This window comes from Micromys minutus (genome assembly GCF_963924665.1).
Source record: "Micromys minutus genome assembly, chromosome: 1".
NCBI classification, from domain to species: domain Eukaryota; kingdom Metazoa; phylum Chordata; class Mammalia; order Rodentia; family Muridae; genus Micromys; species Micromys minutus.
The window spans coordinates 199972059-200043505 of NC_137969.1; the positions used below are offsets into that span (position 1 = coordinate 199972059).

Below are 71447 nucleotides of genomic sequence, written 5' to 3' on the forward strand. Positions count from 1 at the left end.
ATTGCTTCTTATAAAGTGGTCATGCTGATGGAACCAAGTCAGCTGTATTCTTGAAAATGGCATTTCCACTTAACAGTGATGTGTCTGGTGCTTCCTACCTTGTCTTTAAATCCAGGTGACCCATCCAAAAGTAAGGATTCATAACAGAGTTACAAGTCCTCCATGAATCAGTCCGAAGTAGTTTTTCAGAAGGGACAAGGAGTCTCTGAAACTTCCAGGTAGAGGATGCCTGTTTTGCCAAACCAGTAAGCTAGAATCATTAAAGACTTTGTACTGGCTGGTTTTATGTGTCAACCTGACTCAAGTTAGAGTCATCAGAGAGGAAGGAGCCTCAGGTGAGGAATGTCTCCAAGAGATCCAGCTACAAGGCATTTCTCAATTAGTGAATAATGGCGGAAAGCCCAGCCTATTGTGGGTGGTGCCATCCCTGGCCTGGTGGTCCTGGGTTCTATAAGAAAGCAGGCTGAGCAAGTCATGAGGAGCAAACCAGTAAGCAACATTTCTCCATGGCTTCTGTATCAGCTCCTGCTTCTAGGTTCCAGTTCTGCTTGAGTTCCTGTCCTGATTTCTTCCAATGATAGTCTCTGATCAGGAAGTGTAAACCAAATAAACCCTTTCTTCCCCAACTAGCTTTTGGTCATGGTGTTTTGTTGAAGCAGTAAGACAGAACTCAAGAGTCATTAGATTGTTGGGACCCAAAGGTACTAACACTTCTCCCTCTACATCTATCCCTTCCAGTAATTAGAGTCACCTCTACACATACAGTCGAGTAAGTCTAGACACATTAATACCAATCTCACACACACGTGGTGTGGTAATTTGAATAGGTTTGGCACCATGTTTGAACTGCTTGGTGGCACTGTTGGGAGGTGTGACCTTGTAGAAGTGGGTGTGGCCTTGGAGGTGTGTCACTGTGGAGGTGGGCTTTGAAATCTCCTATGCTAGCTCCAGTGTGGAATTCCAGTCTCCTCCTGGCTGCCTTTGGATCAAGATATAGAACCCTTGGCTCCTTCTCCAAAACGACGTCTGCCTGCATGCCACTATACTTCCTGCCTTGACAATGGACTTAGCCTCTGAAACTGTTAGCTAGTCCCAGTTAAATGTTTTGATTAGAGTCGCCTTGGTCATGGTGTCTCTTCACAGCAATAAAACCCTATGACACATGGAAAGTACATGGAAACAGGGCCAAAGATCCCCATGCAACAGTGGCATATTGATTTGCCTTCTTCACAGTGTCACTTGAATGCCATCAGATGAATTCAGGTGCCTACCTCCCAAAGGGAAAGCTAGTGTACTGAGTAACTATAATAATAAGATAACAAATAATAATTACTTTTAAATCCCCTTCTGCAAAACACCGACCTTAGGTCTCATTCTTAATCATCTTTCTCAACAAAGCTCAAGTCAAAGAAGCAAATGGGAAGGAAGGGCAAGTCTCAGAAAGAACAGCTCTTTAAGGGAAATTCAGACTTTGCCTTCTTTCTGCTTCAAATAGCCACCTATTTGTGGTCACCTGAGTAAGCTTCCAGGGTCTGCAGAACTCCCAAAGGTCCGCACTCAACAATGTTCCTTGCTACTAACATTATTGCTACCTTGAGGATTCCTCAGCTGAGCAGCCACACTTCCCTGAGTCCAGGTCTGTGAAGTCTCCTACCACACTGTCCTACAACCTATTTTTTAATGTGCTCTGTTTCATGAGCAACAATGTACCATTTAGGTTCCTTCCTACTTTTCACTAACACAACAGTCCCTAATCATTAATCAACCATCTGTCAACATCCCATCCTTATCACCCAAACCGAGGAGGGCTGAGAAGCAGCTGAGATTTTATCCTATTTGCAAGCTAAAACATTAGCCTGTTGCTGGCAGAAAACATGAGCTCTTGGTGTTGCATACAAAGGGCTTTGTTATAGCAGTTACCAAAGTATTAAGATGTTCTTGTTCTGGTTCCCACAGGGCCATACAGATCACCAGATGATATCCTTACAACGAGCAGCATGCAGCTCAGGGCTCCTGTCTTTCACAAAGCCCTTTGCTCTAAAGGAGATTGATTACCTTTTCTCCTCCTGAGCTCTGAGCAAACCTGCCCTTTGCTCTGATGGGAAACACTGGCTGTTTCTCCATCTTCCCTATTTATCTCTCTAAAAGTGTTACAGTCTGGAGGCAGTCAGTACTTGTCCTTGTGAGATATGCAGAAAGACCACCAGGCATGGAGAACTCTTTAAAGAATCTTTAAGAAAGTAGGAATCACTTCTACTGACAAACACTTGCACCAATGTATCTCCTTGAAGACTTCTCGAGGCCTGCACTCCTTTCTCCTTATATCCCATCTCAGTTTCCTGAGGGTAAACATATCCTTGAGGCCAGCTTCTACACCAATCATCAGCTACACAATGGCAATTTAATAGCAAAGAATGAGGATGATTAGAGATTTTTGACTGGATGGTCAGATAGGCAGATACCTGTCTAAAAAGGAATGATTCTCACCTTCTGTCTTTAACTTACTAGGGGGATGTGAGATACCTGCTTAGCAGCACTTAGTGGGCAAAAATGAGCCTTAAATGAACAAATCCTAAGCTAAATGTTCTTATTCAATTTTCAGTCTGAACACACCCAACTTTTAACTATTTTAAACCAAAGTAGTTATATATTATCTTTACCATCCAAGCTAACTGTGATAAAATTAACCTACTTTTGATAAATACAAAAATTTTACATGTTACTTGAAACTTTTAGATTGAAACACTTAAAAGAATACTGGCAATATTCAGGGCCAAAAAAAAAAAAAAAAAAAAAAATACTTTCAAAAATTAGCAAAACACGGATCTAAAGAGATGGCTCAGAGGTTAAGAGCACCGACTGCTCTTCCAGAGGACCTAGGTCTAATTCCAACCACCCATATGACAACTTTCTGTAACTCTAAGATCTGACACCTTCACACACATACATTTAGGCAAAACATCAATGCACGTTAAATAAATAGATAAATAAAGATATATTTTTTATTACCAAAACTTGCCAAGCATAGTGTGGCACATGCCTTTAATCTTAGCACTTGAGCACAGAGGCAGGTGGATCTCTGTGAGTTCAAGGCCAGCCTGGTCTACAAAGAGCGTTCCAAGACAGCCAGGGCTGTTACACAGAGAACCCGTCTCAAAAACCAGAAAAAAAAAAAATTAGCACAACTTGTGCTAGAAGACACCCTAAAATCTATAGTGCCTTTTCTAATTACTAGAACTTTTATGTTCAGAGACACTAAAATATAATTACTTCATACCCAGTCCCCAGTAACCAGACACAAAATAACTACTTGACCAATATTTAACCATAAAAGAGACCGCTACATTTTTCTTTGAATTTAATGAGTTTACATCAAAAAAAAAAAAAAATTAAGTAGTCATTTTACATCCAAGGAATAAAAACCATTTTAAAAAAATACAAAGAGTGTAAGGATTTTTTAATCGAGTTTACATTTCTTTTTGGCTATGCTCTGAACAATTCATCTCATTGTATCTTATCACAATGTGTAATTGCTTTTCACAGCACCTGTGACAATCATCAAATTAACTCTTAAGCCTATACACTGTCACCTCAGAGGAAACGGATATGCCTTCTCTGAAAAGCTCCACAGTATACCTCAGCATCACACGAGACCACCACCGATCATCCATCCTCACAGGAACCGTCAAAGTTGGTTGGAAATAAGTCCACATAAGAATTTAATATCTAAAAGGTGAAATGTTCCTTGTATTAATGTTAGCAAGATCGTTACTGTTTCATTACTAAGAAACACTTTAATAGTTTTAGAGCAAAAGCTGTTAAGAGTCTAGGGAGCTAAAACAGTCCTCCTGAGGTCAAGCTTGCAGATACTTACAAAAGTAAGTAGTTCTCAAAGTATCCACCCTCCCATCCCCAAATTCTGTATTGTTTCTTACAAAACTTTGGTCAAGAGTAGAAATATATCCAGGCAGATGTATATGCCATACAATAGCAAGAACAGTAAAGCCCAACTAATGACCTTAGGTTTTAAAAATAGAAGGCAATTAAGATGTACTCAAAGTTACATTAGGAAAAGCTTTCACTGGATAATATTGAAACACTCACAAAGGTTAAGAAAATACTGATATCAAAGTACAAATGACTACAATGTTAAAATAGATAAAAGCTACTGTATAAGAGCCTCTCTTAAAATCAAAAAGGAAGAACACAGCACATGAGTCAGGATGATTTTTCCTGTTCTACTCATGAAGTTTAGTCTTTGTATTTATAAGGTTGGTTATGTTGACATCCGTAGAGCATCTCACATCTGGCGAGGTCTCATCCCAACTTCACAAGGTGGATCTTCCCCAGGAACCTCTGGATCCTGGTCACATCTTCGTCACTGTACAATTTCAAAGTAATGCAGTATTGCCATGATGTGCTGGGGCATAAAGACGTAGCCGGTGTACAGCGCCATCCCCACAACAGAGACCAGCATCGAATCTGTGTGATGGTTAAGGAATCATTTTTCCTAGTCTGTTCAAAAACTCAATTTCAGTTTCTTTCAACAACCAGCCATCTCTGGCAAAATACTCATTCACATAGTGCGTTCTTGTACTTATCAGGGATATATAAAGATCTAAGAGTGCAGAAACGGGATACTCACCATTACATTATCCTGCCTGGCCTTTAGCTTTCACCCTCTACCTACTCATTTAGCCCATGGTACCTCTACCATGCAAAGTCAGCACTAATGTCCTCAATTAAAGGTGAAAACAGCAGGTGGCTCAAAATTAAGTAGATATAGTGTTCAACCTAAGAAAGAAGAGCAGGTTGGAGCTGGAAAAAAATGGCTCAGCTGTTAAGAGCACTGACTGCTTTCCAGAGGACCTGGATTCAATTCTCAGCATCTACATGGAAGCTCACCACAGTCTAGAGCTACAGAAATCCAAATTCCCTCTTTGGATTTGGATGATGGCAAAATGCCTACACACATAAAGGGAAAAAAACAAAAACTGAAAGGGAGAAAAGGTACACAGGATATAATTATACATAATAACTTCATAAGATCTACCAAGTTAAGTAACAGGGAGAAAGCTTGTATGATCTAAGTTCTTTTTTTAAGTTTAAACTACTGCATGACAGAAGACGCTCGTCAGCACTGGGTTATATTGTCATTCACCAACATGCCTGATTTTTACAGATATGAGGGATCCACACTCAAGTCTTCATGTTTGTGCAGCAAATACTTCTCCACTATAGTATAGTATCGGTTGTAAATAAACAATGTGCTCGTTACAAACTAATATTTGCATAACAGTTCAGCTGGCAAATCTCCTAATCAAGAGTTTTTCTATGGGATGTCTGTTGTAGTTATTACTCATGAGGCTGAGAAAATAACAACTTACCCAGGGCCAAAGTGAAAGCTGTCATTAGAACCCAGAGGTCAAAGCAAGACTCTAAACCTACTAATTCACATCATGGAGCAAATATAGCAGAAAACTCTGTACTCCTTGATCTTGTTCTTTTTTTTTTTTTTTTTTTAGTGAGGGGAGGAGTGTAGGGGAGAGGTGTCTCTCTGTGTAGCCCTGACTGTCCTGGAACTCACGGAGACCAAGCCGGCCTTGAACTCACAGAGATCTGTCAGCCTTTGCCTCCCAGTGCACAACCACAGTGACATCTGAGCTTAGTCATCTTTAAACATCTACCTTTCTCTTTATCACCTTATTTCTTTAAATGAGCAGACAAGGGGTTGGAGGGATGGCTCAGTGGTTAAGAGCATCGACTGCTCTTCCAGAGGTCCTGAGTTCAATTCCCAGCAACCACATGGTGGCTCACAACCATCTCTATTGAGATCTGATGCCCTCTTCTGGTATGTCTGATGACAACTACAGTGTACTCATATACAATAAATAAATAAATAAATAAATAAATAAATAAATAAATAAATAAATAAATAAATAAATAAAATGAGCCAACAAAATGCCCACTTACTGACTCCCTGTTATTAGCAACTGACTTCCACCATCCACACCAACTACAGACATCCCTAAGATCGTCCCAGGGACTTCCTAGCAAACCCAGTGGCTACCTGGGCTCTGGCCCTGTCCTTGCTACAGTAACCGTCCTGTTTGAGCTGAGGTGTTTCTCTGGGGCTCTCATCTCCATCACCATCTCCTGTTTTCCCCTGTCCATTCTGCTCTTCTTCCAAATATCAATTTGAGGCTTGATTTGTTAGTTTGGTTTTTTGGTTTTACTTGCAGTGCTTAGGATCAAACCAGGGCCTTGGGTATTCTAGTTCACTTGCACTGAGCTTCATCCCCAGACCACTAATTTTTGCAGTATACCTATCTGCCAATGAGAAGCTTCTTTGATTCCTTCTTCCCACATTCAAATTGACCAAGACTTCCCAGTTCTTCTCCAATGCCTACAAATATGTCCCATATCTCATCCCTCTTTTCTCATCAAAGATAAATGATGGAGACAATTTTAGTCCTTACTTGTCTTGTATTTTTGAACCTACTACAGATCATAGCTCTCAGAAACAGAACAACCATCAATTCTGGCAAAGGTAAATACAATTATTGAAAGTCATCTGAACTTACCTTTAAAGGATTTTTTTTTTTAAGACTTCCTTGTCACCGGCTGGGAGCAATGACCTATTACTTTAATTCCAATATTCAAGAGGTAGAGACAGGCACATGTCTGTGAGTGAGAGGCCAGCCTGCTCTACACTACATAGTTCTAGGACTCATAAACCTCAGAGAGAGACCCTGTCTCCAAAAACCAACATCAAGAATGGTAACAAGTACCTATGATCCCAGCACTCCGGAGGCAGAGGAAGAGCTCAAGGTTACTCTGGTCCACAAAGTAAGTTCCAGGACAACATGGGCTACACAGGGAAACCCTGACTTGAACAACAATAATAAAGATTTGTTTTGTAGCTACAGGTAAAAATCTGTGAGTTCAAGACCAGCCTGGTCTATATAGGGAACTCCAGGGCAGCTAAGACTGTACAAGTGAGACGAGACTGTGTCTCAAAAAAGAAGAAAGAAAGATCAGTATTTGTGTGGCCAAAAGAGGGCAATAGATCTCTTGGCACCAGTTGTGAGCTGCCCAATGTGGGTGCTAAGAATTGAAACAGGACCTTTATAAAGGCAGAAAGTTCTCTCTTAACCACTGAGTCTTCTCTTTAGCCCATTTTTAGAGGGAGAGAGGGAGAGAGGGAGAGATGGGGAGGGAGAGATGGGGAGGGTGGGAGAGCTTGTCAGACACATGCATGTGGGGCTCAGAGGACAACTTTAGGGAATCAGTTTTCCTCCTCTACTGTGAGTTCCAGAGCTCAGGCTGTCAGACCAGCACTGGAAAGTGCTCTTTACCACCACCAAACCTACAACCCACCCCCCACCCCCTCCCTGAGCCAGGAGCCCACGTCATCTGAATTTAACTACATGGTCATAAACTGCTTTAAATTTTTAAACAAAATTAAAACCTTCATAAAATTTCATCTTTATATTCCGCAAAAATGTTCTATATCCTGATCTCATTTCTACTAATCTCCAGGAATAATGAATAGCATTACAAAAAGATGTTTCTAAACTAAATTTCAAAATTACTCTAAAAACACCCTGAAGTCTTCAATAATGAGAAAATACTTAAAATAGATTTAATTATATATTGACACACTAAGTAAAAATATAACAGTATAGAACTTCTGCTAGACTGAATAATTGCTTTTTGTTTCTGTGCTAGGATTAAAGGCACGCTTCACCATGCCCAGCTAAAAGGTTGGCACTTTTGATCTGTAGTCTCTTGGGGACCAGCAAGATAGATCAATAGATAAGGCATAGTGCCTGACGACCTAAGGTTTATCCCCAGTGGATAAAAAGAGAGAACTGACTTCCAAAATCCACCTACCCTCTAATCTTAACACACAAACATATATACATATTCATACTAGGTATGTATATAACTTTTTAAAAAGCTAGAGATCTTATTTAGTCCAGACTGGCCTGTGTCTCATTTAGCCCAGGCTAGCCTTGAGTCTTTAGGTAGGATGACCTTGTCTCTACCTCCCAAATGCTGGGATTATAAAGCAAGAACTACCACACCCTACTACTTTTAACAGGTGACTTTACAGATCTATGTAACTTTAGCTGAGTTCCAACAGCTCCAGTGTGCTGAACTGAGTTAAATATTCCCTGGGGAGGAGGAACACACTTGGCACCACTTAAACTGGCAGACCCTTCCTTTTATGCTAGTTTGGACTGTTGGTTTGGCTTTGTTTGGTCTCAGTTTGGCCTGGGTTTTGGTTCGTTTATTTATTTGTTGGTTTTGAGTCAGTGACCTCAAGCTCTCCATCCCTCTGCCTCAGCCTTCCAAGTGGTATATCAGCACACCTGACTCAAAGTGTTAGCTTGTACCAACACTGCCAGGCACTGGTGTTAATAGACAGCTGCAAGGCTTGGAAACACATGACTTCATCTCCTTAATCATCCTTACAAAGAAAGGTAAGTATGTACCATTTAGAGCGAGTTGGTTACAATTTCCTATCTGGTGCTTAAATGGATCTGTGAGTCTGTCCCAATTCTCTCTAAGTATAAAAACTTTATACTGATTGATAGGCTAGGGAAATAGTACAGCAGGTAAATCAATACCCACCAATCATGAAGATCCAACTTGAGATCCCCAAAACTCACATAAGGATGGGGACAGTGGCACGGGTCTGTAATCTCAGAGCTTCTCCATCAAGATGGAAGGCACAGACAGGAGTGTCAAAGTAGAAGGCAAGGGCTACCCTATGAGGTTGTTCTCTGACCTTCACAAGTGTGCCATGACATGTGGGCATCTTGCGCACAAGAACACACATATAGTTTAAAATGACAATAAAGTATCCTCAACACTGTAGAGCACAAATAGTAAGTCCCAGAAACAGCATGTCCAGAAGCATAGTCCTGCCATCCTGACCGGTGTCAAAAACTCTACTATAAAAAGTAGACACCTATCTGAGAGCTGATATGAGAAACAGGAATCCAATCTGCTTTCCAGCATCGCTAAATCTGCTCTTCAAGGGGTGAACCTTTGCCACTCCAACTCAGATCTGTTTGGCATTTCCCACAGCTACCCCCTGCTACCTAAGTGTTATGATTTATACTATAATCCTGGAATGCCACTGATCTTGTCCTGGGGTCCGAGAGAGAGAGAGAGAGAGAGAGAGAGAGAGAGAGAGAGAGAGAGAGAGAGAGAGAGAGAGAGAGAGAGAGAGAGCCTCCTCTTTCTTCATTAACATTTTAGGATCCCATTTATTTGGAGAGGACGCTTCCTTACCACACCTCAATCACCCTTCAAGTCATCCATTGGAGACATACACCAAGGAAAAAAATATGTAAACCTATCTGATTATATCAGACACACAAACAAGACCAGTGACATGCAAATCATCTTTCTACTTACCACACCTTTATAGTTGCTTATTTATGTTCTTGTAGCTATACAGAAGTCAGATTTATAGAGGGGCCTCCTTTGACTAGGATACAACCCCCAAAGCTAAAAACCTAAAAACAAAGAGCTGATCTCTGCCACTGAGTTTTAAGTGTTGTGAGCAGGACCAGGCCTTGCTGAGCCTCTGCTCTAGACTGTAAGAAGCCACGCTTTAGAACCAAGATGTAACATGAACTGTAACATGGTGTTATACCCATGAATGAAAGCAATGCAACCAGGCATGTGGGCAATATACTTTTAATCCCATCACTCGGGAGGCAGCAGCAGGTGAGTCTCTGAGTTAAAGGCCAGCCTGGTCTACATAGCAAGTTCCAGGACAGCCAAGGCTATACAGTGAGACTCTTCTCAAAAAAAAAAAAAAAAAAAAAAATATTCCAGAGGAATGTAAAACTATATATAGGTATTTAGCTGTTTCTTTAAGAGAGATCTCCAACTAACCATGAGCTGATAAGTGTTCAACTAGAGAAGAAATAAATAAATAAACAAGCTAGCCACAGCACTTATTCCAACAACTTTTCAAAAATCCTAAAACAAAGGCAGGAAATGCTTTAAAGACAAGCACCATTCATCAGAAGCTAACACACTGCCCGCCCCCAAACAACAACACCGCCCTCACCATTCACAGGACCTGGAAAGCTGGGAAGCAGTTTCTCTCCAGAGAGTTGGGGAATCTGTATCCCAGAGGAAAGCTCTCTCTGCTTTACTCCAGCACAGCGAACTCAATGCTGAGTGTCTGATCACACTGCCCACATCAGAAAGCTTTCTAAATCATTCCAATCTTTCTTCCTTCCTTCTTTCCTTTCTTCCTTTCTTTTTGTTTTTTTAAGACATGGTCTCTCTGTAGCCTTGGCTGTCCTGGAAGTTCCTCTGTAGACCAAGTTTGTGTGTGCACTAGTGCCTGTGCAGAGGACAAGTACTATTGGGAATCTGATTCAGAGCACTGGGCTTAGCAGAATGTTCCTTTCACACAGAGTGCTTAGCAGCAAGCACTTTCACCCACCTCTCCAGCATCGGATGCATTCTGTTGTTTGCAGTTTGTCATTTCACCTGGGACGGACCTATTTTCCTTCCTTCCTTCCTTCCTTCCTTCCTTTCTCCTTTTTGGGGGAAAACAATTCAGATCCCCCTAGAACTGGATGGAGTTACAGACAGATGTGAGCCACCTTGTGGGTGCTTAGAAACTGAACCTTTTGTCCTTGTGAGAGTAGCAGGTGCCCTGAACTGCCACACCATCTCTCCAGCCCCGCATCTGTTAGGGAAGCAGGATTAGAGGGCAAAGACCGACAACCTTCAGCAGGAAGCTTCTCTCAGCTCAGCTGCTGCAAAGGCAGAAGTCCCCTGACTTCTATTTTAAGAAAATTAGAAATTAGCATCTACAGAACAGCTCCCAGAGACACATCTCCAGGCTGGTCCAGCCCTCAGCTGATGGCACTGTATCCCAGGAAGGATCTGAGGCAGCCTTAGGTCCCTGCCACAACCAATATTTCCACTGATCACCATCCATGTATTTCTAATGAACCCAAGGCAGGCTCCTGCCATAATGAACTGCCTACCTGTGCTAATTACATTGTCCCCCAAGATGACAATGATTGTTTCTGTTAAGGCTTGCTTAATATGGGCTGAAGAAATGGCTCAGTGGCTAAGAGCACTGACTGCTCTTCCGGAGGTCCTGAGTTCAATTCCCAGCAACCACATGGTGGCTCACAATCACCTATGGGATCTGAAGCCCTCTTCTGGTGTGTCTACATAAAATAAATAAATATTTAAAAAAAAAAAAGGCTTGCTTAATATGTTTGAACAGGTTTACAGTGGCCTGTCAAAAATACTGTTTTCCCATGAAACCCTATTATTTGGGGATTGTTCAGAAAACACATAATGCATGCATAAACATAATTTATGAGTGAAACTTCTATTTTTAACTTCTATTTTTCTTTCAAACACATCATTCCAACAAATACTCTGCCTAGTAGCTCTGAAACACAGCTTTTAATCATTAAATATGAACACCTCTATTCTTTAAAAAAGAAAAAGAAAAGACCGGATGTGGTGGTGTACGCCTTTAATCCCAGGAGACAAAGGCTATTAAATCTTCAGAGATCAGGGCTAGCCTAGTCTACAGAGGAAGTACTAGGACAGCCAGAGCTACACAGAGAAACCCTATATTGAACCCCCCCCAAAAAAATTGGCCCAGGTGTGGTGATGTCTTCTTTAATCCCAGCACTCAGGAAGCAGACGTAGGTGGATCTCTGACTCTAAAGCTATGTAATGAGTTCCAGGCACCATGAAACACAGAGCAGAGGTCAGTTCCACCTAGGACTTTCCCAGACCTTAAGCACTGTCTTCATTATCTTACACAGGAGTACAGCTAGTAGGTGTTTAACGTTCCCAATACAAAGGCAGCGTAAAACAAACCAAAGCTTAGAAACTGGGAGGAGAGGAGACAATCTCCCAGGAAGCTAAGTCAGTTAAAACAACCAAACACCTTTCCCTGGGCCACCAGGTCTTGCCATTCTCCAGCCTCACACTCATCTTCCTCAATCTCATAACTATACAGTTCCTGGGGACACAAAGCACCTCTAACACAGAAAACAAAGGATAATAACTAACCTGGGTGATGTCTTCATTCAGATAACAGGTATCTGGCACAGAACCAAGCCCCGTCTCCAAAAAGAGGCACAAGTATTAATATCAACACATTTGTTGTTGTTGTTTTGGTTTGGTTCTGTGTTTTCTGAGGGACAGGGTTTCATAAAGCTAAGGCTGCCCTCAAACTCACATGTAGCTGAAGCTAGCCCTTAACTCCTGATGCTCCTGAAGCTACCTCCCCAAGCACTAACATTACAGGCAAGCATGCACCATCACACCTAACCATGCACACAATTATCTGAATAAAAAAACAAAAGGCACTTTTTTTTTTCTGATAAAAATTAAAAGTGATTTTTTTTCCCCTTTGGAAACAGGGTTTCTCTGAGTACTCCTGGTTGTTCTGGAACTCACTCTGTAGACCAAGCTGTCTTCGAACTCAAGAGATCAGCCTACTTCTGCCTCCAGAGGGTTTAGAGAGGTGGGCCACTACGGTCTGGCCCCAGTCACTATATCTATTACAATATAGCAAGAAAAATCTTAACACTGTTACCACTGTAGCATTTATCCACACGCCAACAAATGTTTCAAAGCTTACAGGTCTACACTAAGCTCGACCATTACTCTAACTTAAAGAGTTTCACTTCACCCCAACACTGTTTCTTTGCCTGCCCGCCTTCTCTCCTTCCTTTTCCTTTGAGTTTTGCTATGTAACCCTAGCTTGCCTGGTACAGGCCATGTATTATGTAGCCCGGGCTGCCTTGAACTCCCAGCAACGCTCTTGAATCAGCTTTCTGAGCATGGTAATCAATCGTGAACCATCACACCTGGCTTTCATTGTTATTTTATGGGGCTTTGTCAACATTAACTGTAGTAAGACAATTTTCAGTAAAGATTAACTGCTACTCAGAGTGAGTTCCAGGACAGCCAGCAGTACACAGAGAAACCCTGTTTCAAAAAAAAAAAAAAAAAAAAAAAAGACCTAGTAATTAATTAATTAATTAGTTGATTATCTGCTACTATTGAGAAGTTCCGATTAGGCATGAATTTAAATATACATTTTACCTGACCTACAAAATCCAAAGATCAAACTGAAGCTACAAATAAATGATTTGGGAAATCAGCAGGCTTTCTATTCAGAAACCCCAGATATGTGTTCTGGTTGTTCAACTCTGGGTTAGGAAAGAAATGCCCATAGTAATAGTCTTGCAAGCCGCTAAAATTTTTCAAGAGTCAGCTCCAAGTCATGCTAGTTCCATATTAGCGCCCTTAATAAAGCCTGCAAAGAAGCTCTACCTCAGTCATAAGAACGCATGTGTGAAGGTGTTCCTAACAAAGCTAAACCTCAACGGGAAGCTGAGCCTGGATGAAATAAACATGTGGTTTGAAATACTCCTTTTATATTAAGAAGAGGAGAAGAGGGAAGGAAAAAGAATGAATTGTTAGTACTCAGTCTACATGAAAATCAGGGTAGCGGCATAGATATTGGGTGAAAACAAGCATCAGACTTCACAACCTTGAGCTATTCGCTGGAGCTGTTAAAATTGGGCGAGGTAAGAAAGTGCTCGGCAAAGTCATCACTCAACAATTCTTAACCGTTTATAAACTATACAGCAAAGCAGTTTGAAACCCCATTCACAGTCTTTTCTAGGCATAGCTTGTCCCTGCGATGCAAAGAAGCCATAAATAAAACACACTTTTTAAACTGCCATTTTGAAGACTAAAAGGCCTTCCAGTAACTTACAAACTGCTTTCCAAAACCGTGTGGGAGTGTCACGACCACGTACTCACAACCTGGTGAACTGGTTAGAGTTCTATCACCGCTCCAAATCAGGAACAGCTAAGGGTTAAAGACGCCCAAGCCCGAAGCGATTTGCTCCACCAGAAGTAAGCCTGCCTCAGACAAGACTAAAGGAAAGACAGGCGCGGCCGAAGCGGGGCAAGGAAGCATCAGGGGAGACGTCGCCCTCCCGACTACTTGCAGAAATCAGGATGTCTCCACTTTGGGCAGGGGAATTGCGTCCAAGACCCCGATCTCTCCGCTGTTCCACCTCCCTTGGTCCCAAGATCCCCCCCCCCCAACCCGGCGCGCGCACCCCTTCCCGCCCCGGCCAGGCTAGGCCACACAGGATACTGAATACGGTTCGCTCCCAGGGCTCCAGCATGTAGAGCGCAGTGACCAGCAAGTACTGGTAGTAGAACCAGGACATCTGCTTCCATGCTCGCGCCAGCGCCATGCCGGCCATGCGCCTCCCGCGATGCAGCAGCGTCAGGCCGGCCCACGGCCCGCTCACCTCCTAAAGCCCCAGGCCTTGGGGCCCGCCCGCCACCACCCTGCGCCCATTGGTCCTGCCGAACCTGCGCGTCACCGTGTACGCCCAGCCCCGCGCGCACCCGAGCGGCCACCGCGGGATCCTCCTGGCTTGCGCTTATTGGCCAAGCGGCCATTTCGCGTGCTCCTGTCCCGCCCCGCGCCTTGCCCAGAGCGCGCTCCCCTGGAAACGGTCTCGATTTAAGTGCTGGCTCTGCATCCCCACGCGCACGCGTGGCGGTTGCAAGGCCGACATCAGTCCCCACTGGTGTCCATGCGAGGACGTGCCATTAAAAGATCGGATTCTTCAGCCCAATCCAGAAGGGTTCCTCTAGAAGCCAGTATGTGTAATATCTCTCCCACCTCATGAATCCCTCTGGGCCAGGAGATTATAGGGCTGGGTGAGAATGCAACCAAAGAGTCGGGCATGCAAATAAACTCTGTCCTCTGCAAGAAAGAACGAGGGATCAAAAAGAATGCGGATGCCAAATGACACCCAGCCAAGGAGATGTTGAAAACTGTACAACTGTTCATCAGCTCCTCCCTTTCCCCAAGCACACACATGAAAACGCACCTATCTCGGATACACACACACCAGTATTCCTTAACCTAAAGACAAAAGAATTGGCCATAGACAGTTGCCAATATTTCGATGGCTACACTTAGGAAACAACCATGTAGGCCAGGATCAAGAGAAGTGTAATTGATCTAGAATGTTCTAAAGACAGCTTGATGTCAGCCATGACCTGTGTCTCCTAAAGATGCACTCCTCTGATTTGTCGACCTGCAGCAGCACCCCCTGTATTGCACTCCTCCAACCCCCATGCACGGTCTGCTTGTGAAGTGACATTAAATGGCCTGCAACTTACATGTCTAAAAGTTTCCAGCCTACGGCTTTAAATTTTTCAAGGGTGACAGATGTTAACTTAAATTCCTTACCAGAAAAGACCTTACAAACAACAATAAACTTGAGATCTGCTTCTATAAAGCGCCTAGTCTACTAGAGAAGGCAGTCAAGCAGACGACAGTGAAGTGTGTTAAAGGTTATCTGTGTGGTGTGTGAGTCCTGGATTGGAAGGGTAAAGGTTTCTGGGAAACAGTACTTGAACTAACTGCTGAAGGAGAAGTGCTCATGAAAACGTGAATGCATTAGAAGAGGGTAGCAGGTGTTCCAAGCACAAAAGAAACAGCTACGGGAAAGTCTGGCCTTTGGTTCCAGGACAAAGGATCCCACTAGTCCAGTGAGTAAGCCAAAGCCATTACGCATTCTCAGACCTTTAGTTGGTTTTTGGTTTGGAGACTATGTTCTAGTTTGTTTTTCTGCTACTGTTGGGGGTGGGGGAACTATGACAAAAGAAAAAAGAAAAAACAGGTTTGGTAGGAGTTTTATTTCATCTTGTAGGTTACAGAACATCATTGAGGAAAGCCAACGCAGGAGCTCAAGGCAGGAGATTGAAGCAAAAACCACAGAGGAATCCTGCTTAGTAGCATGCCCTCTCTGGCTGGCTCAGCTTGCTTTCTTTCTTCTTTTCTTTTTATTTTTTTAAGACTTATTATATATGAGTACACTGTAGCTGTCTTCAGACACACCAGAAGAGGGCATCAGATCTCATTACAGATGGTGTGAGCCACCATGTGGTTGCTGGGAATTGAACTCAGGACCTCTGGAAGAGTAGTCAGTGCTCTTAACCACTGAGCCATCTCTCCAGCGCTCAGCTTGTTTTCTTAAATGCTCCAGGCCCACTTGCTTAGAGATGGCACTGCCCACAGTAGGGAGGACACTTCTGCCACAGACCAATTTGCTATTACAGTTCCTCAGCTAAGGTTCCCTCTTCTCAAGAGATTCTGGTTTTTGTAGAAATGAAAACAAAACAACTTAACCAATATACAGGGCCTCACTATGTAGCCTAGGCTAGCCTTGAACTCACAATAATTCACCTTTCTTAGACTCCTGAGTTCCTACAATTACAGGATGCACCAACCACAATGAGCCTAGACTATCTTTCAGATACATGATGGTAAAAAGTAAGCTCAGAAACCAAACTGGATCTGAGCTGAAAGTTTCTTTTTTGCTAGTTTTCTCTCCCTCTACCCACCCTGCCCCACCTTGGAGATAGGGTTTCTTTGTGTGGCCTTGGCTGTCCTAGAACTTGCTCATTTGACCAGGCCAATATCAACCAGGCTAACCTCAAACTCACTGAGTGCTAGAATTAAAGGTGTGCACCACCCCTGCCTGACTGCTGACTATCTCTCATTGTGATATATCAAAAGATATAAACTGCTGAGGGAGACAATTTTCCAGGGGTCCTACCCAGTTATGAACCCTGTAAGCTGCCAGGCAAGACAAGCTCACTGGTATAATAAGGGCATAACTGTTGGGAACAGAGGGGGGTGATCAACTGCTTTCTAGCAAGATTGAAGGCCTGCACCACAAGAGAGAATTATTCTGATACTGTAAATCTGGTCAAAAGCCCATGGCTGGGGAGGTCATATGCCCAAGGAAGCAATCTATTACTGTTGTTTGCTAAATGGGCTTCTAGTTAAACTGGCTTTCAATAACAACATTCATAACCAGCCTTGGTTATAGAAACCTTGGTTTATAGGGAGTGTGATTAAAGCAAAGATTTATAACTAGTTGAGGTGCTAAGAATATGTTAAGTGTTCAACATTTTTTTAAAAAAGACTTACTTATTTAATGTATGAGTGCTCTATCTGCATGTACACTTGTGTGCCAGAGAGGATGTTAAATCCATTACAGATGGTTGTGAGCCACCATGTGGTTGCTGGGACTTGAACTCGGGACCTCTGGAAGAGCTACCAGTACTTTTAACCACTGAGCCATCTCACCAGCCCTGAGTGTTTAGCCTTAAATAAAGCATCTACATCACCCACTCCAAGACTTTGGAACATTGCAGAAGAAGGGAGAGAAATAATGTAAGAAGAGCCAGAGGATAGTACAGAATTGTGTGGAACTCTGTCCTCTGTACATGAAAGAGGAACTTCTCATTCAAACCACCACAAGTAGGTAGTACCTAGTGAGAGAAGTCATCTGGAGCATGTCTTAGAAGAGGTACTAGACCCTGGCACTTTCCTCCCCCAACTCCCTTTCTCATTCCCATCCTCCCTCAGGGACGTTTGCTACATTGTTACAGGTCCAAAGCAATAAGGCCAATCAGCCATGGACTGAAAACTCCAAAACTGTGAGCCAAAATAAGCATTCCCTCCTTTCATATTGACTGTCTCAGGAATTTTGTCACAGAATCAGAAAACAAATACAATTAATCTTCACATGGGTGTTACAATTTTGAATATTAAAGAATACTACCAAATTTCTGAGCGTTATCAATGTTATTCAATTCCAATAGAAATTAGAAGGGAGTTGTCTATTGTCAAGAGGTACCTCCCATGCCTGCTATACATGAGCCTCACACCTCATCTTCCTTCTTTGTTCCCCAGCCCAGGCCTCCCTCTCTGATGCTGCAGTGAACCTTCTAAGTCCTTCCATGACTTATATTGCCTCCACAGGATACACATACTAAAGGCTCTGGTCTCTCCCCCAGGTACCTAGAATTATGACTGTCTGTAGCATGAACTCTTTTTCCTTCCCTTGTACTTACTTTTAAAAAAACAAAAACTATGTCTATCTTAGGAAGTGATCTCGTCTCCCTACTCCTGTCCTACTTATTGGATTCCAGTTCATTTATCAAGGATCAACCCCAAAGGCAAAGTAAACAGATTCCAAACCATCCTACTCTGGAGTTCCTGCTGCATTCATTGGCACTGTCTACCAAAGAGGCTGTACCTGCCATTCAATAAGCTCATGGAGGACAAGTCCTGGTTCATTTCTTAAAAAGCCTTATTTTATGTGAGAACACTGTAGCTGCCCTCAGACACACCAGAAGAGGGCATCTGATCCCATAACAGATGGTTGTGAGCCACCATGTGGTTGCTGAGAATTGAACTCAGGACTTTTGGAAGGGCAGTCAGTGAACTTAACCACTGAGCCATCTCTCTAGCCCAGACTGGTTCATTTTTATATGTCTAGCAGTGCCTGAGACAAAGTCAGTTCTTGAACTGGAGCACAGCTCAGCAGGTTAAGGTGCTTGTTACCAAGCTTGATGACACCAAGCATTTGACACTGCTGGTAGTAAAGACTTGGCTCCTGAAAGTTATCTGTGCAAGCACACTAGAATGCACACACACACAATTTTAAAAAACTTTCTTAAAGAGCTGGGCATGGGAGGGGCACGCACCACTTTAATCCCAGCACTTGGGCCAGCCTGGCCTACGTATCAAGTTTCAGAACAGCCAGAGCTACATAATAAAGAGACCCTGTCTCGAAAATAAAATAAATATAAAAACATTAAGTGCTCCAAGAACTGGGTATGGGTTATGTTTCTTTGTTTCTGTTTTTATGTAGTATTGATGGTCAAACTCAGTACCTCACACACTAGCCCAGAACTTTACCACTGAGTCACAACACAACACATCTCCAATCTTTTTTTTTAAACTTGGTTGGGTTTTTGTTTTTTTTTTTTTTTTTTTTTGGTTTGTTTTTTTTTTTTTTTTTTTTTTTTTTTTTTTTTTTTTTTTTTTTGGTTTGTTTGATTGTTTGGTTACTTTCAGACATAATCTCACTAAACTTACCAAGATGGCCTTAAATTCACACTGTAGTCCAGACTGACCCAAAGCTTGAGCTATTACTCCTTCTGTCCCCCAGATAGCTGTGACTACCGGCTTCCAGACCCAGGCTCCAAGGAATTGGTTAGCAAGAATAGAATCAGAAAAACAAACATACACCTCCCATCACAGCACTCAAGAGACTGAGACAGGAGGATCACTTGAATCCAGGGTTGGAGATCCTGAATCACATGCAGAGATTCCATCTCAGAAAAGAAGAGGAGTAGTTTCCCAGTCATTGCTATTAAAAATAAAACTTATTATTCTGACCATACCTCTTATGATTTTCCCACTGTAAACAATGAGATGCATATTTTAGGGTATTTTTTATTCATATGGGTTTTTTACCCCTGTGAATGTCTGTGTATCATATGTAGTACTTGCAGTGGCTACAAGGGCCATTGGACTGCCTGGGACTGGAGTTACAGACAGTCATGAGCTGCCATGTAGGTTCTGGGAATAGAACTTGAGTCCTCTGCAAGAACAGCAAGTGCTCTTAACAGCTGAGCCACCTTTCCAGGCCCAGGTGTTCATATTTTAATATGCTATATTATGCTTACACTGAATGTTACAGGAAAATGGGTTACATTTTATAAATAGGGAGACAGTGACTAGAGAGAAGGTTCGGTGGCTAAGAGCACTTGTTGCTCTTGCAGAGAACTCAGATTTGCTTCCCAGTGACCACACTGGGAATCACAACTCCAATTCCAAAGGATCAGCTGCCCTCCTTCTTCTGACCTCCTCAGGCACAAGGCATACATATGGTGCCAGGACATACATGCAGACAAAACACACATACACATACAAATATTCCTTTTAAAAGTAAAAGATAAAACTATAAAAATATCAGCAAACTGATCCCCTAAACTAAAAGAATGAAAAGTTGTACCTAAGCAATAATCATAGCTTATTAAGCCAGAAATTATTCCTCAGCCTCATGTTCTAGTTTAGGACAAGTCAAGAGATCAGAAGATTTGAAATCAGATGAGTAGCAAGGAGTTGTTATTGAAACTTTAATTTTCTGGTATCATTTCAAGTACTTGATAGAATATACATTCCCCTATAGACTCACCTTCCTTCTTTGCCTCGTCAATAGATTTTTCCTTTCTTGCCTCTTGGGTCAGTACTGGACACATTGTGTAAGTAACACCGTCTCTGACCTAAGAGGCCTCAGTCTGGGAACACTTCCCAGATATTACTGTCCTGAAGAGGGGGCCCTTGGAGAGCCTTGAATCACAGATGGAAGGCCCCAGCCAGCCTGAATCTCCACCCATTCACCTACAAAGATCCCTCTGTGACCTTCATTCAACTGCGACTACTCTTGACTTTCAAGCTCATTGCTCCATGAGACTCGCAAGTAATGGAATGGAAGACCCCAAGCCCAACCTGTTTTAAACTAAACAGCTTTATTTAACAGCAGCAAGTCTTATAGTGGTCTCATTCCTGAATTTCTTTCCTTCAGGTTTAAAAGATGAAGCTGCTGGAATCCATCTGAAGGTCAGGAAAGGAACATTACCAACCGCAGTAATGTTTGCTATAGTCACTCTTACTATTTCAGGTACTCAAAAAAAGCACTTGAGTCCAGACATGTTAACACACACCTTTGATCCTGACACTCGGGAGACTGGCAGGTAAATCTCTGAGTTAGAGGCTAGTCTATATAGCGAGGTCCAGGCCAGCCAAAGTTAGATGTAAGACTGTCTTAAAGTTTTAAAAACTGCACTTGAATTCTGATCCTTTGGTTGAGCAGTCATTTAGCCAGCATCAGACACACGAAGATTGAGAGGAGCCCATTCTGCTTTTAATGTAATTAGACGCTGCCATGCCAAGTCAACCAGTTGAACATGACATTCAGATCACAAACAAAATGGTGACAGCTCAGAGGCTCCCTCCCAGCTCTGCGGTAACTGAAGAAGGAAATGGATCAGGAAAGGCTTCAGGCAGAAGTACAGAGGTTAAGGGTGAGCAGGTGTGAGACTTTTGGTTAGTTTATTCAATGAGCATGAAGTAAAACTTGTGATTTATTTGGCTGCAACCTACAAATACTTAGGTGAATGTAGGGAAACGGGCAGGAAAGTCTGTTAACTTTAAAAACATAGAAGGGCTTGAGGATCTTGTTTTGTGTGAAAATAGTGATGTTTTATAAGGACTACGTGAGTTAGAACTAAAAGTAATATAAATCATGGGCTTAGGAAATGAGAGACCGGAGACAGAAAGGCCCACTGGGAAGTCATTTAAATCACTGAAGGGGTGACAGCTATTCTAACTGTGTACAAGTTCACTGAGATGTATAGACTTGGGTCTGGTTAATTTTGGTATGTGATATTTATTTTGTTTGTAGGTCTTTTTGATGATGAAGTTATAAGCACACAAATAAATAAATCTAGTTCGAGAGACCCAGTCTGTTCCTGCACTGGAGTGCCCCAAAAAGGGTCAGGAGACTTCTTGGAGCATGTTAATGCATCTTAGTGCTAGGGTTTAGGAATTGTCACACAAACCATATAAACACTGATCTCAGTTAAGCAGGAATGTTTTATTATTGTTGTATAGTCTCTGCATTTACATTTCAGATGTTATCCCCTCACCCCAATCCCATCCCCCTCACATTGCCTCCATAAAAGTACTTCCTTTCCCAACCACTGTCTCCCACCTCAGCACCTTGGCATTCCCTACACTAGGAAAACAAACCTTTGCTGAACTAGAGGCTTCTCCTCCCGTTGATGCCAGAGAATGCTGTTCTCTGCTGCATGTGCACCTGGGGCCATGGGTCTCTCCATGTGAACTCATTGGTTGGTGTTTTAGTCTCTGGGAGCTGTGGTGGGTTTGGTTAGTTGATCATTTTGTTCTTCCCATGGGGTTGCAACCCTTTCAGTTCCTTCAGTTCTTTCTCTAGCTCCTTCATTGGGGTCCTCTTATTCAGTTCAGTGGTTAGTTGCAAGCATCCCTCTCTGTATCAGTATAGCTCTGGCAGTAAGGAGGAATCCATATCAGGTTCCTGCCAGTAAGGTTAGTATGGCTATAGGCTAGAAGCACTTTCATAGACATACACAGGGATCTGTTTCCGAGGTGATTCGAAGTCCAGTCACGTTTCCAGTGAAGATCAACTGTCACAGTTCTACCCCTTGTCAACTTGACACTCCGGCACTTCATTTTTTTAATTGTACCTCATTTGGGGTGGGGAGATGGCTCAGTGGGTAAGAGTGCTTGCTGGGAAAGCAAGAGGACCTGCTTTCAAAATCCCACCAACCACATCTATTTACACACATATATATACATACATTTATTCATTTTATGTGTGTTTTGCCTATATATGTATGTATGTATGTATACAACATACATGCCTGATTGCCTGCAGAGTTCAGAAAATGGCACTGGGTTCCCTGGAACTGGAGTTACTGATGGTTATTGTATTGATCAGGGTTCTCTGGAGAAACAGAGAAATTCCACATATATTTCCATCTCCTGATGGAGACTCCAAGCATCCAGAAGTTGTTCAGTGTGTGAGGCTGGATGTCTCAGCTGGTCTTCAGTGTGTGCCAGAATCTTGAAGACTAGGCTCTACTGCCAGTGAAGGAATGAACTTGCCAGCAAGAGTGAGAACAAGCAGGCAAAGAACAAAAGCTTCCTCCTTCCACGTCCTTTATATAGGCTGCCACCAGAAGGTGTGACTTGGGTTTAAGGTGGATCTTTCCACCTCAGATCTGGGTTTAGGGTGGGTCTCTGCACTTCAAATAATTCAGTCAAGAAAAATCTCTCTCAGGTGTACCCAGCCACTTGGGTCTTAGTTAATTCTAGATATAGTCAAACTGGCAACCAAGAATAACCATCGCAGTATGAACCACCATATGGGTACTAGGAATCGAACCCAGGTCCTCTGCAAGAGTAACAAGTACTCTTAACTACTGAGCCATCTCTCCATCCTCTCCTTCCTCAAACCAGATTAAAACAAAACAAAAATAAAACCTACACACATATGCCCGTACCCTAGCAGCGGCGAGTAGAGACAGGTGCATCCCAGGAGCTTACTGACCCTGTCTCAAAGCATAATGCAAGCTAGACTGATGGCTCACTCATTTAATCCCAGCATGGGTTTCTGCCAGTCTGGGCCAGCCTGGTTCACACAGTATAAACTAAAATTCCTGAAAAAGAAGCTGTGTCCACAGAAACTGAATGATTCAAATATCAGTACTGTTGCAGTAAATAATAAAAGGGGCTTAACCTTTATCCCGTGCTTTGCCGGCTCCCGTGGGGCCAACTGGCACTACAGGGAATCTCTAACTTAGCACTCCCGGCTGCCTCTAAGAACTCCACCGCCCCTGCTGCTTCTGTCCCAGGTGGATACGGCCTCCACGGCGTGTTCCTTTCCTCCATCCACCCCCAGGTACAAACATGACTCCACAGCCCAGTAACTTATCAAAGGTTTATATATTAAATTCTCAATCCACAAACCCTCTACATGATAAGCTTACAACTAATGGGCAAAGACACAAACTACCCATCTATATGAGATAAATAGACCCCTTAGAAATAATAATAACCTTATCAAGCTAGAGATTCGCCAAGAGAAACATACACATTAGCTTCCATGTTGCCTCCAGAATCTCTTCTCCCCTCCCGCCAATCTCCGCCTCCTGTCTCCTTTCCCACCTTCCTAGACTTTTCCCCACCTACCTCTCTCCTGTCCAATCGTGTGTTGCCTTAACATAAATCTACACATCACCCCGTTTATTTTTCTTGTTGTAACAATGTATCTGATAAAAACCAACTTAAGTAAAGGCTTGTTTTGTCTCAGAGTCTAAGGACACAGTCTACAGGGTAGGGACAGTATGGAGAGGTGTGTGATGGTGGGTCAGGTTGCATCTGCAATCAGACATCAGAGAGAGAGATGAATGCCTGAATGCCAGGGTTTGTTTTCTCCTTTTTATTCTCCCCCAAATCCCAGCCTGAGAGACGGTGCCCCCATTCAGGCTCCTTCCTCCTCATTTCAATCTTTCCAAAAGCACACTCATAAACATGTCCAAAGGTGTTTCCATAGTGATTCTAAATCTAGCCATTTGACAATGAAGAGCAACAATTACAGTAGTTGACCTCAGGGGGATAGTAATAGTGAAACAGCAAGAAAGACATGGAAGGAAGTGCTTACCTGGAAGAGGAGACACCATGATCATGAAGATAAGGTTTTCACAAGGAAGTCTCATCTGCTCCATGATATTGTGCTGAGTGTCTAACCTAGGGCTTCAGGTGTGTTAGGCATGCATTTTACCAACTGAGCTACATCCCAACTGTCCCTGCACCAATTTAACATTTCTTAATATAGGACTGGAAAGATGACTCAGAGGATAAGGAACTTCCTGCTCTTCCAGAGAACCAGAGTTTGGTTTCTAGTCACCCATGGGGCATTGCTTGTTAATGTACTCCAGCTCTAAAGGATATAAAGCCACCTTCTGGACTCTTAAGTCACATACATGGGACATGAATGTATGTGCACATGTATGTCAGAAGAAGTCACAGAATCCCTGGAACTGGAGTTATGAATGGTTGTGGTACAACCCTAACAGTAAATCTTAAAGGAAAGTGAATGAGTGAGGAGCTGGACAGATGGCTAAGCAGTTCAGAGCAGATACTGCTTTTCCAGGGGACCAGAGTTCAAACAGTTCACAACAGCTTGTAACTCCAGCTCCAGAGCCATTCAATCCCTTTGGCCTCCTCAGGTACCTGGGCAACAATGGGACTTCTGAGAGGGGTACCCATGAGGATTCAATATTGATGGTATAAGCAGAAAACAGAGGCCTCAAACCAGACCATTGCAATGAACACTTGCAAGTAAATATGCAAAGTAAAGACAAAAGGGTATACTGTGCGTCCTAGTCAGGGTTTCTATTCTATACAAAACATCACGACCAAGAAGCAAGTTGGGGAAGAAAGGCTTTATTCAGCTTACACTTTCATATCGCTGTTCATCACCAAAGATAGTCAGAACTGGAACTCAAGCAGGTCAGGAAGCAGGAGCTGATGCAGAGGCCATGGAGGGATGTCACTTACTGGCTTGCTTCCCCTGGCTTGCTCAGCTTGCTTTCTTACAGAACCCAGGTCTACCAGCCCAGGGATGGCTCCACCCACAATGGACTGGGCCCTCCCCCCTAGATCACTAGTTGAGAAAATGCCTTATAGCTGGATTTCATGGAGGCATTTCCTCAACTGAGTTTCCTTTCTCTGTGATAACTCCAACTTGTGTCAAGTTGACACAAAACCAGCCAGTACTGTGTGACACACTACAACTTCCATTAACAAGATGTTTTGTTTTGGTTTTTGGGGGGTTGGAGGTTGCAAAGGTGGAAGGCAGGCACAAATAGATGGGGAAATGAGTGGAACTGGGGTGCATGATGTGAAATTCACAAAGAATAAAAAGTTCAGAAAGATTAAAAATAGCAAATCAATGAGTCAGTGATAGTCAAATATCAAGAATAAGAAGAAGCCACTCAAAAATCATTTACAAAAAAAAAGCATTCTAATTGGAATGTAGGTACAGACCACTGTTTTTTAACTGTGTATAGCTTCCCTAATTATGGTGCCTTTTTTACCTAATTCTTTCTACTCCAAATCACTGTTAAGGATTCAGAAAGCAATGACCCCTCCCAGGAGAAAGTGGGAAAGTAAGGGCAAAGTGTCTAGGAGTTCAGATTAGGAACTGAGAAGAAAAAACCATACTCAACATCCGCCATAGAGAAACAGAGCATAGAAGTGTGTGGATGTGGGTGTGTATTCCTTTGAAACATAAATAAAACACTTAAGGAGTGATTTTACTTTTGTGTATTTCTACAACTGGAGGTAACTAGCCTCTGAGAGCCGACAGCACTTCCTGGCTAATCAGTTAGCACAAAAGAAAACATTTAAAAAGGAAACTTCAATCCATCCAGGCCAACAATGGGTAGAGGCAGTGGGAGGCACTTCAGTCCTATGGCTATAAAGACGCACATTTGGCAAATAACCTGATACTTGGGCCAGCTACTTGCCTAGCCATGTGAGAATATTACCTAATGTTTAATGTCTATTACCTAATGTATACTGTAAAGGCTTTAAGGTTCCTTACAGCCTTTGTGAGCTAATCTTGAGTAAATACACTGCTTAGCTGTGGCCAGGCTCCTAATTAAAAGAGAAAAGTTATAAGATGCGTGCTGCTCGTGTCTGTGACACACAGCAATAATGGCATGACGCGATAAGCCAAGCAGATGAAGGAATGATCAGCAAACAGAACTCCAGATTCATGTTTAAACCCTTTAAACAAGTATTTTATGCTCCATTTAAAAAGTTCAAGCTAGACATGCAACAGGGAGGTAAGAGCAGGTTGAGCAGGAGCTCAAGGTCATCCTCAGCTACAGGGTGAGTCTGAGGTCAACTTGGGCTACAAGAGACCCTGTAGGGGATAGAGAACTGAGGCAAAGTAAGGCTGTAAGTTATCCCTCAAAGGTTTGTGGGCAGCTGCTGAACATAAAGAGAAAAAGAGGTGCAATGATAAAAGATGAGGAGACTATGCTGACAAACACCGTAATCTCAGAAACAACACTTACAGGTCAGTTACAGAAATCATCCAATTAAGGAAGAGATACAAAGCTGTGCAGGGAAATTGGATAGAAACACTGTAGCATAACTCTTGGTTTCTAGCCCAAATAGCCTTAGGCAATATCTGATATCTCAAGATCTTTCTCTAAATGAAAGGATATGAACAATAGTTGTTAATAGTGTTTTATTTAATGTTGGTTTTAGTAAGCATACAAATCAGGTCTCATTCATTATGGCATTTCCATATGGCACAACACTGAACTTTGCTCCTAGTCACTGTCCCTCATCTGTCTGCTCACTCCAAAACTGCCAATCCACTTTTCAGGTCCTATGTGTATGTGTGTACATTTCAACAGACTCAAGAAAAACAATGTGCGCATAAGAAAACATGCCAAAGTTTGTCTTTCTCTACCTCCACACATACCTCCCTCTCAAGATCTTTTCCCCTATGTGGTAAATAGTTTTATGCTTAGATATATTGTCTATTCTTAGATTAATTTCTATGTATTTTATTTTATTTTGTGTATCTGTGTGATGATATCAGATCTTAGAGTTACAGACAGCTGTAAGCTGTCATGTGGCTCCTAGAAATTGAACCTAGGTCTTCTGAAAAAGAAGTCTGTGCTCTTGATTGCTGAGCCATCTCTCTAACCCTTCTTTTTTTTTTTCCTGGTAATATTGCCATAAATATCCTGGGGATTTGTAAATATCATCTTAAACAAAGTAGCTCCAATCAGTATCAGTGTATTGTAAACAGTACATGGAATTCTCCTATCTATAGCTCTGTTCTCTCCCTTGTTGCCATCAGATCACATCTTTATACACTGGGATTCCCTGACTGTTAGAGCATTGTCTTCTCAGAGGGACCCAAGGGCAAGCTTTTTAGTATTTTCTCCAGGTGATTTTATAAGACACTGAGAACTTCCCGCTGGACTAAAGGTGTGATGCACTAGGGTGGCTACTGAATCTGAGAAGAAAGTCGGGCTTTAATAATGCCAGAGGAGATCTTACAAACCTACAATAAGCAGACTAGAATGTTGCTCTGTCACACACTACCATGTGCTAACTTGAAACTCTAAATGTTAAGAACATATTGCCTCCATATAGATACCAACATATTATAAAAATTATCAAATATGCTAGCTACCAACACACTGAAAACTAACTTCTTTCCCCCAATTCTTCCCAAGTGGCTGAACGGGCCACTATGCCCTAAGCAATGGAAATTTCTTAGAAACTCACTTGTGTGCTTGTCTTAGGGTTTTACTACTGTGAACAGACACCATGACCAAGGCAAGTCTTATAAATGACATTTAATTGGGGCTGGCTTACAGGTTTAGGGGTTCAGTCCATATCATCAAGGTGGAAGCATGGCAGCATCCAGGCAGGCATGGTGCAGGTGGAGCTGAGAGTTCTACATCTTCATCCAAAGGAAGCCAGAAACAGACTGAGCATGCTCAGGCAGCTAGGAGGAAGATCTCCAAGCCCACCCACACAGTGACACACTTTCTCTAACAAGGCCACACCTTCTAATAATGCCACTCCCTGAGAAGAGCATATGCAAACCATCACAGTGCTTGTATGTGGTGCTGGCTATCCAAGTCAAGCATGTATTCCACCACTGCCACACCCCAGCCACAGAAGACAAAAAGAATCATCACCTGCTGTCTCAGTTCCATTCAAACATTCCCTGGCCCAGCTCTCCTGACTTGTAGCTTGAAGAAAGCCCAGAAGGTAATTAGAGATAGAAAATAGTTCCTCTCTGGGCATACTCAAGGCCCCTTCAGGGGATTGGGGAAGGGAGGAGTGCAGAAACAGCTTGCAGGTGTACATGCATAAGCCTATGTTTAGGAAATAGAAAACTTTCAAGAGTTGATTCTCTCCTTCCACTGCAGATTCCAGAGATTGAACTCAGGTTATCAGGCTTGCATGTCAAGTGCAGAGTCATCTTGCCAACCACTAAAACTCCTTTCTTCGTAAAACACCCAACCTGAAGTATTTTGTTATAGCAATAGAAAATGAACCAAACGCTAAGAAACAAATACTTATTCCAAAACTGTTTGATTCTAGGAAGCTCATTTAATAAATAAGAAGCCCCAAAGTCTCCAAATATGCACCAGAAATGGAATGAATAATCAGTCCTCTCATTACTCATGGGTAAACTAAAAAGAAAAGAGGGAGAAGAGATAGTGGTTGATAACCATTCCTTTTCAGATAAATGAAATACTGCTTTAATAACAATGTCACTGAATGATATGACTAGGAAAAGGGAAATATGAGTCTATATTTGCCTTATACACTGAGCAGGGCATGTCACACTGTTCAAGAATGGCTTGCTAAAACATTGAAAAAATGAAAGACTTCATCCTTGTCATAGACTGCCACTTCAGTTGAACACTCTGTGCACATGACAGGGTGATAGATTTCCTCCACTTCTTTCTCTGTGGAATCTTCAGGATTAGACCTCATCTTCTTAGCATTCCTCCTTTTCTTCCTGTTTTCTGGATTCTTGTATCTTAGAACCTCTTCTCGGTTGATTGAACAATTCATCACAAACATTGCCCTGTACTGAGTCTTGTAGGATTCATGCCTAGAAGGAGAATGAAGAGTTTGGATTTAATAGTGGTCAATTTTAGATCAAATTTGAGAATACCCGAAACCTACGTGAACATCCACCAAGATAAAGATACAGGAATGAAATGTGAATTTAGGGAAATTTGAAAGGGCTGCTAGAATATGGAGCATCTTTTATCTCTTTAGTTATTTTTTGAGACAGAGCTGCCAAAGCTACCCTGAAACTCACAACCCCCCTGTCTCAACCTTTCAAGTAATAAGATTGCAAGCATGGACCACTGCTTGATGGAAAAACATATTCCTTAAACAGAATGCAAGGTGGGCCAAACCTCCAGGACCGAAAACATTATTTTTCTAGCCAGAGTCTCACTATGGAGTCCTGACCAGCCTGGAACTCCATACGTAAACCAGGCTAGCCCCAGGCTAGCCTCATACAGAGATTCACCTGTTTCTGCCCCTGACTACCAGGTTCAAAGACATGTGTGCCACCTACCATGCCTGGCTCCAGCTGTGAAATCTTTTTTTATCTTATGTTGTGTGGCATTAGGCAATTAACACTACTCAAATCACCCAGGCAGCGGTACAAGTTCCTTGGTACCTGCCCAAATGTTCTGAGTTCCTGATTGAAAGGTATGTGTATGTGTGTGAGTGTGTCTGTGTGTGTGTGTGTGTGTGTGTGTGTGTGTGTGTGTCTGTGCTCAATACTCCTGAGTTATTACTTACTAAAATCTATATTCCATCTTTGCTACCCTAGACCCAATGGAGTTGTGGGGGGCTGGAGCTGTTCTTCCCTGACTCTTTCATGATTCCTATGCTCTCTCTTCTGCATCTCTCAAGCCTAGATCTTATTCCTTTTCCGGCATAGCAATTTTCCTCCTCCTCTCTCAGTTCCTTGCCCACAAACCCTAAAGTCCCCCCCTCTGTCTCCCTGGACAGCCATTGGCCCCCAGCAACTTTATTTACCAATCAGAACCAACTGAGAGCAGAAACCCTCAGTGTTTACATATGGATTCTCTCTCATGCAATCTTGGGACCCCTCAAATAACATAATGTGAGTGTTAGACCAAATCCACAACAGTTTTCTTTCTGTTTCTCAAGACAAGGTTTCTCTATATAGCCCTGGCTGTCCTAGACTCACTCTCACAGAGACCACCTGCCTCTGCCTACCAAGTTGTAGGACTAAAGGCGTGTGCCACCATGCCCAGCTGAAAATATGCTTCTTTTTTTTCTTTCTTTCTTTTTTTTTTTTTTTTTTTGAGATAGGGTATGTGTCACTATATGTCCCTGGGTGGCCTGAAACTCTCAGAGACCCACCTGACTCTGCCACCTAAGTATAAGACTGGATTCTTTCTCTATTGCTTTAAAAATAACTTTTAAGACTGAAGAAATAGCTCAGCAGTTAAGAGCACTGACTGCTCTTCCAGAGGTTCTGAGTTCAATTCCCAGTAACCACACAGTGGCTCACAACCACCTATAAGGAGATCTGATGCCCTCTTCTGGTGTGTCTGAAGACAACTACAGTGTACTCACATAAAATAAATAAATAAATCTTTTTTAAAAAGAAAGCAAAAGCAAAAGGGGGGGAAAAGAACCAACTTTTATCCCAGAAAAAATAATCTATAGAACATTTCTTAAATTTGTTTTTAAATTAAAAAAACACTACTGGGAACTTAATGGATAATATTTAAGATTTTTTTTTTAGGCAGGTCCTTACATAACCTGGGCTGGCCTTGAACCTGCTATATAACAAAGGCCTGATCCTCTTGCCTCTGCCTTCCTGGTCTGGGACAGCAGGTGTGCACCACCATGCCAGTTCTGTGTTTGTGGAGGTGGGGTTGGAAAGGTGGGTCACACATCACAGTGTGTTGAGTCCAGCTCAGGACATCTGAGGCTCAGTGACAGTTATCATCTCCACCATCTCACCAGACCCTGAAGTTGGTTTTTTTTTTTTTTGTTTTTTGTTTTTTGTTTTTTGTTTTCAAGACAAGGTCTTGCTACACAATCCAAACTGGCCTTGAACTTGATGTGTAGCTGAAATAAGCTTAGAATTCAGGATCCTCCTCTTTACCTTACAAATGCTGCCATTATAGGCGTGTGCTGGTCTGTTCAGTTGAACCAAATTCTAGAGAACTCTTACAGGAGCCAGTAATCCCCTTACATTGGAAATAAGAAAGGACTGCCCAAAGCTTGAGGCCTGCCTAGTCTATATATCAAGACCCTGTTTCAGAAAACAACCAAGAGCACAAGAACCAAAAACAAAATAACACACACACATACTTTAAAGTTCTGTATATGCAGAAATACTCTAAAATCAGACTGGAGAAAGTAAAATAGAAATTGAGGTAATACCATGATACCCAGGCTCAAGGTGGCTGACACTTCACTTAAAACCAGAAACACTTAATTTTCTGTCTTAAATTATTTGAGGTTTATATTGCTTTGTTTACAAAAAGAAATTTACTTTTTGTGCTTAAGTGTTTTGCCTGTATCTGTGTACTTCACATGCGTGCTTGATGCCTGCAGAAGAGGGTATTGGGTTACCTGGAACTGAATCGCCTTCTGTGCTGGGAACTTGAGTCCTCTGCAAGAGCAACAGTGTTCTTAACCACTGAGCTATCACTCCAGCCCATTTTGGTTTTGTGAGACAGGTTCTCACTTTATAGCCAAGAGTAGTCTTGAACCTACAGCAATCTGCTGGGATTATAGACCTGAACCACCCAATGCCAACAGAGACCAACAGAGTTTAATTACTATGCTAATAATTACACTAATAATTGAAATTTTAAAAACTGTTCCTTGTGCTCAATTCATCAGCACATGGTTTAAAACTGAAGCAATACAAAGAAGATTACCATTCCACCTGTGCAAGGATGACATGAAAAAAAATATTTTGTTTTTTGAGAAACAGTTTTTCTATGTAGCCCTAGCTGTCCTAGAACTCACTATGTAAACCAGACTGACTTTGATCTTAGAGAGATCCTCCTGCCTCTGCCTCAAAAAACGCTAGAATTAAAGGCCTGAACTACTACACCTAGCGATGCTATACAAATTTGTGGCACATTCTAGATTTAAAAATAAGAAACTGTCACTTAGGTGTAGCTCAGTGGCATAGCACTTGCTCTGAATATATGGAGTATTTGGTTTTGGTCCCCAGAACCCATGCGCTGGACGGAAAGAACCAGCTCCCACACACTGTCATCTGACCTCCATGTATGCCACACAATGTGTGCAAACACATTCATATTAAATAAACAAACAGGGCTACAGAGATGGCTCAGCTGTAAGAGCACTCACTCTTCCAGAGAAGCCAGGTTTAGTGTCCAGCACCAACGTGGCCCTCACAATTGTCTGTTAGTTCCAGTTCTAGGTGTTCCGACCCATCTTCTGTCCTCTAAAGAGCACACATGGTGAACATACATTCACGCAGGTAAACACTCACATAAATCTAAAAAGCAAAATTAGTTGTTGCTGAGGACCATATACTCTGGCTCAGTGGGCATGTGCCAGTGTAGCCTGTGATCTAGCTCTCAAAGGTTGAGACCTTGCCTCAAAATAAATAAATAAATATAATCCAAGTCTAATGGTGCGTGTTTAGTCCTGGCACTTAGGAAGCAGGTGGATCTCTGTGTGTTCAAGGCCAGCCTGTGTGCAAAGACAGTTCCAGACCAGTCAGGTCTGCACAGTGAGAGTCCATCAAAATGAACAGACAGACAGCTAATGAGCACCACACCGAGCAAATGAGTCTATTAGCAAAGATTGGGCAACAAAAGGGTCTCTCCAGTAGTGATGACAGGAAGAGATTAGCTTGGCTCATCTCCACTGTTCGGAGAATGGAAAGTGGAACTCTACTCTGCCAGGACTTGAGTTTCTTCTGGAATGACACTAATAAAAGACCAAGGGCTGGAGTGGTTAAGAGCACACAGAGGTCCTGAGTTCAAATCCCAGCAGCCACATGTTGGCTCAGCTCACAACCATCTGTAATGAGATATGATGCCCTCTTCTGGTGTGTCTGAAGACAGCTACAATGTACTCATATATAATGAGTAAATAAATCTTTTAAAAAAGACCAAGAAACCTCCTGCTTGAACTGGCCTGCTTGAACTGGATACTGAGAACTGTGTAAGCAGAAGCTGCACGTTTTTTGGCTTTGTTGTATTTTGCTTTTTTCCCCCCTTTGAGACAAGGTTTCTTTCTCTCTGTGTAGCCATGGCCATCCTGGGACTCACTCTGTAAGCAGGATGGTCTCAAACTCAGAGATCCTGCCTGCTTCTGCCTCCTGAATGCTGTGGTCACAGTCATGTGTCACCACTGCCTGGCCTAGTTCTGCTTTCTACATTCAGACTGAAAACCACCCTGCTCTGACTTAACTGAACCCCCCCTGCCCTCACCACTGCTTTTTAAGCAGTACACTACCAGAGAAAAGGACTTTTAGCAGACTGTGCACTGACATAAAACTCACTCTGTTCTTTAGAGTCTTGTAACCACATCACACATCAGTTATCACTTTTCCTAACAACAGTAAAACGTTTACTTCTGATTTAAGCAAAGAGCCACCAAACTGTTTCTGGTTTCAGGGTTCACTCACTTGTTCCCATGTGGCACATTTACCTCCCTTACCTCTGGCAATCAAGGCACAACGTAGTCATACAGGCTGGACAATTCAAAACAGCATCACTGTTTGGAACAGGCTGTTGTTTTTGATGTGCTCTTTGCAATCCAAAAGCGTGGTAACTAAAACAGAAAAATAAATTTGGGAAGGAAAAATACATTAATCTACCAAATCCTGGTTTCTTCTTTTTTTAGAAAGACTGTACCTCAGCCAATTTTATTAATACTTTACATATTTGAGGAACTCGTTTTAAAAAACTCATTTATCAGATTGTTTTTAAAAGTCATATAAAAGGAAATAATGGAAAAATACTGTCTTCAGGTTTGTTTTTTTTTTTTTTTTAAAAAAAATTTCATCTGGATCAGAGGGTTCAACTGATAAATAAAGGTTAAGTGTCTTTGAAATCTACAGCTTTAAAAATGCCATGTGAAAATACTGCTTTGGGGTTCACAGTAATAAATAAGTAATAAAAATAATAATAAGTAAGTAAATAAGTCATTTTTTTCTTGCTACTCAGATTTAGTAACACTGGTAGGGACACATAACTTCTGGCACAGATTGGACACCAAGGACTAACCTAAACTAAAAATGGAAATGGATACGCTAACATATTACATTATTGAACTGCGGAACAGGCAAGCTGTCCAATCTTCCTAGAGCTAATAAAGGCTGGTCTTCCTCATCATCCTTAAGAATTCATCCTCATTTATCTCTCCATCCCCATCACGGTTGGTTTCATCGAGCACTTCTTATAACTCATCTTCGGTTAAGTTCTCCTAGCTCCTTGGCAACCCTCTTGATGTTATTTAGCAGTAGCATCGAATGATTTAAACACCTTCAGTATTTCTTCCTTCTCATCTTTTTCACTCATTTTTATGCTAATAATGGCAAAAAAGATCTTCAAAGCCAATGGTGCCACCCTTCCCTGTCAGCTGCAGTTACTGTTTGTCTAACTTCCTCTTTCTCTGGCTCTGATCCTCAGGCCCGAGTTCTGATCTTCAGTTCTTTCAGATCTATGTATGGGTCCAGACCCATCAACGTCAAGTAAGCCAAAGGCCTCTTCAATTTCTTACTTTTGAATGTCATTCAATTCAACTTTTGCTGCCTTTTTCCCTTCCATTGGTCTAAAGTTGTGCAATGCTGGATGCCATACCACCACCCCTGCCTGCACTGTGCAACAGCCCCCAAATTCTGGTTGTCAGAAAAGGAATCAGTGCCCAGAGAAGTAGTTATTTGCATAATTACTTATGTCTTTACTTTACTCTAAGCGTATGAATGTTTTATCTGCATGTATCTGAGTGCACCACTTGGTTGTGTGTGGTGTCCTGGGAGGGTCAGAAGACGGTGTGGGACCCCTAAGGACTTGAGTTACAGATGGTGGGTGTTAGAAACCAAATTCAGGCCCTCTACAAAAACAACAAATGCTCTTAACCACTGAATCATTTCTCCAGCACGAGAAATGGCTAATTCTGGGGATATTCTAGGATGGTTTACAAGATCTAATTAAAACACCCCGCAGAAGCAGAAAGTTAAAAGAAAAAAAAAAAAAAAAAAAAAGAAGAAGGAAAGAAAAGAAAGTGCTCAAAAACAAACCCAATCTCAGGGTAGCAGAGCCTAACTCCTTACTCCTTAAGTCTAAGCTGCACACAGTAACTTTCTTTCAGAGTAGATAGTTTAGTGGGATGTGGTGGCCCACGCTGTAATCCCAGCACTTCAGAGACAGTAGCAGGGAGAGCGAGTTCAGGGCCTAAAATGAGACTTATCTCATAAAAGCTAAACTTACCAAATAAAAATAAACCTAAATAAATAAATAAAACAACAACAACAAAAATGTAGTCTCACTGTGATTGTGAGAAAAATCTCTGGTGAGTTCTAACAGGAAACTAACTTTTTCACACACCTGGCCAGGGCTCTTCAAAATAAGATGGCAAAAACAAGGAAAATGTAAGAAACTATTTTTTATTTGTTAGCCAGGCAAGATACCTTACAGCAGTAACCCAGTACTAGGCAGACAGCTCAAGAAGACTACACATTCAAAACCAGCCTGGGCTACCCAGTGAGCTCCAGACCAATCTGAGTGAGTCTCTAAAACATACAAAAAGAGGGGCCCACGAGGCCTGGGGAAGTGGCTCAATCAGGATAGTGCCTGCTGTGCAAGTGTGAGGGCTTAGGTGTGAACCTAAGACAAGATTCCGGCACCCCTGTAAAGAGCAGGCCACAGAGCGTGGAGACAGGCAGATCCCTGGAGCTCACTGGCCAGTCAGCTGAACACAATTCAGTCAGTAGAGAGAGTCCGTCTCACACACTGAAGGTGGAGGAGCTGGTGAGATGACAAAGGTGCTTGCCCCTGACCTGACAACCTGAATTCAATCTGGAGAACTTACATGATTCCTATAGGTTATCCTCTAGTCTCCACAAGCAAGCTTTGGCATATATGCACATAGTGATAAATAATTTAAAAATACATACATACATACATAAAATGTAAAGTAAAGTAAGTTCAGAAAGCTAAGGCAGGAAGAGCAAAAGTTTCCAGTGCAGCACTGGGCAAATTCCAGGCCAAAGTATGTTTCCTAGAGATCCTGCCTCAGAACATAAAATGAAGGAAGCTAGCTGCAGTAACTAAACATGCAGAGGGTATTGGAGGAAGCAGCGCAGGAGCAAATCAGGAAGAAGGAAAGGATGTGGTGGAAGAACTGAAGCTAAAGGGTGTATACAGTGACCCCAGAGCAACATCAACCCTCCAGATGTGAAAAACACATCCATCCCCATCTGAACTGAAGCAAAGCCTCCTAGGCACTGAGGGTGTAGCTCAGCAGCACAGTATTTGCCTAGCATATATAAGAGCATATATTCAATATCTAGCACCACACACACAAATACACAAAAAGTTAAAACAAAGAATTACAAGATGTAGATTTATGTTTAGTCAATACATGGTTGGACAAGGAGAGGAGGTGGGAAAAAGGAGAGGAAACAGAAGAGGAGGGGTCAGAGGAGAAGGAGAGGATGGAACAGGAACAGGATGGTTAACAGCAAGTGATAAGGGATCTCCTAGGAGGGGAATAGAGAGTGCAGTGGTAAATCTGCCCAATATAGATGCGCAGCTTGTTTTCATTAAGTGGGTCTATTTGGGTTGAAGAGGATATTGCAACAAGATCCTTCCACACTCCTAGGTTTGTAACCAAAAACAGAAGTAGGTACTCAAAGCAGCATGTGACAACACTACTCGTGACAGTCAAAAGGCAGATAGAACACAGCTTCTCAGTGGACAAAAAATTGAGATACATACATACAATTGTTCAGCCATAAAAAGAAGTTCTGTGCTACAGTGTAGACAAACTCAACAGCATTTTGTTCTTGGGCCTGCAAGGTGACACAAGCCTATAATCCCCAGCATTTGGGATTACAAAACAAGAGCAAAAAAAAAAAAAAAAAAAAAAAAAAAAAAACAAAACAAAAAACAAAAAACAAAAACACACTTGGGAAGTAGAGGTAGATGGATTTCTCTATTCAAAGCCAGCCTAGTCTGCATAGTTCCAGGATAGCTAGAAAAATAAGATGAACAATTTAGATGCTAAAACCCTAATCTCAAAATAATTTAAAATAAGATAAGCATGATGGGGCTGGAGAGATGGCTCAGTGGTTAAGGATACTGGCTGTTCCTCCAAAGGTCCTGAGTTCAAATCCCAGCAACCACATGGTGGCTCACAGCCATCTGTGATGAGATCTGACGCCCTCTTCTGGTGTGTTTGAAGACAGCTACGATATACTCATGTAAATAAAATAAATAACTCTTTAAAAAAGAAAAAAGAGCCTAAATTCAATCTCTAGTACCATGGGGGTAGGAGGAGGGAAGGCCAGGCATGATGGCAGGTACCTATAATCCCAGCATTTAGGTTGAGGCAGGATTGCTGTAAATTAGCCAGGGCAACACACATAAGGAGAAAGAGGCAGCCAGGGCTACATAGCAAGACACTGTCTCACAAGAACAATAAAAAAGTTATTTCGTTTTTTAAATGAAGAAACTCTGATTCATTAATAAAGTAACAATTAATTGTTTGGTGACACACACCTGTAACTTGAGACAGCATTTGGAAAGTAGAAGCAAGAGTTTAAGGCCTGCCCCAAGTACATAATAAGTTTTGAAGCCAGTCTGGGTTACATAAAAGTCTCTTTAAAAACAAATAAAAATTCAGCCAGGCGGTGACGGCACACACCTTTGATCCCAGCTCTCAAGAGGTAGAGTGAGCAGATCTCTGAGTTCAAGGCCAGCCTGGTCTACAGAGCAAATTCCAGGACAGGGCTATGTAGACATATCTTGTCTCAAAAACAGGGAGACAAACAGATAAAAACTGATTAAAATTTGCTGGTTACTTTCAAATAAAGTATTCAAGTTTTTCTCCTCAAACTTTTGTGATGTGTTTGTGTGAAAACAAGACACACAGTCAAACAGGAACACACTCTGGCTTTCTCTAAAGATTCTAACTATAGACTTAAATTCTTACCCCCTCCTCTTGGCGTCAACCCAGGCCTGGTCTCTGTTATCTTTCTCAGGATCATACAGCAGCTCATCGTTTGTTGGAATCCTGTGTTGCTTCGTCTTCTTTTTCTTGGTAACTTATGTTAGTTTTAGAAAGGTTAAGAATACAGATCAGAATCATGTCTGAAGTCTAGACTTCTTTAATATAAAGTCACTCTCCTGTTTCCCATACTATCTACTTATTCTATTTACACCATCTTTTTAAAAGTTGCCTCAATGGGCGAGAGTAACCAGGAGGGGGGCAGTGAGCCAGTTATAAAGTGAAAAGTAAAAAATTAAATTGAGGGGCTGGAGAGAAGACTCAGTGTTAAGAGCACTTTCTTTCTCATCATCTTCCATAAGTCTACTCCTGTATTTAGACTTACTTGACAATCAACAAGCTAGAAAACCCTGTTGCACAAAGGTACGTTGTAGGAAATGAAAGAAGGCACAACACGGTCTCAGACAGAACAGGGCATGACTGCAAACACCTGATCCAGAATTTTGAAACTGGCATTGGAGAGAAATCAGATCTCACTGCCTTGATATAAGTTCAATAAATGCCTCTTGTGCAGTCTCAGGAACATCTTCAATTTATCATGAATGGGCTTTAGCAAGTGCAAGTGGAGCATCAGGTAGACTTGAAAAATATATTGAAATTTTGTCCGCAAGCACGTACAGGTGTCCTTTCACAGAAATCACCATCCCAATCCTTTTGACTGGTTCAATGTCACATTCCTCAAAGAAAGTAGGGAAGGTACACAACATGTAAATTTTATTTTCATCCAATTTCTTTGCCAAAGCTGAAGTTTCATTTGGAATGACTAGATCTTTTCAGACAAATTGAGGCATGTTACATTTGATCCTTACAATAGTGATAAATTTAACTTATTCAAAAATGGCACAAATGGCAACAGAGACTGAAAAATGCTTCAAACTGCAATCTTGCTTTCTGATTAGAAAACATGTTGAGAGCTGGAGAGATGGCTCCGTGGTTAAGAGCACTGACTGCTCTTCCAGAGGTCCTGAGTTCAAATCCCAGCAACCACATGGTGGCTCACAACCATTTGTAATAGAATCTGATGCCGTCTTCTGCTATGTCTAAAAACAGCTACAGTATACTTATATAAACAAATCTTTAAAAAAAACAAAAAAACATCTTGAGTCCACCAAAAAACTTTTCTTCTTAACAACCATCTTTCTTCAGTGTGAATTAGCAAAGCCTTGTTCAGAGTCTAACTGTGCACAGGTGTACAGCACTGACTCACCTTTACAAAACTGACAGAACTAAAGACGTTCTTCTTTACCTCTTGTAATCCTTGTGGCAGCATCTTTGCTGCTAGCATTTGCCAATGTATCATACAGAGTTGTAACGACTTTTGGTGACTCATTCAGTAGGAAATGTTGAAATCCTGATCGCCATCCTAGCATAGCTGAAGCACCCTTCCCCAAGATATCTTATGCTCTTTCAGAAATGAACCAATGTGTCCAACATATCTCATTTAGTAGTTGTTGTTTCCAGAGGTTTACAAAAAATAAAACTTAGCTTTAAAGTCACCATCATTAATATATCTCATGTAACCCATTAACAGTGAACAGTTTGAAACATTTTTAGATTCATCAAGCCGGATACTAAATATTGGAAGTAGCACAGATCTAATTTCCTGGATTACCTGATCAAGAATATCAGCAAACATGTCATGTATTCTTCTTGGACAGTGTCATTAGATAAGAATATTGCACTCAATTGTGTTACAAATTTGTCTCTGATCATAGCTTGAACAACTGCAACAGTAAAAACTCGGCAATGATGTGAGGTTTCACAACTCTGGTGATTCTGAGTGCCACCAAATATGAATCTTAAATGGCTGTTACACTTTGTGGTACTTGCCACCAGTGTCAAGGCTGGCCTTTTTGAGGAGGTCTACTTTGTTCTATATTTTTGGACAAAGTTTGTATAGCCTTGTTTCTTAGTTAAGGTTTTCATTCTTATGAAGAGACACCATGACCAAGATAATAAGGAAAATGTTTAATTGGGGCTGCCTTACAGTTTCAGAGGTTCAGTCCATTATCACTATGGCAGGAAGCATGGAGACATGCAGATAGACATAGTGCTGGAGAAGGAAATGAGAGTTCTGCATCTTGATCCAAAAGCAGCCAGAAGACTCTTCCTCAAGGGGTGGAGCTTGAGTACTAGGAGCCCTCAATGCCCACCCCCACAGTAACACACTTCCTCCAACAAGGACACACCTCCTAACAGTGCCAGTCCCTAGGTTAAGCATATTCAAACCACCACACCTAGGCTGTCCTAAAACTAGTTCTGTAACCAGGGTGACCTCAAACTCACAAAGATTCACCTGCCTCTGCCTCCCAAGTTCTGGGATTAAAGACATGCACCACCACCTGGCTAGGTCAGGCTTTCTTGAGTCCATCAGTTTTGCTCCTAAAATAGTTGATATGCTTCCAGCAGCAAAGCTCCAATGCTTGCTACAACAGTGCTATCTCAGTTTATTGGTTTGTTTGGTTTCATAAATTCTGCTGATAAAATTTCACAACAAATAACACATTGAGGGCTGGAGAGATGGCTCAGTGGTTAAGAACACTGACTGTTCTTTCAGAGGTACTGAGTTCAAATCCCAGCAACCACATGGTGGTTCACAATCATCTGTAATGGGATTTGATGACCTCTTCTGGTGTGTCTGAAGACAGCTACAGTGTACATATAATAAATAAATAAACCTTAAAAAAAATCTTACAATATCTTTAATAACACAAAAGATTCCATGACATAGTATTGTCAAAACAGTTCTTTTAAGTTTCCCACATACCATTCCCTTTTTTTTTTTTTTTTTTTTAATATACCTGTTACTATCCCAAGGGGATAGTATTCACATCAGCCACAGCTAAAGACCAATCAGTCTAGAAAAATTTCCCATGGTACAATTTTGTTTTTTTGGTTTTTTTTTTTTTTGTTGTTGTTGTTGTTTTTTTTTGCAGTAGTTGATGATTTTATAATACATGATTTACCCAGTAATTTTAATTCATGAAGTGTCATTTTTACCTCCAACACTGTTGCTTTCTATACATGTACACCTAATCCACGTAAGTACATTATGGTGTCAAACCTCTCACATACACCTGTATCTGTATATAATGGGGTTGGCTGGATATCTTCACACCAGGTAATTGTATATGGGCTGACCTAACCCTAACCTATATGGATAGAAGACTGGTATCTCAATTCCTAAGACCACAGGAAATATGTGTTTTCTGATGGTCTTAGGTGACCCCTGTGAAAGGGTAGTTCCACCCCAAATGGGTTGCAACCCACATACTGAGAATTGCTGCTGTAAATGAATGCACTCAGCATACCCCTTGCCTTTCTTATTAACCAATCCTGTTGTGCCCCTGACTCGCCTCCCAAGATACATCAATAGCATATCATTTCCTTCTTTTTGAGACAGAGTCTTACCATATGGCTCTGCCTGGCCTTAAGCTTGCTATATAAAGCAGGCCAGCCTCAAACTCAGAGATCTGTCTGCCTCTGCCTCTCTGAGTAGTGAGACTATAGGTGTATGCCACCAAACTTGGCTTAGGCTATAGTTACTCAAAAATAAAATTGAGAAAGGACCTGGAGAGGCGGCTCGGCAGTTAAGAGCACTGACTGCTCTTTCAGAGGACCCAGGTTTGATTTCCAGTCTCTACATGATGGCTAGCAAACATATGACTCCACTTCCAGAGAACACAATGTCCTCTCCTTGCCTCTGAGGGCACCAGACATGCACATGGTGCACAGAAAGACATACATGCAGGCAAAAACATCCATTAACATAAAATAATTTTTTAAGTATCAAACTGAGGAAAAACCTAATATCAAATAACTGTTAAGGCAGATATTACTCATAAATATACCTGCTAAGCAAAATGTCGCTCACCTGCTTTGTCTTCATCCTCAGAATCAGAATCAAAATAAATCTCATCATAGTACTTGGTTGTAACTCCTCCTGCTTTGGCAAGTCCTGAGGAAGACCCTACCGAACCAGAAGTAAAGTTTACAAACTAAACCACATATGATCCATAAGAAAAAAAAGCCTCCACATATATTTCCATCACTTCAAATAACTTGCATCTCATTTGTGTAGTACAATATTTTTATGGCAGTGACCTACTTGATTTCTGTGCCCTATGCAACTATAGGAAATTACTTCTTGATGTATTTTCTTTTTAAGATTTATTTACTTATTATATATAAGTACACTATAGCTATCTTCAGACACACCAGAAGAGGGCATCAGATATCACTACAGATGGTTGTGCGTCACCATGTGGTTGCTGGGATTTGAACTCAGGACCTCTGGAAGAGCAGTCAGTGCTCTTAACCACTGAGCCATCTCTCCAGCCCTTGATGTGTTTTCCAAATTCGAGAAAAATCATTCTTTCTCCTTTCCCACAAATCTAGTTAAACTGCCATACTTCCAGGTTTCCAGCATACGTAGTAAGGTTTTAAAATATACACCAGCATGCCTTTTAATGACACAGTTCACCAGAGAATAAGAGAGGGCTGTCTTGATTCAAGGGGCATTAGGCAGGGCGATGAGCCAAGTACATCCTTCTCTCTCCAGCCTATGGTATCTTACATGCTTGTGTCCCTATTCTCTCTCTGCCTCAATTAATCTTTCTGTTTTTCAAGTTATAAAACATATTAATATGAAAACCAGTTCTGATCAGTCTTATTTTCACAAACCAATCTTTGAGTCAAGTAAGTTATATATAAAGACCTAAAAATGAATTGTGTTTCTTACTTACTACAAAGGGACAGGAATTTGTAGTGACACACCATTAAATTTGCCATTAAACTCTAAAAATATTTTTGTACGCCTTGTGCTTTTTATTCTAACTACAAAAGGAAGTAATGAAAGCACTTGCTACTAACAGCACCTTTCCAATAATGTATGACACATCAGTCATCAAAGAAAACTGTAGCACAGATCTCCAAGCACATCCCTTCCTTCATTTAGTAAGTATTGTGTTAGTCAGACCCGGTGGTGCAGCTCTGTCACCAGCTACTCAGGAGGCTGAGGCAGAAGGATCACAGGTTAGAGTGAGTTCAAGGCCAGACTGAATAACTTATCCAGACCCTGACTCAAAATTTTAAAAGAGGTGGGGCAGTAACTAAGTAGTAGAACAACTTGCCTAGCAAACATGAGACCCAGGTTTAACTCCCAGCACCACCCAATATTCACACACACACACACATGCACACACAAGCACACTCACACAGAGTAATTCTTCAGCACCTACATAAAATTTTAGACACACAAATGAACACAATCCTTTACAGGATATCTATGAAAACAAAGCCCAAAGTTGACCTGTTCCCATCGAGGATAACTTGTCCTCCATTGTCTTCATGGTGGAGTTTAGTTCAGCTTCCATTTCTTTTTCAAACTCATCTTCACTTGATGATTCACTTTCTCCAGTAAGACATTCCCGGATGAGTTTTCGTTTTTGGTCTGGGGTTCCATGTAAAAGCACATCCACTTCATCTTCAGAACTAGCATACATTTAAAGTACAGAGAATATAAATATTAAAGATATTAAAATCAGGGCCTAGATGGTGGCTCAGGGGAATAGCACTTACAGAGCATGTGCAAGACCCTCTGTTTGTGGTATAGCACCACAAAATAAACTTCAATTACTTAAAACTTCTATCATCTTACTGCTTGTGATGGTTTGTATATGTTTGGCCCAGGGAGTGGCACTATCAGGAGGTGTGGCCTTGTTGGAGTAAGTGTGTCACTGTGGGCATGGGCTTAAGACCCTCATCCAGGCTGCCTAGAAGTCAGTATTCTGCTAGCAGCCTAGAGATGAAGATGTAGAACTCTCAGCTCCTCTTGCACCATGCTTGCCTGGATGCTGCCATGCTCCTGCCTTGAATGAGCTGAACTTCTCAACCTGTAAGCCAGCCCCAACTAATTGTTGTTCTTTATGGGCTGGAGAGATGGCTCAGCGGTTAAGAGGCACTGACTGCTCTGCTCTTCCAGAGGTTCTGAGTTCAAATCCCAGCAACCACATGGTGGCTCACAGCCATCTGTAATGAGATCTGATGCCCTCTTCTGGTGTATCTGAAGACAGCTACTGTGTACTCATAAATAATAAATAAAATTATTATTGGTCGTGGTATCTGTTCACAGCAGTAAAACCCTAAGACACTGATTGACAGCAATTTTAAGTTTTACAAATTTACATGCAATATACCTACTATATTATATATAGGCAATGCTCATTAAAAGGCAAGAGATTAGCTAATTCTTCCTATTTCCGCTTTGGCTTTTTGGATATCCTTTTTTGTTTGGGGACAGGGTTTCACTACAGCTCTGGCTAACCTGAAACTTGCTATCTAGAGCAAGCTGACCTCAAACCTGCGACAATCCTGCCTCAGCTTCCTGAATGCTGACCTGCAGAGACGAGCCACAAATATAACCTGATCTCTTTTTTTCTTGTGTTATATATGTGTTCATGTTGCTTGGTGCTCATGGAGGCCAGAAAGGGCACTGGATTCCCCAGAGTTACAGTCAGATAGCGTGAGCTGCCTTGTGAGTTCTGGGAATCCAATCCAGGTACTCTGCCAGAACAGCCAATGCTCTTAACCACTGAGCCATCTTTCCAGCTTTCTTTTTGGCTTCACAGAAATGTATTTATTTTATTTAAATAAAAACAATATAATTAATATATAGTTAATACACCACCTTAAAATATTTAGTAGCAATTATAAAGACATGGAAAACTATGCTACAAAAACTGTGAATAGAAAGAACTATGTACACTGACTGGAAAATCCTGGTGCTGGAAACTGAATCCAAGGTTCTGTGCACACTAAGCACCTGTCCTACCACTGAGCTACTACGTCACTAGCCCTACGAACATTACATTACATTCCAAACTCTAACTAACCTCTGTGGACTTATATTGACTTCTGTGATTAGTTTCCTATCAACAGAATTATAATAGAACTAAGTCAGTCATTAGAAGAAATAACATAACAATGAATTAAGTTAGGGCCAACACAATAACTCAGCAGCAGATAAAGTACTTGTCACCAGGCCTGCTGACCTGAATTCAATTTCTGGGATCCACATGGAAGGAGACAAGTTGTCCTCTGACCTCCACATGCAACCACATACTTGCATAAATTTTTTAAAGTATAATTTAAAACATTTAAATGAATTAATAAGTCAGACATGGTAGTACATGCCTATAATCCCAACACTTAAGTGGCCAGAGGGTGAAGAGTTCAAAGTCAGCCCTGGGCTACACAGACCTTGTCTCAAAACAAAAACAAATTAAACATCTAAGACATTTCTTGTAGCTGGCCTTTGCTACTTTGTGGGTTCTTTTTTCCATGTTTTAATCCTATTTCATCCCTATCACTAAATAGGAGAGAAATAATAGAGGAGGGGCAGAGGGAGAGGGAAATCCCTGAATCTAATTCCTTCCCTTTTGTTTCTTCTTTGAGCAGGACTACTAACAAACCACAACCAAGCCCCGGGACAACCAATAACTACTGACCTCCCGCAGCCCTAGCATTTATATACCCCTGAAAAGTTCCCAGAATTCCAAACGCCTTACAGTCACAGAAACAACCTGCAACTGACAAAACCATTCCTCTGCCAGAGCAGCAGGCAAATCATAGTCAGCTGCTGCAGACAGTTCAAAGCAGCCCCACATCCCTACACCTAGGATTAAGAGGAAAACATACTCTTATAAGATTTCTTACTTTTTCAGGAAACCAAGACTCTAGAATTCTCACTACAGTTTCTAATGTGATGTGAAGTATATGCATAATAACTAAAGGCTAAGGCTGTTACTGAGTTGTGGAGTGCTGGCCTGGGTTTGAACACCAACATCACATAAAACAGATATGGTGGTAAGTGTATGTGATCCCCATCTCCTGGGAAGTGGAAGCAAGAGGATCAGAAGTCACCAGCCCAGAATACATGAGATCCTGTATTAATAATAACAGATTCAGCAGGAAGGTGGCACAGGCCTTTAATCCCAGCACTCTAGAAGCAGAGGCAGACTGATCTCTTAAATTTGCGGCCAACCTGGTCTACAGAGCAAGCTCCAGGACAGTCAAAGCTACAGAGACTTGTCTTCAAAAACCAAAAAGAAAGAGATGAAGGAAGGAAGGAAGGAAGGAAGGAAGGAAGGAAGGAAGGAAGAAAGGAAAGAAAAGAAAAGAAAAGAAAAGAAAAGAAAAGAGGAAAGGAAAGGAAGAAGGAAGATAAAAAGAAATTCACCTCAGTACTCTGGGATGTAACTCTGGACAGAACAGCTACCTAGCAGGTACAAAGCCGTGGGTCTGATCATTACAATCCTTAGTACAGCAAAGAAGGGTAGGGATGGGGGAGAACTGTAAGATTCACACAGCATACTACCACAGGTAAACCTCCAGGAAAAAAAGCCAAATTCCAAAGGTTACATAGTGTATAACTCCATTCACAACATTCCCAGAAATGACAAGACTGTGGAAGTAGAGACCAGATGAGTGACATCCAGGGGTTCAGTAAGATGCAAGGGCAGAAAGGAACTGACGGTGACTACTAACGAGAAGATAGTGTCTCTATGTTTGCACAGTGCATTTGGAAGTCAAAAAACAACTTTGAGAAACTGTTTCTTGCCTTCTGCCTTGCTGAGAAAGGGTTTTTGTTTCTTGCAGAATAATGCAGGCTAGTTGGTCCTCAAGGGGCAGATGGCATCTCCTGTCTCCACCTCTCACCTGACCACAGGAGTACTGGGATTTAAAGACTCATACTAACACATCCAGTTTTTTCACATCAGTTCAGGGGATAGAACTCAGCTCCTCAGGTTTGTGCAGCAAGTGCTGTTACAAGCTAAGCCATTTTCCCAGGCCCTGAACTATAATCTTCTACAGTGGTTCTCAACGTGTAGGTCATGACCCTAACAGAGGTTACATGTCAGATATCCTGCACATCAGATATTTACATTATGATTCATAACAGTAGCAAAATTATGCTTATGAAGTAGCAATGAAAATAATTTATTTTCAGAGGTCACCACAACACGAAGAACTGAATTAAAGAGTTGCAGCATTAGGAAGGTTAAAAACCACCGTTCTAGAACCTAGTTAATATAGAAAGAAACAAGTCAAGTGTGGGGGGTACACACCTTTAACCCTACCACATGGAAGCAGAGGCAAGTGGATCTCTGAGTTCAAGGGAAGCCTGGTCTACAAAGCAAGTTTCAGGCCAGGCAAAACTACATCATCTCAAAACCCAAAATTAAAAAATGAAACCTATGGGGCTACAGAAATGGCAGTTAAGAACACTGGCTGCTCTCCCAGAGGAGCCAGGCTCAATTCCCAGTACCCACGAGATAGCTCATAATTTTAACACCTGTTCCAGGGGATCCAGCATCTTCAAGCAGACATATACAAAACACTAAATATACATAAAAGTAAATAAATCTTAAAAATGAAATACAGATTAAAAATACCGTGGGTTTAATACCCAGCGAGGGCAGAAAAGATATGTGCTTTACACATATGTATAAACAAGGCAAATTCCTCAAGTAGGATATATACCACTTTTCCAGAATTATCACAGAACTTCATCAGTGCCTATCACAGGCCATCTTTTAAAAGAATAGGCACTTCATTTCCCCTAGTATAAGGGAAACCTATGGAAGACAAGAGTTTTGTATATATCTCTATCATAACAAAAAACAAAAAACAAAACAAAAACATTCACTATCCCCTTACTTCTATTTGACAGTCTTCAAGATAAGTACTTCATGGTAAGGCTTGTGGCCCTCACTCGCTTAGGATACTGTCCCATCTTATTTCCATTTACAGATGCGAAGCGGAGGATAACTAACTTGCCTTCAGTCACAGTGCTAGCAAACGATAAACAGGGTTCCACCTAAGGATATATGCTGGGGGACCCACGTAATTCCGGAACATCGCCCTTCCCACACTGCTGTGCATCCTAGCTCCCCAGAGACTGTGCAACTCCACCAGGTACCCGGAGGATCCCGCAAGTGAAGCGGGAGACACTGCGCCCAGGGACCGCAGACGCGATGAGCACAACGACCTCAGCCAAGGATGGGCGGATACGCGGGGCAGCGGCCCACCTGCTCAGAGCCGGCTCCTCGTCGCTTGGCTCTTCTACCGCGTAAGGGTCATAGTCATCCTGAAGTCGGTTCATGGCGGCCTAGGGACACCTACACAGTCCGGGTATCTGTGTACTCCGTCAGTACGTTCCCTAAAGCCTTCCGGACACTCGACTTCCGCCCGTATCGCGAGTTCTTCCTGTACGCCTGCGCAAGACTTCCCAGGGAAAGGGATGCCAGAGACGGGGCGTGCGGAGAGTCAAAGTTACCACAGTAGTTGTCTTTCTGTGCATTTTTCTTCAAATTTGTTATCTTAGCCTTTTTCGCTTGGTTTTTATTAGGCTTAGTGGCTGTGTGCAAATAAATAATGTATAGTAGTCCTACTCAGAAAAATACCACGAAAAAACGATCTTTTTTTTTTTTAAAAAGATTTATTTATTATATATGAGTACACCGTAGCTGTCTTCAGACACACCAGAAGAGGGCATCAGATCTCACTACAGATGGATGTGAGCCATCATGCGGTTGCTGGGATTCGAACCCAGGACCTCTAGAAAGAGCAGTCAGCGGTCTTAACCGCCGAGCCATCTCTCCAGCCCAAACGACCTTTTTTTTACTAGTTAAACTTAACAAGGTGGATCTCTTGAAATTGTGTCCTGTGATGATGAGTTCCGTCCACTAGCAGAAACTGAATGAGCTAGAATGTCCTCTTTGCCCAGAAACTGTGGAGTGTACCCTGTGAGCAGCCCAGGGCCTCGAAACTCAGGTTTTGATTTTCAGACTTGACACTCCAAAAGCAACAACAAACCCGGCCCCGCCCCACCCCACAACGGAGTCGCGTTGAGAGGCCTACACAAGCGTTCCCGCGACGTCACGATAGAGGCGTGGAGAATGTAGATGAGTTGCACGCAAAGGCTACCGGTTCCCCCCACATCAACTTTCCACGCTGTTAGTGAATAATATCTACATGATGTATAGAGTTTTTTCAGGGTGAAAGATGAGAAAAGAGAATATGATGTAGAGAATGCGCATTGAAAAGAGACCGTAAGTTTAGAGTAAGAGCATAATGATGGAGAGCCTGCTCGCGAGCCGAGCAACTCATACTTACCTGGCAGGGGAGATACCATGATCACGAAGGTGGTTTTCCCAGGGCGAGGCTTATCCATTGCACTCCGGATGTGCTGACCCCTGCGATTTCCCCAAATGCGGGAAACTCGACTGCATAATTTGTGGTAGTGGGGGACTGCGTTCGCGCTCTCCCCTGACTTAGTTGTATTAAAAATGAGAAAATTCAACTGTAGAAAGTTTATGTCTGAAAGTGCTAATCTGCTTACCGCCTTGCGGAAATGAAGGTTGGAAAGATTTTAACCCTGAAACTGTTATTAAGTGTGGCATTATGTCAGTGTTTAAAGACCACCTGGTAACCCTTTTTTACTTCATAAGTTTGTTACTCCCTCATTCACTCATGAGTCCTAGAATGAGAAAGGATTCAGCCATTTACAAAAATATTAATGGGGATGTGGATCAGTTTCACAAAGAAGCCAATGAATCCCATGATAGCAAATCCTATCGCTGTACCCATGGAATTCTTTTCTGTCGGGTTTGGTACATCGTTTAACCAGCCGAATTGAGTCCTTTACAAACTGCCGAGTTGGCTCAACAAACTGCATTACCTGATCTATGTTTGTGGGATGGCGGTTTGAGAGGGCAGAGAGAGACTGGTAGCTTAGGAGAGACTTGAGCCCCGGCCATTCAAGAGGCTTAGTACTAGGAAACCTTTGTGAAATTAACACAAACTGCATAAAAGGTTTAGTTTGTAAAGATCCGTGTTAGGAAGTTGGGCTGGAGAAGTGGATCAGCTCCTCCAGAAGTCTCAGGACCACATGGTGGCTTACAACCATCCTTAACAGGATCTGACGCTTTCTTCTGGTGTGTCTGAAGACAGCAATAAATAAACCTTTTTTAAAAAAATAAAGAAGTTGGACATCTTAATCAGTACCAGGTGCGGGAAAACTTATCGTGGACTGGCAGTCCTGAGTGCTAAGGTATAAGGGACCAGTAAAGAAAGCAACCTGCCTCCACAGCCATTTCTTTGGTTTCTGCTTCAGCGGGTTTCTACCTTGGTTCCGTCAGAAATGTAGAACCCTTCCTCTCCAAGTTAGTTAGTTAGTTGCCTTTGGTCCTGGACTTTTATCAAAGCAATAGAAACCCTAAAATAGGCATCATGTGTTGTGACTCAATTAATTTCATTAGACTTGTCTGTAAGGAATTAAATTTAATGTAATATGGGAGGTGAGGGGTCTCCCCTCTAATAGTATTGTTTTGTTACATTATCATGTTGTCAAGTTGCCTTCTAAATATATTTACACCCAAGGATGTGTGTTGCTTTCAACTGTCTGGTCAGAGAAGCGTTTTTCTGCAGCACATTAATGTAGTAGTTACTGCAGAGATCCACAACTGGTCAAAATGCAAAGATTGAGTAACAGCGCTCAATTACAGGTTCTGCTCCCACCCAAGATTCTGGGAACTTGGAAGAGGCCAGTCTTCTAGAACTGTCAGTGAGAGGAGAGCTGTGAAGTGCTGTCTTCTAGACAGAACACAGCTGTCACACATATCACCTCACTGAAGCTTGGTTACCAGCACAAGGAGGCTGAAGGGATAGCTCAATGGTTAAGAACACTTACAGAGGACCAGATTTTCCTTCCCAGCAATGAGTAAGGCAGCCTGTAACTCCAGTTCCAGAAGCAGAGAAAGAGTATTTCCCAAGACAAGCTGACTATAGACTAGTTAAATCAGCTCCCAGGTTCAGCAAGAACCTTAGTAAATACAGTAGAGAGAAATCAAGGAAGATACCCTATCTCAACCTGTAACTTTTGTTCACACTGCAAACACATGCACTTGCATGCTCCTACATGTAAACATGCATGCATACCACACGTCATATCTACATGCTTTTTGCTTTTTTAATTCTCCTGGAACTCAGTGTGTGTGTGTGTGTGTGTGTGTGTGTGTGTGTGTGTGTAGAGGCCAAGGGAGGGTGGTAGATCCTCTGGAGCTGTGGTTATAGGCAGTTGTGTAATGCCTGACATATGTGCTTGGAACTCTAAAGTTGGGCCATCTATAAGAGAACCAAATACTTGTAAGCAGTGAGCAAGCTATTTCTCCAGAATCCAAAACAAAATTAAAAAATTAAAGCTTGCTTCGTGATGATGGCACATGCCTTTAATCCCAGCACTTGGGAGGCAAAGGCAGACCAGTCTCTGAGTTTGAGGTCACCCTGGTTCATCAACTGAGTTCCAAGAGAGCCGGGGATAGAATTCCCAGAGAGAGAGAGAGAGAGAGAGAGAGAGATATTATGTCTTGTCTACCACACACCCCACAAATTAAAACTTTCTCAGGCCAGAGGTGGAGGTGCACACCTTTAATCTCTGCACCTGAAAGGCAGAGGCAGACAGATTGGCATTATCCTACTCCAAGGATAAACTTTCCATCCGGCTTAATGACTTCTGCCAGTAGAGGTATGAGTCACCACAACATAGCTAAACCGTGACACTTTAAACCTGAGGTATAGGAAGTAGGGGGCAGGGAAGATTCAAAAGGTAAAAAAAGCATTTGCTTCACAAGCCTGATAACCAAGCCTGGAACCCAATATTATGCTTTGCACAGAACAGGTCTTTCTTCCTTTCCTTTCTTTCCTCCCTTCCCCTTCTCCTCCCTTTCTTTCCTTTTCTTATTTTTTTTTTAGATATTTATTTATTTTATATATGTTAGTACATTGACACACTATCTTCAGACGCACCAGAAGAGGGCATTACAGATGGTTGTGAGCCACCATGTGGTTGCTGGGAATTGAACTCAGGACCTCTGGAAGAGCAGTCGGTGCTCTTAACCACTGAGCTCCAACCCCTCTTTTTTTATTTCTTTTGAAATAACTAGTCAAAGTTCACCCAATGCTTTACCACACATAGAGTGACCGGATTATCTAGATGCAGCTGGACAGAGGCAGACAACACTTATTTCCAAAATGCAAACGCATGATATTTCCCTGGATCCATCCCTGGCTCAGCCGGTGAACAGTGAGACAACTGTCAACCGAGCCACTGAGTAACCATGGCAACCTAGTGAGTGTCGTAGAGGAAAAGCTTTCTGCTTTTATGAAAGGAACAGCTCTTGCCTGTGAGGATCCCCTGTGAGGATGAAAAGTGGGGTGTAAACAGGTCACTGAGCTGGCGGTTGTGTCAGCTGGGTCTGGTCTTTCTGATGGGAGCAAATGTGATCCCAGTTGCTCCCAGTCTAAAGTTGTATTGGATGATGGACTTTTCTTTTTTCTTAGTCCTCTCCTATTTGGAAACTGCTGAGAGCCATGCAGGAGAAAGGACAAATGGCTTCAGAACTTATGGAGAGCTGCCCACTGGCTAGCACAGCTACAGTGGGGACTCCAACTCTGTTGGCTACCATGTTCTGAGGATGCCGGGCTGTGATGGAGCTCTCTGTTTGCTGCCCTCACTTCCCTCCTAACCTAAGGATCTTATGCAAACTCCAAGGAGGGGCTTCCAGAGCGTCACTGGGCAGTATTTCTGGTACTCACAATAATCATGCTTTATCTCTTTCAGGCACTGCTGCTGGAGAAGATTAATGAATGATTGAAAGAACTCAGAGGGGGCTGGAGAGATGGCTCAGCGGTTAAGAGCACTGACTGCTCTTCCAGAGGTCCTGAGTTCAATTCCCAGCAACCAATGGAGGCTCACAACCATCAGTAATGGGATCCGATGCCCTCTTCTGGTGTGTCTGAGGACAGCGACAAGTGTACCCACATATATGAAATAAATAAATAAATCTTAAAGATTATTCTTTTAAGATTTTTATAAGATTACATATAAAGAAAGATAAAATAATTAATCTTTTGTTTGTAACTGTAACTTGCTGTCTGCCAGTAAGATAAACTGGCTGAGAAAATGATCTTGCTTGCTTACACTTTGTTAATCTATAACAAGTTGCTTAGTTATGAATGTTCATGGATTCTAGGGAATATTTTGTTTTCTTTACCTGTACTGTGTAATGTTATTTCTTGCAAAGGTGTTGAGGAACACAGTTTTTTCATAGTCATTCACTAGAAGAAAACTAAAATGTAATCACATTGTAACTTTTTACTGCTTGAAAGATTTTGCTGAGATATCTAAGACATGGGAGAAAGAATAAAGTTGTGTATGTATGTGTAAAGTTTGTATAAAAATGCACTAGAACTTTGTTCCATCCATCAAATCTATATGTACATATGTATGCATGTATTTGTGCATGTGTGTGTTGGAGCTTGCTTAATCCACTAATTGTGTGTATATGTTTGTATGTGTAAGTGTGAAATTCTGGGTGTCTATTTGTTGGAAATTTGTTTCATTCACCCACCAGGAATGAGTGTAGATGTGTATGTGTGTATATGTATGTGTGTGAAATGCTTGCTGGAGCTTTGCTTTATTCATTCTATGTGTGAATATGTATGTGTCTGTATGTATTAGTATGTATAAAGTTACTAGAATCTGCATTTTCTTTCATCCACTCATTGTCTCTCTCTGTATGTGTGTGTGTGTGTGTGAACTTTTTCCTTTCATTTTCTTTCTCGCTGGCCCGAGTTAAAAAAGTTCAGAATTTATCGCAGGCCACAGGGGTGTAAACCCCAGTAAATTAAGCTTAGTTCCCTATGAGAAAAGTCTGCTGAGTAATTTCTCCATCACTAGCCGCTTTAGGCAGCAACCCCAACAGTATCAGGATGGACACATTGTTCTAAGCACTGACCTCTGTGGGTTGCCATCCTCCTTTAACCCACCCCAGGAAATCATGAGGACTTAGGCCGGTCACCCTTCGAATTGGCTCCTACCTTGTTTACATTTCTCCAAAGGATCCTGAAGATTGCCGGTCCCGTTCCACCCAGCAGGCCAAGACCCAGACCCAGCCTCTCAGCACAAACTTTCCTCTCCTCCTCCCTGTGCTGGTTACTGTGCTTGCTCTCTTGACTGACATGCTGGACCCCTGTAACCATACCACACACTGGACTCACTCCCATTGAGGCAGACTTGTCTACCTACCTACAGTCCTGGGAGTCTAGGGAGAGGTGACAATAGCAGTTGCCAAGCATGCAGTGTTCCAAGCCCAGAGGCAGAATTTTCCTACCTGGTTGGGGAGGCCCAGGACATGAAACCGAGCCCTCAGTGCCCTGGGAGAGGAGTGGGGTTGGGCAGGAGTTCAGAAGAGTTTGGCAGTGAGTGTAAAGAGGGACACCCTCACCCCACGACTCGCTGAAGGGACCAGTATTAGGCTCCAGACACCCCAACAGCCAAATTCTCAGCACAAAGAAGACACGTGTCCCAGAGGGACAAAGGGCAGGGAATAAGAAGCAGACAGGAGATAGAGGACAAGAGGGGAAGGGATACTGAGCGGGGAGGGAGCACAGAGTGGGAGAAGGGAACAGACAAAGGGTGGGGGGCACCCAAGAGGACTGACTCCTCTGGATAGAGAGGAAACAGCCTCGACCCACTGGCAAATGGCAGTTTATAAGGTAAAACGGGAAAGCCCGTGTTCAAATGAGGTGTTTCAGATTGATTGGAGGAGCTGATTGGGGTAGTCAAATGGGGGGGGGGGCTTTTAACTGCTTGTCTTAGTCAGGGTTTCTATTCCTGCACAAACATCGTGACCAAGAAACAAGTTGGGGAGGAAGAGGTTTATTCAGCTTACACTTCCATATCGCTGTTCATCAAAAGAGGAAGTCAGAACTGGAGCTCAAGCAGGTCAGGAAGCTGGAGCAGAAGCAGAGGCAGAGGCCATGGAGGGATGTCACTTACTGGCTTGCTTCCCCTGGCTTGCTCAGCTTGCTTTATTATAGAACCCAGGTCTACCAGCCCAGGGATGGCTCCACCCACAATGAGAAAATGCCTTACATCTGGATGTCATGAAGGCATTTCCCCAACTGAGGCTCCTTTCTCTGTAATAACTCCAGCTTGTGTCAAGTTGACACAAAACCAGCCAGTACACTGCTGGACTTGGAACACTTTGATAGCTGGACCCCGTGGTGGTCAGCCCCAGGAGGAGGAAGTGACCAAATAACCTTGGTGGCTAGCGTCAGGAATGTAACCTAAGGGTATTTTAGCAAGGCAGAGGGACTGGGGAAAAGACAAGGCCTTCTTGCTTGCCGGGCTCCGGCTGCCTAGAGTCCCTTCACCGGCTGACTTATTTTGTCAGGGAGGCTGAAGGGTTGGGTCAAGTAGACAGCACAGAACACGGGTTGAGGCGATCTCCAGCAGCTGGACCTTCAAAAGCTACTGCTGCTGTCCGGTAAGGGATTCGTCTATTTAGGGGGTGGGGAGGGACCACAGAGAGAGGCCACCTGCCCAAGAGCCTATGCCACTCTCGATCAGCTGTATCCCAGGATCCTCTCTCCTGCCGGAACTCCTGAGGCCAAAGCTTATGGGTTCACTTTCCATGTTAGAGAACCTGACCTAAGGTTGAATGCATTTAACTAACGGGCGGGTACGTAGCACCAGTTTCCAGGTTAGGCCCCCAATAAGACCTGCGTCTAGCACTAGTTTCCAGGTTAGCCCCCAACAAATCTGCACCTCCAGGTTACAAGGCTGCGCCTGACACCTCACTTTTTTTTTTTCAAGTTTCAGAGATTTATTCATCAGTGTAATAAACTCCAAAAAAAAAAAAAAAAAGTCAACATGATTTCATGCAGAGTATTTCCTGCCTTAGTGGAAAAATGTGCAGAAGGCTTCTGAAGACCTTCATTATAACAGCTTTACAGGGAACTTCACAGTTTAGAAGTCTGGGCCTTCTTTCTTCAGCTTGCTGCAGTCCACATTCACTGAGTAGAACTTACATTGTTCACTGGGACCCAGTTTGTCCCAGGGCTCTGGGTTATTCTTCCTGACCCAGCTGAGCCTGGATTGAACAAGGCCAACAACCCAGTGCTGCTCCAATTCCCCCTGCTCCGATAAACACGAAGAGAGGAATCAAGCTGGGGGTGCTTCTTGGCTTGCCCGAGGATCTGGCGGAGCATGTTTGCAGCACAGGCCTACCTACACGGCGAGCAGGAGATTAGGACACACACACTTCTGCAGCCCGGCTGAGCGGACGTCCAAAGTCACCCAGGACCTCCTACCTGAGGAAGAGAGCAGAAGTTGAGTTCAGGGTTTGGCTCCCAGCAGCAGCCAATTATGTCAAAGGCTGTAATGGCCCCCAGTCAGATGCGTACCAGGAGAGATACCCCCTTCTTGCCTCTAGAAATGCTTGCCTGAAATGAAACTGGGCTCCGGCCGCGTCCTACTCTCCGTCAGAGACGGTGACGTGGCCCAAACTCGAGCTTAAATACCCAGCCCCTGATGCGAGTGCATCGGATTCGGCTCCTCCGTGGTCCTTTCCGCGGTCAGGGCCGTTTCCTGACGCAGCAGTCCCACCTCCTGTTTCCCGCCTAAGCAACGGGCCAACAGCTTTTCTCAGTGACGGGTCATTTTCTCAGATGCTTTCACAGAGAAACCAAGAGTCTCTCTACACAGCTGTCTTTGAGCCATCCCTGTTTCTGGAAGTCACCGATCGCCGTATTCCCGTAGGCAACTCCGATGAAACTCCTTGTCCACCGAACTGGAGCTGGACTTTGGTGGTATCCATACTTTTGTCTGCTGTGGGGCCCCCCTACCTGGGGTTCTTCGCAGACCTGTCTGTTGCGTCTCCCCAGGAAAAGTCTTGTCCCACAACGACTCGTAATTAAAAAACAACAAAAGCAAAACAGAAACTTGTGAAGGGAGGTGAGGTGAGAGCCCCTGTACTTTATGTTGTACAGAGGGGCGTGCCCACCCACATCCATCTTTTTCCTTTGTAACTCGGGGTGCGGAAGAGGTGTCTGTTGGGATTTAACCTTGACTTGGATAACTAAAACTGAGCACCCCAGACAGGAAGGACTCCCCCTCCCCCCCCGTCCTACCCAGAGAAGACCCACGGGAGAGAACTGTGTTCTGGAGGCCTACTGCCAAGACCTCTCCGCCTGATTTTCAAGTAGAGCAGTTGGGGAGGCAGAAAACTTGGAACAGGGGGTTTGATTTTCAATTCCTGGCAGACGCTCTCCCTGGGGACTGACTGGTGTCTTAACTGGTCAGAGCTGTGTGTCGTGTGTGTGTGTGTGTGTGTGTGTGTGTGTGTGTGTGCGTGTGTGTGCGTGCGCGCGCACGCGTGTCCGAAGTTTGGGGAGAGGGATGATATGTGGATCCTGGAGACCAGAAGCAGGATCTGTGGACTGGAAAACACCGATCACAGTGCAGGTCCCACATAATGACAGAGAGCCAAACTAGCCGTACTCACTGGGTTTGTGGGTCAGCTTGACATCAGAGAGGAAGAAGGGACCTCAGCTGAGGAAATGCCTCTATGAGATCTCAATCAGTGATCCGTGAGCCATTCCTGGGCTGGTGGTCCTGGGTTCCATAAGAAATCAAGCCATGGGGCGGGAGGGATGGCTCAGCGGTTAACAGCACTGACTGCTCTCCCAGAGGACCTGAGTTCAATTCCCAGCAACCACAGGGTGGCTCACAGCCATCAGTCATGAGGTCTAATGTTCTCTTCTGGTACCTCTGAAGACAGCTACAGTGTACTTATGTATAATAAAAAAATAAATCTTGAAGAAGAAGAAGAAGAAGAAGAAGAAGAAGAAGAAGAAGAAGAAGAAGAAGAAGAAGAAGAAGAGAAAGAAAGAAATCAAGCCACGTGAAGCATGTCAGTAAGCCGCACTCCTGCATGGCCTCTGCATCAGCTCCTAAATCAAGCTCTGTTTGAGTTCCCATCCTGACTCCCTCCCTCCAATGATGTACAATGATCTGAAAGTGTAAGCGAAACAAGCCCTTTCTTCCCCGACTTGCTTTTTGGCCATGGTGTTTTTGTGGAAGAAATAGAAAAACCTTAACTAAGACAGTAGTCTGGGAGTGAATATTAAAAGGAAGGGAGAGAGGGAGACTAAAATGGAGGCAGGGAAGGAAAGGGGAAGGGGAGGGAGGGAGGGAGGGAGGGAGGGAGAGAAAGGAAAAGGAATAGAAAAGGAAAAGATAAATCACTTCTTCAGTGTATACCAATGGTTCGGGGTCAGTTAAAGGGGCTGGCGAGGGAGAGCACAAGATGGCTGTGCAGGTAAAGAAGCCGCTTACAGTTAGTTAGAGCCATGCCTAATGAATGACCTAAGAGGAATCCGCCCCCACCCCACCCCACCCACCCTGCCACCATAAAAGTAAGTTAGGCAACAGGATGAATAGGTCCAGACCATTCTCTTGCGTCTGGCTCGCAATGTTTAGGGTACAGGCGTGAGCCTCCGGAGTCAGTGTAGCAATGTTTTCTGTTTGAGAACTTGTAGCGAGTTTCCTAGGGCTGAGAATGTAGCTCAACAGGGTAGAGAGACTTGCTTGCCTTGGCATGCACAGACCCCGGAGGGTCATCCAGGGCCATAAAGAAACCTTATTTATTTCATCCCATACGTACGTAATGTGCTCGAAGCCACTGTGTGCCCCTCCAAGTCTCCTGCAAGCCAGGGGAAGAAAAGAAAAGGGGGGAGGGAGGGAGGGAGGGAGGGAGGGAGGGAGGGAGGGAGGGGATGGAAGAAAAGAAAACCACGCCTCAGGCGGGGCGTACGCAAATGAGGCGTGCGCAATGGCTGCCGGTCCGGAAGAAGCCGAAGGAACAGATCGCGCGTGGTATGGTCCTCACGAGCGCGCGTGACTTCGGTGAGGAAAGAGCATGCCGACCGAGGTGTGGAGGGCATGAAGGCGATACGGTCGCGCGGAGGTGGCGACCGTGCGTTATAGAGGAGGGCGTGGTGAGGGAGATGGTGTTGTGGAGGCGAGCAACTCATACTTACCTGGCAGGGGAGATACCATGATCACGAAGGTGGTTTTCCCAGGGCGAGGCTTATCCATTGCACTCCGGATGTGCTGACCCCTGCGATTTCCCCAAATGCGGGAAACTCGACTGCATAATTTGTGGTAGTGGGGGACTGCGTTCGCGCTCTCCCCTGATGATTCTGGTTTCTAAAGACAAAATGTTTGGCTCTGAGCCAAGTTGTGCTTCCTCTACCCTTGCAATGATGCTATGTTACTTTTCAGAAAAAGCACAACCATGCTAGCTTTAGGAGGCCTAGGTATTAACTTCTCTGCTCGGATTTGACGTTCTGTTCTTCACAGTATTCTTCGTAGGCCCAGGTCACAACTCCTCGGTTAGGCCCCGCCTACCGATGCCTTTCTGGTCAAGCACCTCTGCTATTTATTCCTGAGGTCTCCGCGTCAGATGACTGCCACCCAGCCTTGCAGTTCCTGTGCCCACTCTTCCTCTGGCCTCTGCACACACGTGGTATGCATACACAAACACGTAGATATCTAAACCACGAAGAGGGGTGCTTCCTACCGATAGAAAGAACACTTTCCATGAAGTGCATGTGCCAGCCTGGGGTTGCTGAGAGACAAGACCACCCCCCCTCCCACAGGCTGATTGAAATGATCCCAAGATAAGGGAATAAATATACCCCTCTTTTCGGGGTTGGTCAGGTGGCAGTTGCTTCTCCAAAGATGTAGTGAGCAGAGAGAGCCCGGCCAACCCTGGGGACTGGTTGAGCACAGCTGAACCTGTCCACACCCTCAAACCCCAGACCTTTGAGGCGGCACCTTTGTTATCTTTAAGGCGGGGCACCGGGGCTGCTTCTAGCTCAGCGATGCCTGGTTCGAGCTCCTGGCATCCTTTCTGCAGAATCGAAACAGTTCTAGGTGCTGGGAGTATATATATTCGGGGAATATTGAAGTCTCAAGCCTTTTGTAGAGAACCACACCCCAGTTCTTCTGACATGCTGGTTTCAAGTTTGAAGCACCGGTTCCGTGTCTTTGTTATTCATCTTGGTAGCAAGTAAAGCAAGTGTCCCAAGGTAACTGTCACCAAGTCTGGGCGTCCAGTGCCTCGGTTTAGAGGCACTACAGGGGTCACGGTACCTGGGGACTGTCAAATCTGCTACTGGTCAAAAGTCTGATCCCGGGGTTTTTCGATCGAGCATTTTTATTTCTTTAATTCGTTGGTGCTGTGGATCGACCTCACACGCTAGGCACGTCCTCTCTCTCCGAGCCATATATAAGCCCCTACCCAAGCCTTTAGTTCTTGTTCTTCAGCGTTTTGAGACAGGGACTCACTGTGTAGGTAGCTCTCTCTGGCTGTCCCGGAACCTGCTCTGAGAACCAGCCTGGCCTGGAACTCCCAGAGATCCCACTGCCTCCGCCCCCTGAGTCCTGTCTGGGATGGAGCCAACCAGCAACATCGTCTAGCACAGAGTCCTAGCCTTTTCGTTGAAATTCCAGGAGCAGGCCGCACTCTTGTCTCTGCCGATTCACGATATGCTCAACAAAGTATGTATATTGTTGTATTATATGTATTATTTTTTCTACAAACGTGTCATGAACATTGTCTTGTTGTCATGATAAAAAAAAAAAAAAAAAAAAAAAAAAAAAAAAAACAGAAAAGTCAAACGTGGATCCCCAAAGTCGAGAAGGCGACGATAAGTTCCTTTGCCTCCTTGAAATCATCAGCATGGGGCCGTTATACGCAATAGTGCGATTCATCAGGAGGTTTTCGTTCTCGTACGTACGCGATGTATTTCAACCGGCCCGTGACTCTGGCCACGCCTCCTGTCTCCTTCACAGTCTCGCAGATCCTCTTCCTCTTCCCAGCCGTCCTCCTCCACTTAATTTTCCTTTTTTTTAAACGCAATGTGTATTCCTACGAACTCCATACCAACCTGTGTGAAAGGACCTGTGCACGTCAGAGGAGGATACTGGATTCCCTGGAACTGGGGACGTGCTGGCTTGGGCTAGACACAAATTACTGTCCTGTGAGAAAAGGGAAGCTCTCAGTTGAGAAACTGTCTCCAAAAGATCATGCAGGAAAGCGCCAAGCGCATTTTCCTAATCAGTGGTATTATGGGAAGGCCCAGCCCAGTGGGGGACGGTGCTACCCCTGGTCTGGTGGTCCTGGGGGCAGTAGGAAATCGTGGTATGCACAGATCTCCGGATGTGTGTGATCCTCAGTACGGACGATGGCATACACGCGGGATCAGAAGTTTTAGGGTCTTCCTGGGCTCCCGGCTGAACAGTGCGCTCGAGGTCACCCCATCCCTGTCTCCGTCTCTTGCGCGTCGGAAGAAGAAAAAATAAATAAATAAAGAGAGCGAGAGCCGGACAGAGTCAGCTGAGCGAGGGCGGGGCGTACGCAAATGAGGCGTGCGCAATGGCTGCCGGTCCCGAAGAACCCGAAGAAACAGGTCGCGCGTGGTATGGCCCTCACGAGCGCGCGTGATTTCTGTGAGGAAGCAGCATGCAGACCGAGGTGTGGCGGGCGTGAAGGAGATGCGGTCGCGCGGAGGTGGCGACCGTGCGTTATAGAGGAGGGCGTGGTGAGGGAGATGGTGTTGTGGAGGCGAGCAACTCATACTTACCTGGCAGGGGAGATACCATGATCACGAAGGTGGTTTTCCCAGGGCGAGGCTTATCCATTGCACTCCGGATGTGCTGACCCCTGCGATTTCCCCAAATGCGGGAAACTCGACTGCATAATTTGTGGTAGTGGGGGACTGCGTTCGCGCTCTCCCCTGGTTTTGCTGTTACAAAATTAGGTTCCATGATGGTAGCCCCGGCCTTACAATATACCAAGCAGCCGTGCAGCTCTTTCTCAGCACGCTCCTCCTGTCACATTCCTCCACCGATGCTCCTAGGAATACAACGCTCCTGATATCATCCCTCCCGTGCTTCCCATTGGCAACCAGCATCAGAACCGGAAACTGTATCAAGGAGCGAGCGGTTAATACCCGGGTTTCTCGCCATACCCGTACCTGGAGTCAGTTACTCATCCTTGCTTGGCTCACCTCTGGATGCTCCTATTGAGGCTTGGAGCCAACGACCCAGCCAGACCTTTCTAACTAACTGTTGTTTGGAGCAGGTCGGTGGGTGAATGGTTGACAGACCCAAGTTTCCATCGGGAGAGAACATCTGTAGGCTGAGCAAGGCATGAATGAGGAGCATGCCAGTACACGCAGCAGTCCCTGTCCCTTAGCTGATGTACCCGGACCAGGCCCTCGCATGTTGACTCAACCTCCTCCTCCTCCTCCCCCAGCCCCCTCCTCCTCCTCTCCTCCTCCTCCTCCTCCTCCTTGTTCTCTTTCTCCTCCCTCCTCCTCCTCCTCCCCCCTTCCCCCCTCCTCCTCTCCCCCCCAATCCTCCCCCCTTCTCCTCCTCCTCCTCCTCCCCCCTTCCCCCCCTCCTCCTCTCCCCCCTCCACATCCTCTCCCCTTCTCCTCCTCCTCTCCTTCTCCTCGTCCTCGTTCTCCTCCTTCCCCCTCCTCCTCCTCCCCCCTCCTCCTCCTCCCCTCCCTCCTCCTCCTCCTCCATTTACAAGCACCAAAAGTACTGAGTTATCTGTCTGTCGCATTCCCACAATCCTCAGAGACAAGTAAGAATGAGTGACTGCTCGGGCCAACAGCAAAACCAAAACTGCAAACGCAAGGCAAAAGTGAACCAAGCATTCCCTCAGAGAGGTCAGGAGATTTCTGCACGAATATCGCCGGAGGTCCTTGCCGGGTGGGGACCCAACTCCTCAGGCCTTCCCATAAGGAGAGCAGTCTGCATTGCATGCATGCTCCTTTCTTTCCCAGCGGAGCCTTGTTCGGTCACCACCGGGTTTGGTCTGGTCTGCTCTGGTTTGGTGGCCGGGACCAGGTATGTGTCTCAGTCAGGGTTTCTACTACTGTGACGAAACACTAAAGCAACTCGAGGAGGAAAGGGCTTATTCGGCACACAAAGTGACGTGTCAGAGAAAGACTTGACCAAATAGGATATGCCCATCTCTCATGAGGACAGGGAGAAAAGAGAGGCTACTTAAGAGTGAGCGATGCCGAGAGGAAAAAGGAGAGGAGAGAGGGCGGTTTAATTGGGACAGTTGTACCGAGACAGGTTGCAGAGAGAATGAAGAGGAGCAAGAAGATGAGAACAGATTGCCAAAGTTAGTACGAGGGAGGCCAGGCAGAGCAATTCAGCCAGAAGCTGAAAGAAGCCAGTTTGAATCAGTCAGCGTGGAGAGGAGTTTTGAGCCAGAACAGCTGAGTTGACCAGCCAGCCGGAGATCAGAAAGAGCTACAGTGGGTCGGCTGATTCAGCAGTAAGTCTCAGAGGCCCAGAACACTAGGCCCGAATAAGATTGTACGGAGGCTAGAAGCTTCCAGGGCTAGGACTAGGTTTAGTGGATGGATGACAATTACGTCGGGCAAAATGAAAGATATTTTTACTACATACATCTGCTCCCCTACCCGTGTGTCTTAGTTAGCATTTCCGTCGCTGTGAAGAGACACCACGATCAAGGCAACTCTCATAAAGGACGACATCTAATTGGGGCTGGCTTACAGACACCATCATGGAGGTTCAGTCCGTAATCATCAAGCCTTGGGAGGATGGCAGCCTCCAGGCAGGCATGGCACAGCTACTCCAACGAGGCCACACCTCCCAATAGTGCCACCCCCTGGGCCAAGCATATCCAAACCACCACACGGAGGTTCAGGGAACTCGGGAGAGGGCCAGCCAGTCTTCTGTAAGCGTGAGAGTGGAAGGAGAACTGCGAGCCTCTGCCTTCTGGATACGACGAGGCTGTCCCACACATGAGCTCACGGAAGCTGTGGTGACCTGTGCAAAGGGACCGAAGGGATGGCTCGTTGGTTATGAACACTCGCTGCTGCTCTTCCAGAGGACCTGGGTTAGATTCCCAGCACCCACATAGCAGCTCACAAAGCTCTGTAACACCAGTTCCAGGACATCCGACGCCTTCTTCTGACCTCTGTGGGCACTGCACAGGCATACATATAGGCAAAACACCCATGTGTGCATTCGGCGCATCTTAAAGTTACGATAGGAAGAAAGGAAGGGGGCTGGAGAGATGGCTCAGCAGTTAAGAGCACCGACTGCTCTTCCAGAGGTCCTGAGTTCAATTCCCAGCAACCACATGGTAGCTCACAACCATCTGTAATGGGATCTGATGCCCTCTTCTGGTATCTAAGACAGCGACAGTGTATTCATATACATAAAATAAATAAACTTGTTTTAAAGATATCTTGCCTGCCTGAGGGCATGTATGAATGTCTGCATGCAGTGCCTTTGACGGCTAGAAGAGTGTGGTGGGTGGTACAGATGGTTGAGAGCTGCCATGTGGATGCTGGGAATCAAACCCAGGTCCTCTGGAAGAGCGGCTGGTACTTTTGTTTTTCTTCTTTTTTTGACAGATGAGTCTTTTAATAGGAAAAAAAAATCCCACCTATTAAAAAGTCAAAAGGCACACGTGCAACAGCGGCAGCACACATCCTTCAAAGCAGACAGCTGTTTCAGCTCTTCGCCTTGGGAGGTGGCCTGTCCACACCACACCTACACAGCATGGCCTCATTCGTAAGGCTCTAGTGTCAACTGCTCCTGGGGCTGCATCTTCTTCACTTCAGATGCAAACACAGCCTCTGCAGCTGGCCTTCATGGAAATCACAAAGTGTCCTCCATTCCGCAGGAAGGGGTGGGACTGTTTGTCCGTTACTTCAGCAGGCTTAGGAACCCATAGGAACCTGCGCTGGCTGCTCCTGGCTCCCAGGCCCACACCTATGCTCGATAGCACTGCGTTGTACCCAACATGCTAAAGGGGGTTGAGAGAGTCTGCTCTTGCGGACCTGAGAAGCCAGGGGAGAGCGCGAACGCAGTCCCCCACTACCACAAATTATGCAGTCGAGTTTCCCGCATTTGGGGAAATCGCAGGGGTCAGCACATCCGGAGTGCAATGGATAAGCCTCGCCCTGGGAAAACCACCTTCGTGATCATGGTATCTCCCCTGCCAGGTAAGTATGAGTCGCGGCCGCCGCGTGCACATTTACCCTCACCATACACTCCTATTAAACAGACGGTCACCGCGTCCGCGCGCCCGCTTCGCCATTATGCTCTCTGGACCCGTCGTTTTCTTACCGTCCTCACGGAAATCACACCCACCTCACACACCTACGTACGCGGGACGCAGCCCGCCTGGATCCACGGGACCGGCAGCCTCTGCGCGGAGCCTCATCTGCATACGCCCCGCCCTCACCATCTTGTTCGAAGCCACAGCCCTGCTGCCAGGCTCCGCCCAGTGTGCGCCCAACGCCAAGGGCCAGCCCCTTTGAGACCCGAAGGGAGTCCGCGGACAGACCACCCTTTAGACACCATCCGTGGGCACCGGGTCGCGTTTGCGACCATCTTCCTGAAACACGACACGTCGCGGTGTCCTTCAGTGTTGACGCGAGCCTCTATTTCCTGCACAATCCAGCACAAGGAGGACTAGCGGTTGGTTCAAAGACACCCTCGGCCAGGTAGAGACTGTGAGGCCAGCTCGGACTGCAAGGGGCCACGTCTCAAAGGAAAAAAATAATTCACGCGAGGGGTAGATGGCTTAGCCCTTTCAAGTGCTTGCTACAGAGGCGTGGGGTGGGCGTGGGGAGGGACGACAGATCTCAGTGAGTTCAGGGCTGTTACGCAGAGAAACCCTGGCTCCAAAAACATAAAAGAAAAAAAGAAGAAGAAAGGAAGAAAGAAAGAAAGAAAGAGGAAAAAAGAAAAGAGAGAAAGGAAGAACGAAAACTTTGAACAAATTTCTCGTTAGAGTCTGCCAGAGGATGGATAGCTCCCCTTCCTTTGCTTTGCCAGAAAGTTAAACACATAGCTTATATCTTCAGCAGAATGAGGTACTTATGTGCTCTTATAGAAAGCTAGGAATGGTGTCTTTTGCATTCTGGTGATTACTGGATATCTACTGAGATAGCCTCTTCCCATAGCTTCTAGAATGTTTTGTATTTACTTATCTCAGACCTTTTCCCCTAAATCTCGAGTAATGCTTTTAGGCCTTCAAAGCCACTCTTATAAGTTACTTCTTCCCAATTGCTGGAGTGACTCCTCTGCTATCTTATGGCCAGGCCAATTTCTACTCTAAAAGACTGTTTGTACTTCAATCATGATTCCTAGACACCAAACTTGGTCACTATCTCTGTCAAGAGTACCCATTCTTTAAAAGATGGCACATATGCTTTGTAAACAACCTCAATGTAAAAATGTCCTAAAATTTGCACTTGGGACTGAAAGACCCCCGAATTGAGGAAGCCCCTCACTCTAGTACTGGGAGAAGGTGAACCCAAGAACTCACAGAGAGCCTATCAGCCTGATTGCTGCAATCAGGCAAGAGGTTTATTGGGGGGAGGGAGGAAGTCCAGAGCTCTGGGGAGGACACATATCTCATGCAGGAGATAGAGGAGTTGACCCTGAACTTAATTACGGGGACATATTTATAGGAAAAATCATATAGGCAGTTAGCAACGGGCACATAGTAATTTTATTGGTTTATTCAAATTGTCATACTCTGTCTATTTTGGACATGATTTAACTCTAGGCTACTCTATTTTGGGGCACACTGACCTTGTTTTTCTCAGGACTGCAGACCCAGACCTTATCAAGTCTAGATGGTCTGGGTTGGGCCATTTCTTTGAACATGTTACTTTGTTCTTAGCCTTGAAGCATACTTGTCCTCAGGGCAGGGTCAGTGGGGCCAAGTTAAAATTTTAACTCTTTCAGGACTGAGTTAATTGGTATCTGCCTACTTTTCCCCAAAAATTTCTTGTGCCAAAATATTTCTAAAGTAAAATGGATTTTTTTCCCAGCCTGCTGTATAGCCTGCCTGGAAATCACGTGTCTGGTGATTCTGTCTAGGTCAAACTTATGGCCAAAGGGGAACTGGAACCAACTGTCTTCCTTAGGGTTTCAATACTGTAAACAGATACCATGACCAAGGCAACTCTTTTTTTATTTATTTTATGTATGTGAGTACACTGTAGCTGTCTTCAGACACACCAGAAGAGGGCATCAGATCTCATTACAGATGGTTGTTAGCCACCTTAGTTGCTGGGATTTGAACTCAGGACCTCTGGAAGAGCAGCCAGTGCTCTTTTCCACTAAACCATCTCTCCAGCCCAGGGACTGCTGTCTTAGTCAGGGTTTCTGTTCCTACACAAACCTCATGACCAAGAAGCAAGAGGAAAGGTTTTATTCAATGGACACTTTTACATTGCTGTTCATCATCAGCAAAAGGAAGTCAGAACTAGAACTCAAGCAGGTCAGGAAGCAGGGGCTTGTTGGAATAATAATCCCAACTCTTGCATCTGCTTGGGGTTAGCTTCGCTGCCCCCTTGCACACCTTGACCCTGTGAGAGATAGGAGCCCCCCCCCCCTGTTATGCTATTTGGCCTAGTCACAAGCCACTCCACACCTGGCCTTCCAGTTCCCAGTTGCTCGAAGATAATTACAGACTTCCACCCTAGGGGATGACTGTACACCCAGCAGCTAGGGAATTTGCATACCTCCCCTGTAATTACTTGAGGGTGTAATACTGGGATCACTGTCTATGTAACTGTGACTGCAGGATGTCCTGACAGATGGCAGTTCAAAATGTAGTAAACTTTCTGGTAACATGTGTCTTTCTTTCAAACCCTTAGGCCTTCGCCCGGTTTGGAGTGGCTGTTAGTGCTGCAGGCACCACAAATGGAGGCCCACATCGCCTCCCGCAAATGGAGGTCCCACCAAGATCCAGGAAGGAAGAAACGACCTTTAGGGTTTGCTCCACAAAACTAGCTGGCTAAATAAGTAAGGAGATAGGGGTGGACTGGAGATGGAAACCACTAGCTCTAGTTTATGGTTGGTAGATAGGTTGCTGAATTTGCTTAAGCAGCTGGGAACAGGAAGGCCAGATGTGGAGTGGCTTGTGACTGGGTCAAATAGCATAACAAAAGGGGGGCTTGTGTCTTTCCCAGAGTTGAGGCATGCAAGTGAGCAGCAAAGCTAACTCTAAGCAGATGTGAGAGTTGGTATAATTATTCCAACATCTCCCCAATATTATTTTATAAAATTAGGGATCAGACTTAGGCACACACGGATGTCAGCACCTGCTCTTACTTGTCTCAGAAATATCCACCCGGGCCCCTGTGGATTTTCTGTCTTAGGTAGAGCAGCATCCCCATGGGTTTTCCCGTCATTGGTCACCTAATTTATACACACTCCACAGAGCTTGAGCTATAGGGTTGCTTACTGCTAGTCTGTCGGCTGACAGCTTGGCTCTGGGCTTGTCTTGCCTGAGGGATATTGGAGGATACATGCCTAAACTGCTCTAAGGGCTACACACCCAAAGCTAATACTATCTCAATTTTCATGATCTCACAAACCACACGAGTTGTTCCTGTTAACATTGTGGAGTTAATTCAAATTTAACATTCTTAATTGAATGCATATCCAATAGAACGAAAGGCATTAGATCAATTTATGTGGAGAGGGCCTCAGCCACTTCTGACAATTCCACCCAGCAGCTTGGCAATAAGGTGGGGAGGAACAATCTCAAAGGATTGCAGCTACAAAGATTGCTGCTGAAACAGCTCTTATAAGGCTGCAGCCAAATTCCTCATGATGCAGGCAGGAATCAGTTGATTCTCTCTGGTATGCTACACGGTGCGGGCACAGGTGCAGATTTTGGGGTCCTTCTCACCACTGCAAGGTTTCCACTCCTCCAGTGGCTCCTCAAACAGCTTCTCACACCAGGCTTCACTCCTGTTGAGAACAAATGAAACTATCCCCCTTGTTAATAACAATAATACTAATCTGCAGTTTTCACAGAGCGAACACAGTGCTCAGGGACCCAGATGGGTGACTCAGAATCCTGAGGAAATACACAGAGCCTCAAGCTCTATTTAAAATGGGATCCGGTCCTAGACATAAACTGGATGCAAGGTTCTTCCATCGAACCATTCCCTGCTGAGCTGGGCATGCTCTCCAATGTGGATCAATGGCAGAGCAGCCTTCCGAATTTACAGTTAAAATATTTAAAATATATAAAATCAAGGATAGATGCGCATGAGGGGAGATATGCTACCACTTTTTTGTTTTAGACAAATACATCTTTATGGTGTGATGAGCACGTTCAATGATTGCTTGTCCTTGAGGATTATAAGGAATTCCAGTCTTATGAATTATAGTATAATCTGAACAAAATTGTTCAAACCCTTTACTGGAATAGGCAGGGCCATATCTGTTTTAATCTTTTGGGGAACATTCATATATGCAAAGGCTTGTAAGCAGTGATATATGACATCTTTTCATTTCTCACCACTATGTGCAGATATATATATCCTTCTTGAATAAGTATCAATTAAAACATTCACAAATTATAAATCCCCAAAAGAAGGGACATGCGTGACATCCATTTGCCAAATATCATTGGGAGTCAGTCCCCTAGGATTGACTCCTAAATTAGGAGCAGAAATGAACTCTGCACACATGGGACATTGAGTGACTGTCCAAGAGCTTGCTCTTTTATAATTTTACAATGAAATCTTAAGGATCCTGCATTTAAATGAAATTTAATATGCATCTGAATAGCCTTATCCACATTAGATTCTTTTATAGCCAATGCAGAAGGACATCTGCAAGCCGATTCCCCTCGATAGAGGTCTTGGAAGGGCAGTGTGGGCTCTAATGTGCCCTACAAATATAGGAAACCTCTTTGCCAAATCAAAGTCTGTAATTTTAATAACTGATCGAGAACTCCTGACATGGGGGCAACATAAGTTCTATCAGTATAAATATTCAGGGCTTCTTCAGGAAACCTCTGCAACAAATTGCATAGCCATAATTTCAGCCATTTGGGCAGATTTAACTGCTACTTGGTAGGTTTCATGGATCTCTTTAGATACTACAAAAGCAAAGCCATTAGAAGATCCATCTGTAAAAACTAACCTGGCATGGGGAAGAGGGATAGAGACAAACCACCTTAGGACATACAGTGGGATGCTCCTTAAAAGCTGAGCCAATTTATTAGCAGGATAGTGGTCATCAAGTTTACCAATAGTGCTGCATAAAAGATAGCCCAATTGTATGGGTTTGTGCATACTTACTCTTTAGTATAAGGTGTAACAATAACTTGTGGCTTCTTTCCAAAGGTCTGCACTGCTGCTTTTGTGCTTAAAATTATTAAATTAATAACAGCTTGGAATAAGAAACAATAATTCTCGAAGGTGAGGCTAGTAAATGTACCCATAAAACAGGTCCTTGCTGTCAGAATACTCTTGTTGGAGTATGATCAGATGGAATACCAGTAATTGTAAATGCATTGAACAATATATACAATTCAAATGAGCACCTTTCAATGCTTCTTGGACCTTTTATAAACAATCTCTGGCTTCAGCTGTAAGTTGTCTATCAGAGATGGGATCAGCGTTACTCTTAAAAACACAGTTGTCTAGAGGCTATACACTTTTAGTGGCTTCTCAAGTTAAGGCAGTTGCAACTAGACAGCCTGAAAAGGTGTTAATATTTAAATAAGTATTTTAATTCTCTAAAACCAGAAATATGAGAAGTAGCTGTTTGCCATATGGGTTAGGTACAAGTCCTCGAGGGTGAACACCATCATGTAGTATAAGAAACTGAGGACATTCAGGACAAATCTTTACAATTTGACATGCACATTCTCTAGAAATTTCAAATTGTTGTCTCAGGCCATTACTGTTTTTATGGCAAAAATTGGGATTATAATCTACCTGATATACAAGTCTGCTGTGGCATTGCCTTTTCGAAGGGATCCAGGCAACCCAGTATTTCTTAAATTAAGTTGTATTTGCACAAACAATTGCAAAACTTAAGAATTAACAATATCTAAGGACAGAACAATTTTAAGCAATTATAAATCATTAACTAAATATATATTGGTGCAGACCTATATATATATATATATATATATATATATATATATATATATATATATATATATATATATATATATATTTAGAGTTAAACTGATTTTTTTTAACATCTAAAAACAGTGGCTACAGCACATAATCTAAACTCAAGAGAATGGACATGTGATCC

The 71447-nt window shown here is 43.6% G+C and overlaps 2 protein-coding genes and 3 pseudogenes across 5 annotated transcripts; all 5 read right to left on the reverse strand.

Moving 5' to 3' along the window:
• Positions 1–3341: 3341 nt before the first annotated feature.
• On the reverse strand, positions 3342–14392 carry SPTSSA (serine palmitoyltransferase small subunit A). The gene is made up of 2 exons (XM_080921987.1): positions 14198–14392; positions 3342–4482 (listed from the first exon to the last, which is right to left on the reverse strand). The coding sequence occupies exons 1-2, from the start codon at positions 14307–14309 to the stop codon at positions 4379–4381; spliced, it is 216 nt and encodes a 71-aa protein (XP_080778113.1). The 5' UTR covers positions 14310–14392; the 3' UTR covers positions 3342–4378.
• A 13522-nt stretch (positions 14393–27914) lies between these two features.
• EAPP (E2F associated phosphoprotein) lies at positions 27915–48602 on the reverse strand. Its single transcript, XM_080916444.1, has 6 exons — positions 48472–48602; positions 43692–43873; positions 42255–42350; positions 38306–38417; positions 33806–33919; positions 27915–29204 (listed from the first exon to the last, which is right to left on the reverse strand). The coding sequence occupies exons 1-6, from the start codon at positions 48543–48545 to the stop codon at positions 28937–28939; spliced, it is 846 nt and encodes a 281-aa protein (XP_080772570.1). The 5' UTR covers positions 48546–48602; the 3' UTR covers positions 27915–28936.
• On the reverse strand, positions 34457–35036 carry LOC308436979 (centrin-4-like; annotated as a pseudogene). The gene has a single exon. The product of its transcript is annotated as a centrin-4-like (transcript).
• Positions 48603–49939: 1337 nt separating the features above from the next.
• On the reverse strand, positions 49940–54256 carry LOC308417179 (protein transport protein Sec61 subunit gamma-like; annotated as a pseudogene). Its single transcript has 3 exons — positions 54241–54256; positions 53497–53560; positions 49940–50226 (listed from the first exon to the last, which is right to left on the reverse strand). The product of its transcript is annotated as a protein transport protein Sec61 subunit gamma-like (transcript).
• Positions 54257–56240: 1984 nt separating this feature from the next.
• On the reverse strand, positions 56241–56497 carry LOC308430521 (cytochrome c oxidase subunit NDUFA4-like; annotated as a pseudogene). The gene has a single exon. The product of its transcript is annotated as a cytochrome c oxidase subunit NDUFA4-like (transcript).
• Positions 56498–71447: the final 14950 nt, after the last annotated feature.

What these genes read in the sequence shown, in the direction of transcription:
- SPTSSA (XM_080921987.1), bottom strand. Translation starts at nt 14,309, where the DNA reads ATGGCCGGCATGGCGCTGGCGCGAGCATGGAAGCAGATGTCCTGGTTC. An exon ending in CTGGGAGCGAACCGTATTCA is followed by an intron (nt 4,483 to 14,197) that starts GTATCCTGTGTG and finishes ACCATCACACAG; the next exon opens with ATTCGATGCTGGTCTCTGTT.
- EAPP (XM_080916444.1), bottom strand. Translation starts at nt 48,545, where the DNA reads ATGAACCGACTTCAGGATGACTATGACCCTTACGCGGTAGAAGAGCCA. An exon ending in GAGGAGCCGGCTCTGAGCAG is followed by an intron (nt 43,874 to 48,471) that starts GTGGGCCGCTGC and finishes AATGTATGCTAG; the next exon opens with TTCTGAAGATGAAGTGGATG. An exon ending in TTGTGCCTTGATTGCCAGAG is followed by an intron (nt 29,205 to 33,805) that starts GTAAGGGAGGTA and finishes TTCTCCTTCTAG; the next exon opens with GCATGAATCCTACAAGACTC.